The sequence below is a fragment of the Durio zibethinus genome, chromosome 11 (genome assembly GCF_047325235.1).
Source record: "Durio zibethinus cultivar Kanyao isolate XHJ-2024 chromosome 11, ASM4732523v1, whole genome shotgun sequence".
In the NCBI taxonomy this organism is placed as follows: domain Eukaryota; kingdom Viridiplantae; phylum Streptophyta; class Magnoliopsida; order Malvales; family Malvaceae; genus Durio; species Durio zibethinus.
Window position 1 is genome coordinate 22,340,117 of NC_143172.1, and position 72,089 is coordinate 22,412,205.

The 72,089-nt window shown below is 30.4% G+C and overlaps 4 protein-coding genes across 16 annotated transcripts; 1 reads left to right on the forward strand and 3 right to left on the reverse strand.

Moving 5' to 3' along the window:
* Positions 1-37,713: 37,713 nt before the first annotated feature.
* LOC111291434 (uncharacterized) lies at positions 37,714-42,457 on the reverse strand. Of its 3 annotated transcripts, none has more exons than XM_022883194.2 (10): positions 42,318-42,457; positions 42,086-42,160; positions 41,892-41,978; positions 41,656-41,712; positions 39,853-39,945; positions 39,099-39,171; positions 38,751-38,826; positions 38,505-38,595; positions 38,123-38,284; positions 37,714-38,031 (listed from the first exon to the last, which is right to left on the reverse strand). In XM_022883194.2, the coding sequence occupies exons 1-9, from the start codon at positions 42,366-42,368 to the stop codon at positions 38,165-38,167; spliced, it is 723 nt and encodes a 240-aa protein (XP_022738929.2). In that variant the 5' UTR covers positions 42,369-42,457; the 3' UTR covers positions 37,714-38,031; positions 38,123-38,164. The 3 variants fall into 3 exon arrangements, with proteins under 3 accessions (XP_022738929.2, XP_022738928.2, XP_022738930.2); XM_022883193.2 differs by having other exon boundaries at positions 37,714-38,035; XM_022883195.2 differs by lacking the exon at positions 41,656-41,712 and having other exon boundaries at positions 37,714-38,035.
* On the reverse strand, positions 42,409-50,362 carry LOC111291433 (protein KINESIN LIGHT CHAIN-RELATED 3-like). 9 transcript variants are annotated; one of them, XM_089768317.1, is made up of 4 exons: positions 50,027-50,139; positions 47,527-49,563; positions 47,021-47,211; positions 42,409-42,539 (listed from the first exon to the last, which is right to left on the reverse strand). In XM_089768317.1, exons 2-4 carry the CDS (start codon positions 49,524-49,526, stop codon positions 42,451-42,453), a joined length of 2,280 nt encoding a protein of 759 aa, XP_089624443.1. In that variant the 5' UTR covers positions 49,527-49,563; positions 50,027-50,139; the 3' UTR covers positions 42,409-42,450. The 9 variants fall into 9 exon arrangements, with proteins under 9 accessions (XP_089624443.1, XP_089624444.1, XP_089624446.1 ...); XM_089768318.1 differs by lacking the exon at positions 42,409-42,539 and adding an exon at positions 46,084-46,212; XM_089768320.1 differs by lacking the exons at positions 42,409-42,539; positions 50,027-50,139 and adding exons at positions 46,273-46,512; positions 50,155-50,362.
* On the forward strand, positions 42,558-46,390 carry LOC111291432 (pentatricopeptide repeat-containing protein At4g21300-like). 2 transcript variants are annotated; one of them, XR_016346497.1, is made up of 3 exons: positions 42,558-44,805; positions 45,580-45,679; positions 45,778-45,914. XR_016346497.1 is itself a non-coding variant. In XM_089768316.1 (2 exons), the coding sequence occupies exons 1-2, from the start codon at positions 42,648-42,650 to the stop codon at positions 45,606-45,608; spliced, it is 2,187 nt and encodes a 728-aa protein (XP_089624442.1). In that variant the 5' UTR covers positions 42,558-42,647; the 3' UTR covers positions 45,609-46,390. The 2 variants fall into 2 exon arrangements, 1 of the variants encoding a protein (XP_089624442.1); XM_089768316.1 differs by having other exon boundaries at positions 45,580-46,390.
* Positions 50,363-52,474: 2,112 nt separating the features above from the next.
* Positions 52,475-59,014, reverse strand: LOC111289793 (serine/threonine/tyrosine-protein kinase HT1-like). 2 transcript variants are annotated; one of them, XM_022881113.2, is made up of 3 exons: positions 57,666-59,014; positions 55,493-55,948; positions 52,475-52,857 (listed from the first exon to the last, which is right to left on the reverse strand). In XM_022881113.2, exons 1-3 carry the CDS (start codon positions 58,023-58,025, stop codon positions 52,627-52,629), a joined length of 1,047 nt encoding a protein of 348 aa, XP_022736848.1. In that variant the 5' UTR covers positions 58,026-59,014; the 3' UTR covers positions 52,475-52,626. The 2 variants fall into 2 exon arrangements, with proteins under 2 accessions (XP_022736848.1, XP_089624447.1); XM_089768321.1 differs by lacking the exon at positions 52,475-52,857 and adding an exon at positions 54,287-55,329 and having other exon boundaries at positions 57,666-58,954.
* Positions 59,015-72,089: the final 13,075 nt, after the last annotated feature.

Consider the following 72,089-nt stretch of genomic DNA (forward strand, 5'->3'; position numbering starts at 1 on the left):
AAAATTTTAATTAAATCAACGTGCATTAATATTTAGATTTTAAAATTATAAAATGTTATAGATGAAATCAAATGAAATCCAAGTGCATTAATATTTTATCAAATGAAATCAAACGTACATTAATATTTTATCAAATGAAATCATATTTAATGAAATATAAATCTATCAATCAAATATAGATTAATAAAATAATTTTATTCCATTAATTTAATTATGGAGAATTAATTTGATATATTTGCTTTCTATATTAACACATGAAATACATCAATTACTCAAATTGATACTATATTTAATCAAATATAAATGTATCAAATAATTGATTAGAGAATCAATTTTTTTATAATTGTAATTGTAGTATTTATTAAATTATTAATTATATATTGATTGATTTAATTTGTCAAATTAAAAAATTTTTATTTTAATACTTTTAATATGAATTGAATTGAGGGTGATTTAAAGTCAATAATAAAAACATAAATATTGTCAATTAGTAAGATGATTTTAAATTATAAGAGTTAATATTGAAATAATAAAAATTGTGAGTGAATAATGGTCTAATAATGGCAAGTTGATTGATATTGAAATATTTTATTCTATCTTTAACATTTAGAAGTCTCTTAATTTAGAACAAAAAAATAAATTAAATTTATTATATTTAATAATGGCAATAAAAAATTAAATTTTAATTAAATAAATGTACATTAATATCTAAAATTTAAAATTATAAAATGTTACAAATGAAAACAAATAAAACCCACGTGCATTAATATTTTATTAAATGAAATCAAACGTACATTAATATTTTATCAAATAAAATCACATAAAATCATATTTAATGAAATATATATCTATCAATCAAATATAAATTAACAAAATATTTTTGTTTCATTAATTTAATTATGAAGAATTAATTTAATATATTTGCTTTCTATATTTATACATGAAGTACATCAATTACTCAAAATGATACTATATTTAATCAAATATAAATGTATCAAATAATTTATTAGAGAATTAACTATTTTATAATTATAATTGTAGTATTTATTAAATTATTAATTATATATTGATTGATTTAATTTGTCAAATTAAAAAATTTTAAAAATTTTAATACTTTTAATATGAATTGAATTGAGAGTGATTTAAAGTCAATAATAAAAACATAAATATAGACAATTAATAAGATAATTTTAAATTATGAAAGTTAATATTGAAATAATAAAATTTATTAGTGAATAATTGTCTAACAATAGCAAGTTGATTGATATTAAAATATTTTATTTTACCATTAATATTTAGAGATCCCTTAATTTATAACAATAAAACAAATTAATTTACTATATTTAATAATGTCAATAAAAAATTAAATTTTGATTAAATCAATGTACATTAATATCAAATAATAAAATTATAAAATGTTACAAATTAAAACAAATGAAATCAACTTGTATTAATATTTTATCAAATAAAATCAAATGAAATCATATTTAATGAAATATAAATATATTAATCAAATATAAATTAATAAAATATTTTATTCCATAAATTTAATTATAGACAATTAATTTGATATATTTGCCTTATATATTTACACATGAAATACATCAATTACTCAATTGGATACAATATTTAATCAAATATAAATGTATCAAATAATTGATTAGATAATCAACTATTTTATAGTTTTAATTGTAGTATTTATTAATTTATTAATTAAATATTGATTGATTTAATTTGTCAATGTCATAACGTCTAGATCCGGGGATTTATCGCTAGACATTGACTTAAGGGAGTCGCCACCAATCTTTTTTATCTAGGTGCGATTGGTCACTTAAGGAATCTGTGCTTTCAGAGAACACTTTAAGTTTAAGGGTCCCTAAAAGAATAGGTTCAGGTCTACTAACCAGAACAGGGTTCGAGAGTTCGGTTACGTGTGAGGAAGGTTATAACACCCTCACAATGCCCATCAAAAGATAGTACCAGCTTAAATTTGTGTTATCCAATTAGCCTTAAAATTTTACTAAGTAATTAATTATTGAAAATTATTCTTAATTGACTCTAATACTTTTAGCAAAAAATTGAGAAAATCCCCTCACCTCAAGAGTATGCAAGAAAAATTACTCTTTCACTTGCAAAGGCTCCATCGTCGGATTATTTAAAGAAAAATCAAAATGAAAATAAAAAAGAAAGAAAGCATGATTATTTTTGTGAAGAAAAAATTGATACTTTTAACTTTTCCCAAAAAATATTCTTTTGAAACTTTAATTTTGAGAAAAATTGATAAATTCAATTTTTTCTCAAAAATTTATTTTTTTGAAAATTTATTTTTAAGGAAAATTGATACTTTCAACTTTTCCTCAAAAGTTGATTTTTTTGAAAATTTATTTTTAAGGAAAATTAATACTTTCAACTTTTCCTCAAAAATATTTTTTTTAAAATTTTATTTTTAAGAAAAATTGATACTTTCAACTTTTTCCCAAAAATATTTTTTGGAAACTTTGATTTTCAAGAAAAATTGATACTTTCAACTTTTCCTCAAAAACTTTTTTTTTGAAAATTTATTTTTAAGAAAAATTGATACTTTCAACTTTTCCCCAAAAATATTTTTTTTTATTTTTATTTAAAGAAAATAAATAATAAAAGTGAAAATAAAAAAATAAAATAAAGAAAAGTAAAACAAAAATAAAAATAAAATAAAGATAAAAAGAATATTAAATAAACCTAATCTAATAAATAAAAATAAATAAATAAATAACTTGGAGCGGCTTAGAGTACGGCTCGGCTCGGCTCGGCTCGGTTCAAGGAAGAGAAAACGGCTCGTAGAAGTGGCTTGGGACCTCGGCTAGGCTATCGGCTCGGAGGGGGGAGACACGCGCGGGTCAAGAAGCGGGTCGACGATCGGGTCGGATCGAATCTCGATAAAATACGCAGATTCTATGGGTCACTTAAGACAAAAACGGCATTGTTTTAGGAGGGTATATAAGGCTCTTCCCTCTATTTTTTGGCAGAAACCCTCTCCCTTCTCTCTCTCTTCTTTCCTTTTTCTCTCGCTTTTCTCTAAACGACCGAAAAACTCCGGTTGAATGTTCACCGGATTCTGAAATTTTTCATCGAAAGTTCATCAGAAAGTTGGTCGATTTCTGAGATCCTTCGTCGAAAATTGGGCAACTCGTCGAAAACTTCAAAGTTGGCCGGAATCGTCGTCGAAAAATTCAACCACCGTCGAAAAAATCACCAGAATCTAGAAATTTTTCAGAAATTTCCAAAAAAATTTTCGTCAAAAATCTCTAAAAAATTATTTTCGATTCCCACAGCTATTCTAACACTTCTCAACCTTCTTTTAGCCTTCAAAAACTCTTCTATACGCCTCTTTTCTCTCAAATCAGTAGCTTTTTGCTTACTGTTTTTCTGTTGTCTTTGCTTCTGTATTCTGCATCTATTTATAGGGATTGATTAGAAGAGTTTCTAATCAATCCCTATTCCTTTTTGGATGGAGATTCAATCTTTGAATCCAATCTGGACTCTAATTGAATCCCCAATCTCAGTAAGATTCTTCAATAGAATTCAATCCCAACCTTCCAAAATAAAAATCAGATAAAAAAATTAATAGATAATTAGAAAAATAATAATAAGATAAATCAACAATAATATTATAAGATAAATAAAAAATAAAAATAACAGATAAATATGTATATAATTAGATAAATAAAAAAAGAAAAAGAAAAAAAAGGAAAAATAAAATAAATATATATTAATAAATAGTAATAATAAATAAATACATAGGATATAAAGGAAAATATATACATAAAATAAAAATAAAAATAAAATAAAAAGAACAAAAATATAAAACAAAATTATGCTTACCTATTTGGACCAGGCCCAATTGATTCGGGCCTGGACCAAATTGGGTGTCTACAGCTGCCCCTCTTTGCACATTTTCTGTGAAACAGAAATTGCACAAAAACGTAGACACCCAATCAAGACTCAACTCAACATTTTCATTTTTTGTTTTCTTTGCTTTCTTATTTTTTTGTTTTTTGTTTTTTTGTTTTTTGACCAAAGCTCCTCTAAGCAGAGGCTCAACGACTTTAAAAAAAAATAAATTACTCCTCTAAACAAAGGCACCACGACTTTGAAAAGTAAATTTCTCCTCTAAACAGAGGCACCACGACTTTGAAATGTAAATTGCTCCTCTAAACAGAGGTACCACGACTTTGAGAAAGTAAATTGCTCCTCTAAACAGAGGCACCACGACTTTGAAAAATAAATTACTCTATGACAATCATGTCCAAAGGAGTTGAAAGTTGTGTTTGAAGGAATTTCAAGAGATTATGCCCAAAGGTCTTATAAATCAACCCTGATACCAAAAGACATCCTATTTCAAGGATTAAGAACTTATCTGACAAGTTTCTTCTCAAATTTGTAAAATATCTTCATATATGTCTTCTCTATGTGGGATGTTGGAACACCCCTACTTCTTGAATTTATACACTATACTTTCCTGAGAGTAGTGTATGCTATGCAATGCATGCTATGCAAATGTTGGCCAATTAATTCCTATTCAATGTATCGTACTCAAGTTTCTCAAGCTTTTTTCTTGGCCATCAAGCCTTTTGATTCTTCAAAGATCCAATTACATTGTTCTTCTAAGATCGAACCAATGTAGCTCTCAATTGTCTTTTTCACTCACATTCTTCCTTGTTCAATTTCTCAATACTTTGGAATAAGCTTCATCTATCGATCATCACTTGATCATCATTCAATGAATTTCTCAGCACTAACAAATTTCAAAACAAATTTCATCCACCATCACTGGGTCATTACTCATAGGTGTCTCAGTATTAACCATTCCAAAACAAACTTTGTCCACTGATTGTTCTCATCATTCAATCATAACTTGCTAGTCATATCGATCAATTCATCCTTGTACTCATCACTTGGTTATACCACTTTTCAAGATTTGTCCCTTTATATTCTTCATTTGATCAGATCATATATCTTTTCAAATCATCTCTTTTAGGTTTCTACCATTTTTTTATTTTGTTACCACCATCATCTTAGATTTCTTTTCAAATGAATGTAAAATTCTTTTAAACACATATTCATTCATTCATTATCATTTCAAATCTTGACAAATACAATGCAATCAAGCATTTTCTCAATTCATTTTAGGGGTGTAACAATAAGAGAACACAAGGTGAATTATGGTAAAGATAATCAATGAAGATCTATTTTGGTACAAAACAAATGAGAAAGAAAATAAATTAGATACATGTCATTGGGATGAATGGTATGTCCAAATGATGAATATTCAGACAATTCTTAACATTAATCTAGGATTCTTTTTTTAAAAACTCATTCCATTTACTGTTGAAGTTATCTTGAGCTTGGCGAACTTTGCCCCAGTCTTTGAGGGATCTTCAAATGTCTTTGATCTTCCATTCATGTGAACCATTTGACCTGGATCTTTCTTTACCAAAATCACCCTTTCAGGTTTTTTCCTTTTTTTTTTCATTTTCTCATTTTTTCATTCTTTCTTTCTTTTGTTTTTTTTTCTTTTTTTTTTCATCAGCTTTTTTTCATTTCTCATTTTTCATCCATTGTTGATATCTTTCATACATCAAACTTTAGAGCAATGTAGCATGATTCTATTACTTCATCATGAGTATACCTTCGCTCAACATATGATCATTCAAGTTGAGTATTCACACTTGATCTAAATGGACTTTTAAAGGTTGTAATGTAGCCAAGGTGAAGGGTCATAAAAAAAATGGATATAATAGGCTCAAAACATGTATTAAAAAGGTTCAAAACCAAAGGATCATTTGATACAACTTGGCATTTTGCCCCCACATCGTTTCACTATTTTTTTCTTTTTTCACACAAAAGATTCTCATTACTTTGCCCCAAATCATATGTGACATTTATTTTTCTTTTGCTTTTCTTTATCTTTCCATCTTTGAGTCCTTTTGTGGTTTTTTGTTTTTTTTTTTTTTTCAAAAATTGCCCTCTAATGTAGATCTTTGGTTGGGGTTCCTCAGAAAAGGAAATCATAATAGGCTCAAAGGGATAGCAATAAATGATTTTTCGAATGGTAAAAAAAAGATGGCCATTTTTCATCTCAATTGTGAATACTTTTCTTGAACATCATTTATTGAACAAAGCTCATGATCTTGTATAAAAGATTACATATCTTCAAGACATATCTCTTTCATCTCTAGTAATGGCTTACCCTTTTTTTTTTGCTCAAATCATCTCCTCATATTAACGTGGATGAGTTCTCAAAATTAAATCTCAGAATTATTGTTATCATTGTCTAAATATTCATCATCTGAAATTTGAGAATGAGAGTATAAAGTTATGAAAGGTAACAGAGCATGGATTAATGGTCAAGTGAAAGAGAAAAATGTAATGAAATGCATTAACTTGCCTTTATTAAGATGATAACAAGTGAAATCATATTGCAAAAAGAAATCTAATCTGAATCCAATCTGGACTCTAATTGAATCCCCATTCTCAGTAAGATTCTTCAACAGAATTCAATCCCAGCCTTCCAAAATAAAAATCAGATAAAAAAAATTAATAGATAATTAGAAAAATAATAATAAGATAAATCAACAATAATATTATAAGATAAATAAAAAAATAAAAATAACAGATAAATATGTATATAATTAGATAAATAAAAAAAGAAAAATAAAATAAAAATATATATTAATAAATAGTAATAATAAATAAATAAATATATAGGATATAAAGGAAAATATATACATAAAATATAAAATAAAAAGAACAAAAATATAAAACAAAATTGGGCTTACCCATTTGGACCAGGCCCAATTGATCCGGGCCTAGACCAAATTGGGTGTCTACAACTACCCCTCTTTGCACATTTTTTATGAAACAGAAATTGCGCAAAGACGTAGACACCCAATCAAGACTCAACTCAACATTTTCATTTTTTGTTTTTTGTTTTTTTTTTGTTTTTTGTTTTTTTGTTTTTTGACCAAAGCTCCTCTAAGCAGAGGCTCAACGACTTTGAGAAACATAAATGACTCCTCTAATCAAAGGCTCAACGACTTTAAAAAAAATAAATTGCTCCTCTAAACAGAGGCACCACAACTTTGGGAAAGTAATTGCACCTCTAAACAGAGGCCTCTAAACAGAGGCACCACGACTTTGGAAAGTAAATTGCTCCTCTAAACAGAGGCACCACGACTTTGAAAAGTAAATTGCTCCTCTAAACAGAAGCACCACAACTTTGAAAAGTAAATTGCTCCTCTAAACAAAGGCACCATGACTTTCCTCTAAACAGAGGCACCACGACTTTGAAAAGTAAATTGCTCCTCTAAATAGAGGCACCACGACTTTGAAAAAGTAAATTGCTCCTCTAAATAGAGGCACCATGACTTTGAAAAATAAATTACTCCTTAAGAATCATGTCCAAAGGAGTTGAAAGTTGTGTTTAAAGGAATTTCAGGAGATTATGTCCAAAGGTCTTATAAATCAACCCTGATACCGAAAGACATCCTATTTCAAGGATTAGGAACTTACCTGACAAGCTTCTTCTCAAATTTGTAAAATATCTTCATATTTATCTTCTCTATGTGGGATGTTGGAACACCTCTACTTCTTGAATTTATACACTATACTTTCCTGAGAGTAGTGTATGCTATGCAATGCATGCTATGCAAATGTTGGCCAATTAATTCCTATTTAATGTATCGTACTCAAGTTTCTCAAGCTTTTTTCTTGGGCATCAAGCCTTTTGATTCTTCAAATATCCAATTACACTATTCTTCTAAGATCAAACCAGTGTAGCTCTCAATTATCTTTTCCACTCACATTCTTCCTTGTTCAATTTCTCAATACTTTAGAATAAGCTTCATCTATCGATCATCACTTGACCATCATTCAATGAATTTTTCAACACTAACAAATTTCAAAACAAATTTTTTCCGCCATCACTGGGTCATTACTCATAGGTGTCCAGCATTAACCATTCCAAAACAAACTTTGTCCACTGATTGTTCTCATCATTCAATCATAACTTGCAAGTCATATCGACCCAATTCATCCTTGTACTCATCACTTAGTTATACCATTTTTCAAGATTTATCCCATTATATTCTTCATTTGATCACATCATATATCTTTTCAAATCATCTTTTTTAGGTTTTTACCATTTTTTCATTTTGTTACCACCATCATCTTAGATTTCTTTTCAAATGAATGTAAAATTCTTTTAAACACATATTCATTCATTCATTATCATTTCAAATCTTGACAAATATAATGCAATCAAGCATTTTCTCAATTCATTCTAGGGGTGTAACAATAAGAGAACACAAGGTGAATTATAGTAAAGATAATCAATGAAGATCTATTTTGGTACAAAACAAATGAGAAAGAAAATAAATTAGATACATGTCATTAGGATGAATGGTATGTCCAAATGATGAATATTCAGACAATTCTCAACATTAATCTAGGATTCCTTTTTTTAAAAACTCATTCCATTTACTATTAAAGTTATCTTGAGCTTGGCAAACTTTACCCCAGTCTTTGAGGGATCTTCAAATGTCTTTAATCTTCCATTCATGTGAACCATTTGACCTGGATCTTTCTTTACCAAAATCACCCTTTTAGGTTTTCTCTTTTTTTTTTTTCATTTTTTCATTCTTTCATTCTTTTGTTTTTTTTTTCTTTTTTTTTTCATCATCTTTTTTTCATTTCTCATTTTTCATCCATTGTTGATATCTTTCATACATCAAACTTTAGAGCAATGTAGCATGATTCCATTGCTTCATCATGAATATACCTTCGCTCAACATATGATCATTTAAGTTGAGTATTCACACTTGATCCAAATGGATTTTTCAAGATTGTAATGTAGCCAAGGTGAAGGGTCATAAAAAAATAGATATAATAGGCTCAAAACATGTATTAAAAAAGTTCAAAACCAAAGGATCATTTGATACAACTTGGCATTTTACCCCCACATCGTTTCACTATTTTTTTCTTTTTTCACACAAAAGATTTTCATTACTTTACCCCAAATCATGTGTGGCATTTATTTTTCTTTTGCTTTTCTTTCTCTTTCCATCTTTGAGTCCTTTTGTGGTTTTTGTTTTTTGGTTTTTTTTTCAAAAATTACCCTCTAGTGTAGAGGGTGATCTTTGGTTGGGGTTCCTCAGAAAAGAAAATCATAATAGGCTCAAAGGAATAGTAATAAATGATTTTTCGAATGGTAAAAGAAAGATGGCCATTTTTCATCTCAATTATGAATACTTTTCTTGAACATCATCTATTGAACAAAGCTCATGATCCTGTATAAAAGATTACATATCTTCAAGACATATCTTTTTCACCTCTGGTAATGGCTTACCCTTTTTTTTTTGCTCAAATCATCTCTTTATATTAATGTGGATGAGTTCTCAAAATTAAATCTCAGAATTATTGTTATCATTTTTTAAATATTCATCATTTGAAATTTGAGAATGGGAGTATAAAGTTATGAAAGGTAATAGAGCATGGAGTAATGGTCAAGTGAAAGAGAAAAATGTAATGAAATGCATTAACTTACCTTTATTAAGATGATAACAAGTGAAATCATATTGCAAAAAGAAATCTAACAATCACTTGAAAAAAAATCCTAAAATGACAAAAGAAACCTTCAACCAGCCTTATCTCCATTCTTTAAAATTGTCCCCTTATGCGATCAGGTGAAGAATCTCTATTGACATCTTGCCCCTCAATTCATTGTGACTCTCTGGACCCTTTTTGTTCTTGACTTTCACTCAGAACGCTAACATTAAGTGTTGTTGCTTTCCCTTGATCAAAACTTACCATTCCATCATTGATCAACCGTTGCACCTTATGCTTTAAAGCAGTGCAATTTTTAGTAGAATGGTCAGTAATTCCATAGTGGTAGTCGCAGTGGGCTGTAGGATCATACCACTTTGGATAGGGTGATTTAAGCGGCTCCACATAGCTGGAGGCAATCAAATGGCTATTATAGAGTTCTCGATATAACTCTGTATAAGTCATAGGGATTGGATCAAATACAAGTTTTTCTCGAGTAGTTCGTTGTTCTCGTGAACCACTTGCTGGGTTAATAAGGCGAATTTGGGTTTTTGCAGGAGCTTGAATGTTAAGGCTATATGTAAGATCTTGAGGGCTAAAAATTGATCGGTATATGGATGAATAAGGTGATTGTAAAGTTAGCTGGTATGGGTAGGATGAGGTATTATTCATAGCAGGATAGTATGGAGAGTAACCTTGGGATGGATAGGGTTGATAACCCCTGAATTGTTGTCTATCAAAGCTCATAGCTTGAGCTTCAGCTTCTTTCTTTTCTGATGCCTTCTTAGTTTCTCCTCCTTTCAACTTACCATTTTTTATGGCACTTTCAATAATTTCTCCAGAGATTACCATGTCAACGAAATTCTTTGTTGCATTCCCTATTATCTTTTCATAATAGGGAGACTTCAAAGTGCTGACAAATAACATTGTAGTTTCTTTCTCAGTCAAAAGAGGTTGTACTTGAGAAGCAACATCCCTCTACCTCTGGGCATACTCTTTAAAAGAGTCGTTTGGTTTTTTTTCAGATTCTGTAAAGACAAACGATTAGGGGTCAAATCGATAATATATCGATATTGATCGATGAAGTCATGTGCCATATCGCTCCAAGATCGAATGCGGGTTCTGTCCAGCTGAACATACCACCTGGTCGCTGAGCCTGTAAGGCTATCCTGAAAGACATGTATCAAGAGTTTTTCATCATGAGCATGAGCTGTCATCTTCCGGCAATACATTGTGATGTGAGTTTTGGGGTACTTTGTACCATCATATTTTTTAAATTTTAGTACTTTGAACTTATGAGAAATAATCACATCAGGGACTAGGCAGAGCCCAGCAGCATCAACTGACCCATAAAAGCTAAATCCTTCCACAGCCCGTAACATTTGCTCTAACATACTAATCTTGGAGCTTTTCTAAACTTCCACTCTTATCTTTTCTTTCTCCTTCTCCTTTAAATCATCTAGATCAGGAATTGGTTCTGCTGCCTTTTTAGTGAAGACAGAATTTACATAGCTAATATACTGTCCTGGGTTGGAAGCTAATGGCATTCCAGGATATGTTGGATATGTGAAGTGTTATGGCAGGACCTCTTGAGTAGACTGAGCTTAAGGTGGGCCAAAACCTGGAGGATATAAAGGGCCAGCCACTTCCTGCAATGGGAGAACTTGTTGGCTTGCATTTTCTTTAACTCTTTTTCTTTTATTCATGTTATTAAGAGCGTCCAGAATCTTACTCAGCTCACTTTCAATATTTTCTTGTGCTTTTTCTATCTTTTTGAATCTGTGAGAATTTTTTTACTCCATTTGTCTCGCTCTGGATCTTATGTTGTATCGATGGGTAGGGTTCTTATCCTTAAACCTTTAGCACCACAATTATGATTAAAAAATGTTATGCTATGCTTCATGTATGATGCTTTGATGTACGAATGAAATGTACATTTTCTTGAATGAAATCTAATATGAAAATGGATGCAAATGATTGTGTTAAAACATGATCATGAAAGTAATGTAGATGCATACAATCAGACAAACAACATAGTTAGTTCCATGGATGAAATGAAAGTGATGCCGATGCATAATATGATAATGATGCACAAAGTTAAACAATCAAAATGATTAGATAAACACCCTTTTTGTGTCTTAATTTTATGGTATATCTATCATTGGGTAGAAAGAGCTCTATCTTAGGGTTAGGCACTTCTAAGATTTACTATATGTGGTTCAAAGTCAAAGTCTAAAGATCCTCAAATTACTCCTTACATCATTGTCCATCACAAACTAGTAAGGTACCCTAATCCTCACCCATTATAGGTTACAAGCGAAAAAGGTTCAATTTGAGTGGGAGTATTTCGCTAGCCACTGTGGAGGCATTAGACCTCACGAAAGCAATAGGTACTTTACTCCCTCCTAGAGGGACAGAGCTCGGGTGTAGAGCTCATGTTATGCTCATGCACATGAATGACATAATTAACAAGGTAAATAAACATGAATGAATAATAACACATATATACAAAAAGGTTCAATTTTATTAGGCTTTTGGATAAAACAAATTAGTTGCTGGCCTGACTCTCAAACTTCCCAGTGGAGTCGTCAAGCTGTCATAATGTCTAGATCCGAGGATCTATCGCTAGACATTGACTTAAGGGAGTCGCCACTAATCTTTTTTATCGAGGTGCGATTGGCCACCTAAGGAATCTGTCCTTTCAGGGAACACATAAAGTTTAAGGGTCCCTAAAAGAATAGGTTCAGGTTTATTAACCAGAACAGGGTTCGAGAGTTCGGTTACATGTAAAGAAGGTTATAGCACCCTCACAACGCCTATCAAAAGATGGTACCAGCTTAAATTTATGTTATCCAATGAGCCTTAAAATTTTATCAAGTAATTAATTATTAGAAATTATTCTCAATTAACTCTAATACTTTTAGCAAAAAATTGAGAAAATTCCCTCACCTCAAGAGTATGCAAGAAAAACTATTGTTTCACTTGCAGAGGCTCCATCGTTAGATTATTTAAAAAAAAATCAAAATTAAAATCAAAATAAAAAAGAAGGAAAGAATGATTGTTTTTGTGCAAGAAAAATTGATACTTTCAACTTTTTCTCAAAAATTTATTTTTTTGAAAATTTATTTTTAAGGAAAATTGATACTTTCAACTTTTCCCCAAAAATATTTTTTTGAAAATTTATTTTTAAGGAAAATTGATACTTTCAATTTTTTCCCAAAAATATTTTTTGAAAACTTTTACTTTCAAGGAAAATTGATACTTTCAACTTTTCTTCAAAAGTTGATTTTTTTGAAAATTTATTTTTAAGGAAAATTGATACTTTCAACTTTTCCTCAAAAATATTTTTTTTGAAATTTTATTTTTAAGAAAAATTGATACTTTCAACTTTTTCTCAAAAATATTTTTTGAAAACTTTGATTTTCAAGAAAAATTGATACTTTCAACTTTTCCTCAAAATCTTTTTTTTGAAAATTTATTTTTAAGGAAAATTGATACTTTCAACTTTTTTCCAAAAATATTTTTTTTTATTTTTATTTAAAGAAAATAGAATAATAAAACAACATAAAAGTGAAAATAAAAAAATAAAATAAAATAAAGTAAAACAAAAATAAAAATAAAATAAAGATAAAAAGAATATTAAATAAACCTAATCTAATAAATAAAAATAAATAAATAAATAAACAAATAAATAAAAAAAATCCTGGAGCGGCTCGGCTCGACTCAGCTCAAGGAAAAGAAAACGGCTCGAAGAAGCGGCTTGGGACCTCGGCTCGGCTTGACTATCGGCTCGGAGGGGGGAGACATGCGTGGGTCAGGAAGCGGGTCGACGCTCGGGTCAGGTCGGATCTCGACAAAATACGCGAATCCTCTGGGTCATTCAAGGCAAAAACGGCTTCATTTTGGAAGGGTATATAAGGCTCTTCCCTCTATTTTTCGACAAAAACCCTCTCCCTTCTCTCTCTCTTTTTTCTTTTTTCTCTTGCTTCTGTCTAAACGACCGAAGAACTCCGGTTGAATGTTCACCGGATTCTGAAATTTTTCATCGGAAGTTCATCGAAAAGTTGGTCGATTTCTGGGATCCTTCATCGAAAATTGAGCAGCCCGTCGAAAACTTCAAAGTTGGCCAGAATCGTCGTCAAAAAATTCAACATTCGCCGAAAAAATCACCGTAATCTAGAAATTTTTCAAAAATTTCCAAAAAAATTTTCGTCAAAAATCTCTAAAAAATTATTTTCGATTCCCACAGCTATTCTAACACTTCTCAACCTTCTTTTAGCCTTCAAAAACTCTTTTATACGCTTTTTTTCTCTCAAATCAATAGCTTTTTGCTCACTTTTTTTCTGTTGTCTTTGCTTCTGTATTCTGTATCTATTTATAGGGATTGATCAGAAGAGTTTCTAATCAATCCCTATTCCTTTTTGGACGAAAATTCAATCTTTGAATCCAATCTGGACTCTAATTGAATCCCTATTTTCAGTAAGATTCTTCAACAGAATTCAATCCCTGCCTTCCAAAATAAAAATCAGATAAAAAAATTTAATAGATAATTAGAAAAATAATAATAAGATAAATCAACAATAATATTATATGATAAATAAAAAAAATAAAAATAACAGATAAATATGTATATAATTAGATAAATAAAAAAATGACAAAAAAGGAAAAATAAAATAAAAATATATATATTAATAAATAGTAATAATAAATAAATAAATACATAGGATATAAAAGAAAATATATACATAAAATATAAAATAAAAATAAAATAAAAAGAATAAAAATATAAAACAAATTTGGGCTTACCTATTTGGACCAGGCCCAATTGATCTGGGCTTGGACCAAATTGGGTGTCTACAGTCAAACTAAAAAATTTTTAAAATTTTTAAAATTTTAATATGAATTGAATTAAGAGTGATTTAAAATCAATAATAAAAATATAAATATAATCAATTTAGTTTTTTGAATTATATTTGCTTTATATATTTACACATGAAATACATCAATTACTCAAATGGATACTATATTTAATCAAATATAAATGTACCAAATAATTAATTAGAGAATCAACTATTTTATAATTATTATTGTAATATTTATTAATTTATTAATTATATATTGATTGATTTAATTTATCAAATTAAGAAATTTTTAAAATTTTAATACTTTAATATGAATTGAATTAAGAGTGATTTAAGGTTAATAATAAAAATATAAATATAATCAATTTAGTTTTTTGAATTATTTTTAAATTAAAAATGTATTAAATAAAATAAAATGTATTTATTACATGTCATATGGTGATTTTTAAGATTGTTCATATGTCAATATTTTAAGTCATCCAAATAAAATATTTTTCATTTTTTCCAAAAGTTTTGACTTTTATATATTTATATAGGATTAACAACGTTTAAGACTTGTGTCTTTAATTATAAACAATTACAAATTAAGCCAGCCTACTTAATAAATATACTTTTCAAAATGAACAAAAGTACAAAACAAACTAAGGACTCAACTTTCTCTAAAGGTGTATTTAGATGGGGTATTTAGGTGAAGGATTTCATTCCAATAAAGATTTTCAAAAGTATAAAAGTAAATTTACTTGTTCAGATAAAAATGTGAGAAAATTTCAAATGTTAGGTATATTTCAAGAGAGAATTTGAGCACCTTAAATTCTTTCTTAAAATTCCATCTAAAAACGTTTTCAAAATTTATCCAAATCTTCTATTTCTTTATTGCACATGGTTCACTATAAGTTACAAATTCAAAAAATATATATATCATTTTATTTAATTTTAATATATATTTTTATTTTTTACATTATTAATAATATCTATATATTTTTACAAATCTAATAATACTCATATTGTATATTTTATTTATACATATATATTTTTTATCTTTAATATCATTATTCTTCTTTTATAATTATTTTTGTATCTCATCAAATTTTAATAGATCAAATTTCTTTCTAAGAAATATTTATCCAAATAAAATAATTATAAATACTGATATTTTAAAATAATGCATTTTAAAATATTTTTATTTAAAATTTATTTAAAATTTCAAAATTCAACATCTAAAAGGCACCGGCAAAGATCGTTTAAAGTCATTTTTCAACAAGCAAAGGTATCTCAGCTGCCGGCCATCAATTAGTCATCATCCATATCTTATGAGTTGTGAACATCACAATGAAATATGCCTGAATGGGAGCAGTGAGTGAGAAATTGATAGTGGCTAGTGCTACCAACGAGATGTTAGCTTAGTGATAAGCAATCTGTTCCCAAGCAAATTTTACTTACCAAAGGTAAGGGTTCAAAACTTGGAGAAAGTTTTCATTGGGAGAAGAAATAACTTAAGTAATCACTATTCCTATATCATTAATGCTCCACTCTTCGAAATGGTAACACTATTTCTGTTGTCATTTAAAAAAAAAATGGTTAAAGCTACTTTTCTGTACTTTAAAAACAAAATGGGATCACATCCCGACTTATCGTTTTCAATTTACCCTGACTCCGTTGACCATGAGCTCGGCTCAGTGCACGATAGAACAATAATGTCTTTGGTTTTTGGCTTCTTATTTCCTCCATAAATAACCGTTAGGTTCGCAAAATAAAGTAGATGAAGTATACAATTGATATTTTGTGGGAATAAAAGAAAATGAAATAGAATAGAATAATTATTATAATGTTTGGTACAATGTAATAGAATAAAATATGAATTAATATGAATATGTTTAGATAGTTCAAAAATATTGTTGGAATAAGTTTAAAAGATTATTTTATTTTTTTATTAAATTAATTATAATTTGTTATAAAAATAATATTAATCATAATTAATTAATAAAAATAATTATTAATAAACTCATTTCTTTCTCATAATTAATTATTAATTAATAAAAATTAATTTAAAAAATTCATATTTTCCTATTTTTCCTTTTTTCTTTCTGCTTCCCCCCTTCTTTCTCTCTCTCTCTCTCTCTCTCTCTCTCTTTTCTTCCTTTTTCATCTCATCTTCTTAATTTCTCTTCTTTTGTCTAAGATTCAAAGTCTTTTGCTTTACCATCTCATCGACCTCTACCGCCACCATTGGCCAGCACCTACAGCCGCAATCCGCAATCGTTGATTAGTGCCGATTTCCATTAAATTTCACCTACATGCTCATCCTGACCTTTTTTGCACTTTTATCCACTTGAATTTATTTTAAAAAATTGCCTAAGAAAGCCTACATCTAGCCTTTAAGTCTATGAATTCCACCCTAAAAAAATGTCATCCGCATCTCCAAATTAATCTTTCTCACCGAGCTCTTCCACCATTGGCCCCCTCTCTTCTCCTCTCTCCATTCAAGGATGATCTATTGTTATTTGATGTTATTGTTATTTGATAGTGCTGTTGTTATTTGATGATGTTGTTGGATGCTATTGTTATTTGGTGGCTAGAATATTGGTTGTTGGTTGAGTGTTGTTCAGAATGTCCATTTTGTGATAGCGGTAAAATGCAGTTTAAGGTTTATATTGGTTTTCCTGGTCCCACAAAATATCAAATCTTAGAGGGGAGGTATTTACAATTTCAGTCAAACTCAAAAATGATCAAGTCTTAAAAAATGCACTCTTTTTATTTTTTGAACCAAATGAATGAATGAAAGAAGAAATTCGAAAAGAGCCAAGATAGATGTCGTAATAGTTGTAAAGATCGTTATATAAAAATTTTAAAAGTTTCAAAATTAAAAAGTTATTATCAATCTTTTTTATTAAGTGTGATTAGCTACTTTAAAAGTTTATCTTTTTAATAAAATCTTAAAATTAATTAAAACTTATTAAAAAAAAATTTTGTCTATAAAAAAATCCAAGATCAAGAGTACAGTATGCATAGAAAAATATTAAAACCCTCAGAGTTTATTTTAAAAACAGTACCAACTAATCACATGTTATCTTTTTTATTTGATAAAAGTGGTTTTAGTTTTAATATTTAAATTAATCCTTTTATTTTTTATTTTTTAAAAAATCCTTTTAAAATCTTTATTTAGGAATAAGATGAAAATTTTTAGTTTTGGAATATTTTCTAAATTTCCTAACGTCTAGGTGAAATTTTAAAAAATATTTCTTCACCTGAAATTCTCATATTAATCCTTAAAATCTGACGTAATATTCATTTATAAAGAATAATTATTGAAAAATCTTCCAATATCTAAGTAAGGTCCTGAGAATTAATTTTTTTAGGAACATTCATTTTTATTTCTAAAAAAATTTTCAAATTTACCATTTATTACTTTATTTTTAACAAGCACAAAATGCAAGCAATGTAACATAATGCAGATAGAAATTAGAAGATGTAAATGGCCCATTTAATTCCATCTTATGCATCTTTAATCTTATCTCTATTTTTATTTTTTTCTCATTATTATTCTTTGAAAAACATTTAGTGATAAGAGAAATTTTGTTTATTTATTTGTTATTATTTTTTTTATGTTGGAAAAAGTTTTTTGATTCCCCAATATCTATGTGTAATTTAAGAAAAGTAATCCCCCATATAAGAAATTCCTATAATGATTTTTTAGTAAAAATGAGAATAATATTCCTTAGTAAAAATAATGATTTAAATTCCCTCTAATATCTAAATAGGGTCTCAATAATCATTTTTTTAGAAATATTATTATATTTTTTCTAAAAGAATCTTTTGATTGCTACAATATTATTTCACATTTATTATCAATGCACGAAACGCATATGTGACAATAAAAACATAAATTAAATAAGGCATGTAATTATATATTTTTCTAAATAGATTTTATTCATGAAATGACATTTTGGTATTAGAAATATTTTTATTTTTTTAATTTCTCAATATCTAAGTGGAATTAAAACATTGATTTTTCACTTGAAATTCATATGATAATTTTTTAACAAGGATAATATTCTTTTACAAAAAAGTAATTATTTGAATTTCCTCCAATATCTAAGTAGGGATTCAAAGATCATATTTTCATAAGAAAATATTATTGTGTTTTATTTCTAAAACTTTCTTTTAAAAGTCATTTTAAAGCAATAAAATGCCTATACTTCATTCTTTAATGAAGTCTCATTTCATTTTATCAATAACTTCAATCATCCTTAAGCAAATTAATTGTTAAGAATATACGTATACATGTTTTTTATTTGTCGTTATAATTATTAATTTTTTACAAGTCTTAAAGCAAAATTAGCAAGCATAAAATATATTAAGGACATACATAAATAGATGAACAAAGTGGACAAGAAATACCCCCCAAATGTAGCCTTTTGACTAAAACCCAAAACTTTTTAAATAGAGATGGCCCAAGCCTGTTGGCTTTAGACCAAAAGTTAGTGTGGGCCAGATTACTTCGCGGGTCAGATGTGGCTGATAGGTCTAACCAAGTCAAAGATCTTTTTCCTATTTTTTTTTAGATTTAAAAAAAAATCTTATAATATCGCTTTTAGCCCCCATTTTTTTCCTTTTTCTAAAGCCCTTATGATTTGACTTTTCAAACCTTTTTTCTTCTTTTTTTCTTCTTCTTCCTCTTTTTTCCCTCATTCTTCTTTCCTCCTTCTAAAGATCGAAATCATCCACACTTTTTTTCTTTTCTTCTCTTTGCACTCATTCCTTCTTCCTTTTTCCTATGTCACAAATGCCAACCGAATATTTTTCTTTTTTTTTTTTCTTTCCCTTCCCTTCCTTTCACTTCTCCTTCTTCTTTTTTTTTTTCCCTTTCTTCTTCTCTATCTCATTTCCTTCCCAACCAAAAAATCTTTTTTTTTTTTACAATTAAACACTACCTTTTTTTTTTTAATTTTTTTACTAGGTTCCTCACCAATTGATTAGGATTATGGTGTATTTTTTGTCTTAGATTGTTTGCATTTGTTGTGGCTTGATTATTCTTTTTATTTTTCATGGTGGCTTGTTAATTGAGGTAAAAGCTTTGGTAGTAGAAAGTATTGGTGCTTTTAGGTAGAGTAGGAATGTGTAAGAGGATAGAGGGTTTTGGCCGATTGATGGGATAAACAAGGTTGTGTTTAGGGTTGTTTTCTGTGGTAAATGTTTAGTGAGGTAGGGGTTCGATGGCTGCGGGCAAAGGCAATGATGCACACGATTGTGAAGGTTGTTTTAGCCAAGTTGGTTTGGGGTAGTTCAAAGAAAACTTTTGATTAGAAAAAAGCTTATCCAAATTTTTATCTATAAATTTTTTAGCATTTCTTCCTTTTTGACATAGTAGTATACATGGATTTTATTAAGAGTTAAAGTCAAAATCCTCTATATGTCTCTCTCTAGAAATCAAACCTGCTATAGAAAATATAATTGAAGCTTTTGTATTGTTGTTGGCATAGGGCAAAGGAGCTTGCTGCTCCTAGTTGGTGGACATGTTGAATGTAAGGTATAGGAACTTTGATCAATTAGTGTTAAAAACCAATGAGGTAAAATGAAATGTGAAAATTTGAGAGCTTAAAATAAGGGCAATAGTTTAGGGGAAATCTAGGATTTGGGAAGGAAAGGTTACCATGGCAGTCAACTTTCTTTTTTTTTTTTTTGTAATTTTCTAATTTTTTAATTAATTTAATTTAATTAATTCTAACAAAAATGAAATTGGGCTTTAAAATGGATTATAGGCCTTCACTATAAATTATGGGTTTTTAAGCCCAAATTATCCAAAAATAAATTAAACCTAACAAAATTAAATTGGTCTTAAAACTAATAAAGCCCAAATGACCTTATAAGATAAATCTAATTAAAATTCTCAAATAACCCAAATCAAGACATGCAAATTAAGCATAAAAATTGAACAAACTTGAATCTTGAAAAAAATTAAGCATCTACAGCTACCCTCTTACACATTATTGAAAGTTAGGAATAGGGTAAAGACATAGACAATAATTTTGTCCAAAACCAACTATTTAAAGATTTTTTTTTCAAAAGTTTTTTAAACTTTTCAATTTTTTTGGAATTTTGGTTTTTTCTTTTTTTGGATGTTCTTATTTTTTTATTTTTTAGATTTTTGGATTTTTTTTTTGAATTTTTTTTAAAAATCCTTCTCATTAAAGGCTCAATAACCTTTGAAAATATATCTAACCTTTTATTAGAAGTTCTACAACTTTTGAAAATAAATCTAAAAACTCTTCTCATTAGAGGCTCCACAACTTTTGAAATAAATCTAAATGAAAACCTAGATACCACCGCTAAAAAATGAGATAACTTCAGATATTACCACCAAAGAGAACTCAGATATCACTGCTGAATGAATGTAGATGATTTCAAATATCTCCACCAAAGAGAACTCGAGATGTCACCATCAAGAGAATTTTATAAAAGCTCTCATAAAAAAAATTTAACCAAATTTAGACATGAATACTCAAATATCACCACCTACTAATTTTGATGCTATTTAGATATAAATACTTAGATATCATCATTGAGTGATTTTGAAAAAACTCAAATATTACCATTGAGTAAGTTTAATGACAACTCACATTGAGAAAATAAAATTTAGACTTTAATACTCAAATATCACCACTGAGTACTTTGAAAACAAGTTGAATATCACTACTAATAATTGTTTAATGGAAACTCCCACTGAAAATATTTTAATGATATTCAAACATGAATACTTGGAATTCACCACTTAGTGATTTTGAAAAAAACTCGGATATCACTACTAAAAAATGAGTTGTCTTTGGATATACTACTGAAGAGAACTTGAATATCACCACCAAGAAAATTTTATAAAAGCTCTTACTGAAAAATTTAATGAAATTCATACATGTATACTTGGATATCATCATCCAATGATTTTGAAAAAACTCTAATATCACCACTAAATGATTTTGAAAAAACTCGAATATCACCACCGAGTGAGTTGTAAAGATAACTTCCAACTAGAAAATAAAATCCAGATTGTAATACTCGAATATCACCACCAAATAGTTTTGAAAAGAGTTTGGATATCACCATCGAAAATTGTTTAACAAAAACTAACACCGAAAAAGTTTTAATGATATTCAAACATGAATATTTGAATATCACCACCAAGTGATTTTGAAAAAAGCTCTGATATCACCATCGAAAAATGAGATATATTCGAATATACCACTGAAGAAAACTTGGACATCACCACTGAGAAAATTTTACAAAAGCTCCCATGATAAAAATTTAATGAAATGCAGATATGAATACTTAAATATCACCATTGAGTGATTTTGAAAAAGCTCAAATTTCACCATTAAGTGAAAAAAGCTCAAATATCACCACCAAGTGAGTTTTAATGACAACTTCCATTGAGAAAATGAAATTCAGACTTTAATACTTAGATATAACCATCGAGTGATTTTAAAAAGGACTCGGATATCACTATTGAAAATTGTTTAATGAAAACTCCCACCAAAAAATTTTTAATAATATTCAAATATGAATACTCGAATATCATCATCGACTAAGTTTAAATGAACATTCCCCCAGAAACATTTTAATGATATTCAAATACAAATACTCGAATATTACCACCGAGTGATTTTGAAAAAGCTTGAATATCAACATCGCATAAGTTTTAATGAAAACTCCATCGAAAAAATTTTAATAATATTCAAACATGAACACTTGAATATCACCACCTAGTGATTTTGGAAAAAGCTCGAATATCACCATTGAGAATGTTTAATGAAATTCTAATATCATCACCAAAAACCTCATGTCCTTCTACCTATCCTTATCTGCGCACTCCATTTCTTATTTTTTCTTTTTCACAACTTAGAAAGACTTGAATTTTCTCTTTCTTTTTTCTCAAGGTTTTCAAAATTGAAGAATGTAGTTATGCCTAAAGGTGAAAATGCCAATGTTCCTATGCAAATACAAGTGCCACAAACATACATCCATTATTTTTATGATGCAAATGCCTTTCATAAATATGCAAACACAAATATCCTTACTAATGATGAATTTTTTTTTTCATAATGCAAATGCTCTTTGCAAATGTAAAAGCAAAATTCATCTGTATGGATGCAAATGCTTAAAAAAAATCTTTTTTTTTGTTTGCAAAATTCTTTTCTTTTTCATTTCGAATCATTTGATTATTCTTTTTTCCTCATCAAATCATTTTTCATCTTTATTCCAAAAGACTTTCCTTTTCATTCATTCCCATTTTTCTTCCAATTTCCCCATTTATTCTCTTTTTTGTTTTCTTCATGATTCTTTTCTTCTCAACCAAGATTTCTTGACTTTCTTTTCACTTTCATGTTCTATTCACATTTTGAAACTGAGTCATGCAACATACATGAATGAATTCAAGAAATCAAAACCACTATATTTTAGTTACTTAATTAATCAAAAACATTTTTCATACATGAAACAAATGTGTCTCATTTCATGTTTTCTTTCCCTAATATTATATGCATTTATTTATCTTTTCATTGGAAAATGATCTCATTTATTCTTACTCAGATTGATTTTTCCTTTTATTTAAAAAAAATCTATTTTTTTAAAAGACTAGTTTTCAGCAATAAAATATTTTATTTTATAAATCAAAACTCACTTTGCATTGACGGAATTCTCATTAAGAATAACTTTTTTCTTACACCAAAATTGATTTCTTTGTTATTTAAAGAAACGTCTAACAAATAACATAGAATTAACCAATAAAATTGCACCACATAACTAAATTTCATGATCAAAGAAAATGAAGTATTCCGAAAACATGACTTTTAAGTCTCTCGAGAATTGGTGTTCACAATTATGAATGAAAAAGGTGACCCTTTCGAACAGATTGAATAATCTATCATGTCAACGTTTTGATTCATCAAGGAATGCCTCACAACTTAATAAGAAAAATGAACAATCTTTCATCTGGGCTTACGAATGAAACATGAGTGTTTTATAAAAAAAAAAAAAATATGAATTCTTTAAAAACAAAATATGTTTGACACTCTCTTTAGTCTTCAAATGAGGTGTTTTGATTGATATCAAGACTAGCTATGAGGGGCTTAAGATTTTGAAAAGTCATTTAGGAATGGAAGAAGAAGGCTTGAATTTTCAAAATTAATCTCTTTAATGGACTTTAAACTTTCAGGGCAGTGACATTCTTAGATCTTTCAAAAGTCTAAGTTGCTTCATACTAACTTGTTTTACTTTTTATGCTCAAGATTAGCCTCATAATTTTCAAATGTGCTATAGATTGCCCTTTTTGCAGTTTTCACCTTAGAGCCACATTCTTTCTTCATTTTTTTTTTCTTTGCTTATTCTTGATTACTTTATCATGCACTTAATAACCCAAGTTTCATCCAAAATGGGTTAATGGGTCAAACAAATAGTTGGGCAGTGAAATAAGATAAAAGAATCATATGTTATATAGTGATTCCATAAAAGAAAGCTCTTCAGTTTAAGCATTCATGCTTAATCAAAATGGACTTTTTAGAGCATATAACGTAAGCCAAGTTTCAGGGTTCTAAAGAAAATAATAAATAGGCCCAAAATGTGTTTAAGGGTGATCAAACTAAAGATCAACTCATATCAAACGATTGATTCCCTTTGAGACATTTGACTTTTCATTTTTTCACACTTGCTACTTTATCATTTTATTCTTTTTTTATTATTATTTTTTGCTTTGCTTTGCTTTTTCTTGCTTTTTCTTTTTCTTTTCCTTTCTTCACTTTTCTTTGCACATATCCACTTTTGATTAAGTGAATTCAAAACTTTCAAAAATTTATTTTACTAGACATTTGCCCTCCCGACATATACAATTTCATTTTTTATACTTGGAGTAAGGCTTTACTATAATTCTTAAATATGTCCTTCTGTTAGCCCCTAATGTAGAGAGTAATCTTTGATCAAGTTCATTGAAAAAAATGGGGTAGCAAATAGATAATTTTTATGTTTGTGAAAGAACCATGAAATATGATCATTTGTCATTTCAAACACAATCACTTAAATTGAAGAGAAAATCTTTTTAGGAAAATGGGTTTAAAAAAAAGGCTTCTCAAATTTTTTTTTTTTGAAAATTTTAAGTTTTTCCTAACATCTTATTTCATTTTCTCATATTTGTGCTTTTGGTTTTTTTTTTTTTTAACTTTTGGATCTCTTTTCAAAATTTTCAAGTTTTTGTTTTGATTTATTCAAACTTCTTAAGTGTATAATGTTACAATCATTTTTATTTTTTTATTTTTTTATTTTTTTTATGTTTTTATTCTTCTTTTTATTTTGCAAGCCCCCATAGCTTACACATTAGTCCACCTTACCAGTAATATAATTCATGGAAAATGCCCACACTTTAACATGCCATCCCTAATGAACTCGTTTAAAGTATCAAATTATTCATATCATTCCTCAAAATAAAAAGGTTGTGACACAAATCAAGTTATCTTAAAGGCATTGAGTGATTTTACTCTTTTGTTTGATTTGCCCTAAGATATGGAATAAGGTAAAGTGAGAATTAGGCTTTTATGTGTTTGAGATCATTTGATGAAATTTAGGTGATTTTGGTTTTATCACATTTAAACTACATATCAAGTTAGCCACATTCAGATTCTAAAAAAATGACTGGTTTGATTGATCTTCTAGAAATAAAAAAAAATTCTCTTTTTTTTTCTTAATTGACTATTTCATTATTCATTATTTAAGAAAAGACCTAAAGTGAAAATAAGGCTCATTGAATTTGAATGTGTGCTACTTGAAAAGTTAAGGCTCTCATCTCATTTAATGGTCTTGAAAATTAAAATGTGAGGCTATTTATTAGGATTGGTTTATTTCTTATAGTGAACACAAATTCTTTTAAGACTCATTCTCACCTTTCACTAATTGTTTTAACAAAATTAATTTCATTTTTTGAGATCTTGAAATCGAGTTAAGTGGGGTTTTACTCTTAATTGAACCTTTCATTTTTCTTGAAAAATTCTAAAAATTTAAAAATAAAAAAACTCAATTCTCAAATCCGAAAGGTAATTTAGCATGCAAAAGTTCATTCACTTAAATATCCAAATAAAACCCTAATTCATATTGCTTCTGAACTATACGTTGCCCCATTACCCTAAAAGTCAAATATTTTTTTGAATTTCTCAAACAGCCTTTAATGTTAGATCTTTTGGGATTTCACCATTCACATTGTACTTTTGGCTCATTCTCATTGACAATTTAAGTTGATTCTTCATCTAACTCTTTTTTCATCCTAAAGTTTAATGATTCAGCTTTGACAAGATTTCTAACCTTGATTTCAACTCATGACAGTCTTCTATTGAAAGTCCTTAATTATCGTTATGGTAATCACAACATACATAATCATCATACCATCTTAGGTAAGGAGGTTTAAGAGGTTTCATATGCATAGGCGTCAAAAGGATTTTCTAGATTAGTTAGGTTAGCAATTCAGAGTAGAATTGATTGGATCTGGCTTCTAGCTTGCTTGCTTTATGATCTCTTTAGACCATTTGTCTTTTTGTCACTCATTTCAATTGGTTTAATAGAAGATGCAATATTAAGACTAGGCATATAAGTAGGTTTTTGGAAAATAGACATTGACTAAAAAATTGATGTCAATGCTGGCTATCAGTGCCACATGACCTTGGTACATTGGGTTATGATAATATGAGGTGAAACTTTTGAATTACTGTTCTTCATAACTCACAACTTAAGCTATGCTTTCCTTATTCTTGGGTACACTGTTCTCTTTTACCTTAATGGTCTCTCTTCAATCCAGTTTACCATTCTTGATAGCATTTTCAATCATCTCACCAAAAATAACCATATCAGCAAAATTTTTTGTAACATTCTCAATCATTTTTTCATAATAGTAAGTTTTTTAGTGTTAACAAATATAATAGTATTTTTTTTCATAAGGGGTGGCTATATTTAAGCAATCATGTCTCTCCACATTATGGTGTACTTTTTAAAACCTTCATTGGCTCTTTTTCTTATTTTTTAGAAGGATAATTTGTCAAAAGCTAAGTCAACCACATGTTTGTACTAATAATAAAGGTATGCGTAACATCCTTCCACGAATGCATTTAGCTTTTATCCAATTTGGCATACCACTTGGCTATCGACCTTGTTAAGTTATCCTAAAAGTAGTGAATCAAGAGCTTCTCGTCATGGGTATGACCCATTATTTTTAATAAAATAATGTGAAATGAATGGACAGGCACTTACTTTCTTCATATTTTTAAAATCTGAGGCCCTGAATTTTACAAGTAGGATCAAGTTGAGAACCAGACTGAGTTCATTCTTGTTGGCGCTCCCAAACACGTCATTTTCTTATACTGCCTGAAACATCTCATCTATCATGTCATATTTATTTTGCATTCAATGTTCCCACCTGATTATGACATACCCTTCAGTTTTTCTTGTTCCTCGAAGTCATCTGGGTTTAAGACTAGAATGGGATTAACAGGACTAGATCTTATGTCAACATGTATTAGGAAAAGTCACTGGCTTGTAGATAGGCCCATGTTGACAGAGGCATAGAGTTGTTCATTTGTCAATGGTATTGGAGACCTTAGTGGATGTAGTAGTTCATCGCTAGCAGTGTTTACCTTACCTCTTAGCTTAGATGTGTTAGTAATTCCTTTACTCTTCAATAAACCTATCAACGTTTGTCTTAATTCTACCATCTATCGATCAATGTTTTTTTAATTTTAGTCACCCTCTACCTAATCTCTTATTCAGTTTTTTAATCATTTCTATTTTAGCTTTACGATCTTCCATGTCATGAACAAAACTACTCTAAAAAGATTTAGTACGGAATTAGCACTATTGAACCCTTATTCATCGAAAGAAGTGACATCAAATCTACTTTGCATAATGATGAATATACATGACATGATCATAAATGTATGAGTGGTGAAAATTGATGTTAAAATGAACAGATGCTTGAAAAATGAATGTTTACACATGTACGATACCTAAATGACAAGAACCATATCATTTGTAAATGTTTATGCATGGAATGCAATGTCATATTACAGTAGTGGTGAGATATGTTCACATGAAATGTAATATATACAATACAAGTTTTATCAAAATCATTTATTCATGAATCTATATGCATGAAACACAATGACATACTATATGAGTAATGAAATATATGTATAAGATTACTGAAACATACTTATATGAAATACACTAACATATTGTACTCATGACGAGATATGTTTACATGAAGTTGAATGCATATACTAAGTAAATTTAATAAAATTAACACTACCATTCAAATGTGCATGAAATAAAGTGTATGTACAACCTTATTATTTTCAAATATGAAAATGATGAAAATAAACATAAAAATCATCAAATAGTCTACAAGTAGTAAAGCGACATTAAAAGTTGAAATTTTATTTTATTTTTTGGGTAAAAAGAAATAAAAATTCAAGAAAACATTTCTTATGAAAAAACAAGCGCATAAAATGACCAACATTCAAATATTTTTCCTTTTTTTTTTCATATTTTTGCTTTTTATCTGATCAATAAACATAGAAATTAAGAAAAACCTTTTAAAAAAAAACTATTTATGTTTTTTGTTTGTTGAAAAATACAAAAACAAAAAAATCCCTTTTTTAAAAAAAAAGTTTTTGAATATGTAAATTTTGGACAAATTCCAGACGAATCAAACTGCATGTCAAAAAAAAATTTGAAAGAATTTTTTTCTTGTTCTTTTTTTTACTTTTTTTCAAAATTTTAGTTTTATTTGCACTATTATTATATCTAAATACAAATTGTATCAAAATGTTCCTTGTGTGTCCTAATTTAGGCAATTTTTACAAAAAGATTTGACATGGCTCTACCCTAGGCTGGCCCCCTAAAGTTCATCATATGCTTTGTTAGGATTTATACATTTAAAGGTTCATAAATTATTATTCATATCATCATCCATTATAGACTAATAAGGTACTCTGATTCTCACCCATTGTAGTCTACAAACAAAAATGGTTCAATTTGAGTAAGAGTATTTCAATAGCCATTGCAAAGGTATTCACCTCATAAAAATATAAGTACTTCACTCCCTCTTAAAAAGATAATAACACAAGTATAAAAGCTTATGCATGTAATACAAATGTGATCATGTGCCAAGGAACATAACATTACAACCTTTTTATCCTAAATGCCTTAACATTCATTAAGAATAGTATATAAAAACATAATAAAAAAAACATAAAATAAATGACATAATCAAAATAAGAATACAATGCAAAATTTTTTTTTAAGAAAATCAGAATTAAAGAAATTAAAGTTACATATTAATTAAGACTATTAAATCAAAACTTAGGATAACATATGATCAGTTTTGGCTTAACTCTAAAAAATTCTTTCCAGCAAAGTCGTCAAGTTATCATAACAGTTTTGGGGACCATTAGACAAAAATTTTAGAAGTTTCAAAAACCGAGGAATCAATACCAATCCTTTTTGTTAGGTGTGATTGGTATCCTAAAAAGTTTATCATTTTAATAAAATCTTAAAGTTAATTAAAATTGTTAAAAAAAATTTTTTTTGGTCTACCAAAAAACAAAACTAGATTTAAGTATAACATTACGCATGGAGAAGAATTAACAATCCTATAGCTCCTATTTAAAAATGGTACTAGCTAATGACATGTTATCCTTTTGATTTGATAAATGTGGTTTTAGTTTTAATATTTAAAATAATTCCCTTAATTTTTTATTTAAAAAAATACTTTTAAAAACCTTTGTTTAACCATAAGATGAAAATCTTTAGTTTTGGAATAATTTCTAAATTTCTCAATATCTGGTGGAATTTCTAAAAATATTTCTGCACCTGGGATTCTCATAATAATCTTTAAATTTTGGCGTTATATTCCTTTAAAAAGATTGCCCTCCATATCTAGGTAGAGTCCTAATAATTATTTTTACTTACAAATATTCATTTTTATTTCTAAAAAAAAATTCAAAATCACCATTTATTGCTTTATTTTTTGACAAAGACAAAATGCAAGCAATGTAACATGATGCAAATAGAAATTAGATGATGTAAATGACCAATTTAATTCCATTTTATGAATCTTTAATCTTATCTCTATTTTTATTTTTTCTCATTATTATTCTTTGAAAAACATTTAATGATAAATGAAATTTTATTTATTTATTTGTTATTATTATTTTTTATGTTGAAATTTTTACTTTAATTCTCCAATATCTATATGGAATTTAAAAAAATTAATTCCCCACTTAAGTAATTCTCATAATTATTTTTTGGTAAAAATGGGAATGATATTCCTTAGTAAAAATAATGATTTGATTTTCCTCTAATATCTAAGTAAGGTCTCCGAAATCATTTTTTTTAGAAATATTATTCTATTTTTCTAAATTTTTTTTTTAAATTGCTACTTTGTCATTTCATATTTATTATTAATGCACAAAATGCACATATGACAATAGAAACATTAATTAAATAATGCATGTAATTATATATTTTTCTAAATTGATTTTATTCATGAAATAACATTTTGATATTGATTTCGATAGGGCAAATGATAGAGGAAAAACAAAGAAAGCTAAAAATTTGGTGCTAGGAATAGAGTTTCAAGCAAGATGTCCAGTAACAAATGGTAATAGCAAGTATTTGATTGTTCACTTGAGATTCATAGGATTTTTTTTTAATAAAGACAATATTCCTTTGCTAACAAATAATCATTTGAATTCCCTCTAATATCTAGGTAAAGATTCAAAGATGATATTTTCACAAGGAAACATTATTGCATTTTTTCCCAAAATTTTCTTTTAAAAATAATTTTAAAGCCACAAAATGCCTACACACTTCATTCTTCAATCAAGTCTTATTTCATTTTTTTCAACAAGTTTAATTATCCTTAAGCAAATTAATTTTCAAGAATGTATGTATACATGCCTTTTATTTGTTATTATAATTATTATTTTTTACAAGTAGTAAAGCAACATTAACAACTATAAAAATATATTAAGGACATACATAAATAGATTAACAAGGTAAAAAGGAAATATACTCCCAAATTTAGCCTTTCGGCTAAAACCCAAAACTTCTCAAGTGGAGATGGCCCGAGCCTATTGGCCTTGCACTAAGAGTTGATATGAATCGAATTGCTTTATAAGACGGGTGAGCTAATAGGTCTAACCATGTTAAGGATCCTTTTTCCTCTCTTTTTTTTATAATTTTTTTTTCAAAATCCTTTACTACCCATTTCAACCTTTATTTATTTTTTCTTTTTTTTAAAACCCCTATCGTTTTATTTTTAAAACTTTTTTTCTTTATTCTTCCTTTTTTTTTTTTTTCTCCTTCTTCTATCCTTCTTCTTCTTTTTTTCTTATTCCAAATGTCAAAATTAGCCTCTCTTTTTTTCTCCTTCATTTCTTTTTTTTTTTTCTTTTCTCCTTGCCCTCATTCTTTCTTCCCCCTTCCCAAGTCACAAACATCGACTAAATGTTTTTTTCCCCTATTTTTTCTTTCTTTTTTTCTTTTTATCCTCTTTCTTATTCTCCTCTCTTTTTTTTTTCTCTTTCTCTTTTTCTTCTCAGCCTACATATCCATTTTTTTTAAAGATATGTTTTTTTTTTTTTAAGATTTTTTTTCTGTTGGGTTCTTTATTGATTAGTAAAAATCGTGGTGTATTTTTAGTCTTAAACTGTCTATGTTTATTGTAGCTTGATTGATTTTTTTTTTGTTGTGGCTTTTTGGTGAAATGAATGGCTATAGCAATAAGAGGTGTTTTTAGGTAGAGTGAGAGTTTGTGGGAGGGTGGAGGATTTCAATCAATTGATAGGATGAACAAAGCTATGTTTAGGGTTGATTTATGTGGTGCATGTTTAATAAGGTAATGGTTCGATGATTGTAGGCAAAGGGGTGGTGCGTACAATGGTGGGGGTTGTTTTGGCCAAATAGGTGTTGGAGTAGTTCAGAGGAAACTTTCGACTAAAGAAAAACTCCTCCAATTTTTTTGTTTATGAATTTTTTACTATTCCCTCCTTTTTCTCATAGCAATGTGCATGGATTTTATTAAAGGTTAAAGTCAAAATGCTTCCTATGTCTCTCTCTAGGAAACAAACTTACTCTAAAAAAAGATAATTAAAGCTTTTATATTGTTGCTGGCATGGGACAGAGGAATTTGCTACTCCTAGGGTGGTGGGCATGTTAAATTTGGGGTATATAGACTTTAATCAATTGTTGTTTGAAACCAATGAGGTAAAATGAAAGGTAAAATTTTGAGAGTTTAAAATGGGGGTAACATTTTATGGGAGATCTAGGATTTGGAAAAGGAAGGTTTCCATGGCAGCCAACCCTTTCCTTTTTTTGTTTTTCTATTTTATTTTGTAAATTTTTAATTAATTTAATTTAATTAATTTTAATAAAAATAAAATCGGGCTTTATAATGGATTATGGGCCTTCACCATTAGATTTGGGTTTTTCAACCCAAATTTAAATTGCAACCAATAAAATTAAATTGATCCTAAACAAATAAAGCTTAAACAACTTTATAACATAAATCCAATTAAAATTCTCAAATGATCCCAATTGAGACGTATAAATTAAATATAAAAATCAAACAAATTCAAATCAATTTGAATAAAATTAGATATCTACAATAGAATCCCGATTTTATTGAACTAAACGAGCTATAAAGGAAAAAGTAGAGGAATAAAAGCAAGGAGAAACCTAATATTTGAAAAATAGGCACTATATATAATTTTTTTTGCAGACGCTAAAATAGAAACAGATGCAAATTTCAGACTCCATCCCTTTATATTTGAAATTGTTCGTGTAGAAAATCACTTTATATAGTTGATGAACAATTATATCATTTCATAGGAAACCTTTTAAGTTCTTTATGTCTTTACAAGACAACGATTATTTATAACATTTTAAGAATTAAGTAAATTTGAATATCCTAATTATTTAATTTCAAAAATGAAAATTAAACAATTATTTTATTGCTCATCAAATTTAAGTCCAAATATCCATATATGACTTTAAATATTCATTAAATTGTATTTGGATGAAGAATTTGAAGGAAAATTATCATTTCAATCGATGTTTTCAAAATTCTAATAACAAATTGACTTATTTGGCAATTTAAAATGAAGAATTTGAAAATTTAAAGAAAATTTTTAGTGGATTTGAAAAGCAATGTATTCAGATGAATTTGAAAGGGTTAAGAAACCAAACATTATTATTTTCTTTAACTCTAACGTAAAAACTTACTTTAAAATTTATTTTTTATTTTTTATATTAATAATATCAATACATTTTACTAATCTAATAATACTTATATTACAATATTACGTATTTTTTATATTTTTCTTTTTTCTATCATAATATCATTATTTTTTATAATTATTTTCATCACATCAATTTCAATAAAATTTCTTTTTAAAAATTTTTATCTAAATAATACAACTATAAAAATAATTATTTTAAATTGACAAATTTTAAAATGCTTCATTTCAAATTTTTTCATCTAAATGCATTCTTAAAAAACCATAGCAGGTCCACAAGCATGCCCATGTCACTTGTCCTAGTCCACCAGTTGATTAAATGTAGTATAAATACACCCGGTAAAAGAAACTTGTTTAATAATTCGAATTTTAGTTTCTCACCGACATCTATAAACAATCAACACTGACATTATACAATAAAGAAAATTTATTTCTAATCGTATTATTATTCTCATCCTCTCATCTCACGTTCTATCTTAAGATTATATCTTAGAGTCTAAGACTGGAGTCGTTCTTTGGAAATATTTGTCAATTACACATATCTTATCACGACCATTCATAAATTGAATAATTATGAAATTTTGTGTAATAATGTAAAATTAAGGAGCTTGGCAAAAAAAAAAAAAGCAATATTCGTGGGAAAACATAATGACAATTTTGGAGGGGCTTGGTTCATTAATTGTTTCAGAAAGAATATTTTGTTTTGGTCGAAAAAATAGAAAGGTGCTTTAGAGTCGTAGATTTCTTTACCTTTTTGTTTTCTTCTGATGATTTTGCCAAAGCATATCTCAACTCTCGATATTGCCAAAATCTACTTCCAGTTTTTTCTTTTTTTTTTGGAAAAAGAGCGAAGGATCGTTTACACTGCACAGATTCTAGACCAAACAACACCTAACAAGTTTTCTTGCAGCAATCTACTTAAAGGCAATGGAGGGGAGAATTAATTCTGGTTTTTTTTTTTTTTTTACAATATGGCACTTTGCTAAATGTGGAGCTTTATGAAAGCACTACGGTATTCTCAGAAAAAATTAAATATTTAAAGTTGTTGAACAATTAAAGAATGGTGAACTAATAAGTGGAAGATGTTTAAATAAAAAAATTTATTTCAAATGCACTAATGATACTCGATAAGATTTATATTATGATGTGCTTGAAAATATGAGTAAAAAATTATTTAATTTTGAATAAAAAATTGAAGCTCAAGTGTCAAGTGTTAATGCAATAGATTCAATTTTTTAGTTTTGATTTTAATCTATACTTGATGAGAATTGTACTAAAAATTAATTACACACGAATTGTTAAAAGCATTGAAGAAATCAAAATATTATTAATGAATTAGTTGAAATATCCAAACAACATCTATAAAAGATAAAAGATTATAGAAGGGATTCTTTACTAATCGAAGTTTGTTTATTTTGTGAAAAACATTATATTGCTGACTTATTTTGTGTTGTCATATATAGATAATTTCAAAAGCTCATCAATTGTTTCATTAAAATTAAACATTGAGTTACCTCTTCTATGATATGCCCCAATCTAAGTCGCTCATTTTTACCTTTTAACAAATAAAATAGTTTTTTTTTTTTAACTAAATTTGCTTTGATCTTGTCGGTTGTGACGACAAGTGTTAAAAGATTTTTTTCAACAATGAGAATAGAGAAAAACAAGCAATGAAATCGAATGAGAGATAATTTGATAAATTATTAATTGATTACATATATTGAAAATATGTATTTGGTTAACAGTCCCATGGATGATTGGTAGAGTGATAAATTAGGGTTCAAATCCTAAGATCTTTAAATAAATAAATAAATATATACATATATATGAGCCAAAAAATTACACAATTGTTTCAAAATACAAAAACTCATCATGGATAATTTTAAAAACAATATCTTTACATTTTTTTTTATTTGAAATTTTTAATAACATTACTATTTTTTAAAGCTTACGTAAGAAAAACTTTACATTTAGGTATTGTTTAGTATCATATTCAAAATTATCGTAGTAATTTAATCATCATGGTAATCAGATCACTAAAATAATTAAATCACCAATAATCTTAGATTAATATATTTTATTTATTGAATCACAATTTATAAAATAGTTACATATTATTTTATAGAAAACTATAAAATATAAATTAATTTTGATTAAAATAATTTCTAAAAAATTTACCAAATAAATCATTATATTTTTAATCGATAAATATTTATTCAATTATAATAAAAAAAATTTTTTTTTACAAAAAGAAGTGATTAGAAATTTTGGTTTTTGAAAATTTTTACTGGCTAGTTTTTGGAATAATGTTATTAATTTTTTGACAGAGTAAATTAATTAAAAAAATATTAAAAATTATTTTCTTACAGTTATAAAACTTTTTTATCCTTTAAAATTGAAATTATATTACTTCTCAAGATAAATATTTCATTACTCCAAAAATTTAAAATTACTATCACATAAAAATTTAAAATTACTACCGCACAAAATAAAATAATTACATAATGTAGATCATTATAACTTTTATACTAATCAGTTCATACCAAGCACCCTCTCAATATAACGAGGTAAACCAAAATTTATGAATTGATTGATGTGAACTGTCTACGTTTGGTGTGAAATCATAGCCGATATTTCTAAAGACAATAAGAATTGACGGTCGGGTGACAGTCAATCAATGCATATAAGAAAGAGTTAAAAGGGCGCAGGGATCAGAAAGGCAGAGAAAGGCCGACGCCATTAATAATACGTTAATAGAACAAAATTTGCGGTGGAAAACTGTAACAAAGTCCAGTCCAACTGTTGTTGAAAAGAAAATGGCTTATCCTACGTACGTACGGAATGAAAGCAGAGGAATGGGTACTTCGCTTCACAACAAAGCATGCAGATAAGTTTCTGCTCCAACTTATAACCCGTGAGTCATCATCCCCTTTCAGAAGTAATCAGCTGATCACGACTCTAAAAGCAACAGCCAACTTCTTTACTTGGGATTTGGAACTTTCAACCTCCTAAAACTAAACTATTTCGTGCCATTCAACTGTGTCTTTTTCCTGCTCTTCCAAGAAAACCACAATATAAAATTTTAAAGATGCAAAAGTACAATGCATTTAGTGGAATGAAAACAAAGTCCCTTTAATTGTTTCAAACAACAGTGACATGACGAGAAATACGACATTAATTGCATGTGGCATGCATTTCTCAGTTGTTGAACATCGGCCAAGAATGGGACATATGGCTTAGATTTCCTATTCCATTTTGACTTGTGGTAACCAAAGTGCAGTGCAAGACATCGACCCTTGGTGAGAACGACAACATGACAAGACAAGACCAGAGCCAAATAAATTCCTATGAGTTATGTCTAAAATATGAATGGAATTTCATTTAAGCAAGCAAAGCACATCCAAGGAGTAAGGATTAGTATTAATATTGAACTGTAAATGTTGATGTCCGATTCCAAATCGGCTTTGTTTGTTGATAGAAAGACCTACTTGATGAAGACAGCCAGGAGGCATCGGAATCGCTACTACAGGACGTCCTCCGCATATAAGTCATTATCCACGAGAATTTATCGGTGATAACGCTAATTTTATAAAGTTATTACGGTAATTAATTGCAGAATTTTGTTTAATTCTTAGCTAATTAATTCAATTATCCTCTTTAATTTATTTAATTTTTTCATGTTGTAGGTGAATTAGAGGGAAAAAAAGAAGAAATAAAATGAATTTGAAAGCAATTTTAGAGGCAAAAAACTAAATTTAAGCTTCAAAAATTTCACACAAGATCTAGCTACATAATTAGAGGGCTGAACTTTAAAACACAGCAATTAGAGGGGCTGTAGCCTCATAATTATGGTATAATTAGAAGAACAGCTGCTGCTCCTTTTTTTTATTTTTTATTTTCTATAAAAACACAGTAGCAGTTTGTTTTGAAACATTTTGTGAACAAAATATCAAATCTTAGCAGTTTTATACTATATATTTAGTCAAAATTTCCAAGATCATATTTTTATTTTTCTATAGAAACGAAGTAGCATTTTATTACTCGGATTCATAAAATAAGGAGAGATAATATCTCATATATAGAAAAAAAAAAAAAAAAAGACAATAAAGAGGCATCAGATATCTCATATATAAAAAGAGAGATCAAAGTAAATGAAAAAATAAAAGAAGGTGAAGAGAATGAATACATTCATTAAGATAACTTCTTAACTTGCTTGTCAAATATTAGCAACTTTAACCAATTCTTCTCGTTTTTGAAAAATGCAAAATGCTAAAACAACACAATAAATTTGACTAAGATATCAATATATATATAATCAATGAAGTTGATAATACATTATTTTTGTCACCCATTTTATGAAATAATTGTTTTCATACATTTTAACATTTATTTGAAGTTTTGAGCTCAAACTGAATTTCAAACTTTAAATTTAAAATCAAATTCGAATTTAAATTTAATACTCAGAATCTTCTATCAATTACACCTGTAATCAAAATCACAGACCAGCACATAAATCTTATTGATTTTAATGGGCTAATTTATAGAGCTTCAAAAGTAACTTGAAAGAAACTTCTTCGCTTATCAAATGTTGCATTACCAACCATCAAACCTCTTATAGCGTGATTCCTCATTTTTTCTTTTTAATAAAAAAAAAAATCACAAAAGAAAAGCTAAACTGAGATAGTCAGATCACTAGTGGTCCTTGCTGTTTATCCTAAGAATTGTCAGTTTACGTTTATCAAGAGGATATCGAGCTACAAGTGAAGGTTTCTGGGTTTGTAATTCACAAGACAAAATCATTGAGGCTACCATATCAACTCGGGTTTTGTTGTAGACAAAATGAACAATATCAAGACTGGACTCCTACACTAATGCAATTCTTTTTGTTATGGCTACCGAATTGTGTTAAAGCTATAGGTTTCATAATTGTTAGAATTTAGAAGCAATTCAAATAATTCACCATCAGAATTACGTTTGCTTTCAAAGGAACATCTATCTTTTGATCAGTCTCAAGCCTCATCTACCACCGTAAAAATTACACGTTCAGTAGCTGAATAATGATAGAAGTAAAACAAATGCCAACGATCAAGATTTCCATAATAACTCACTCCGTGACTGTAACTGGACAAGGTCAAAATGATCTTTGACTGCTCATCTTATGCAGATAACGCCAACGGATTCAACTGTCACTGTTAATTTTTTGGTCTCTCATGAACAACTTTATCAGCATGACGACTAGTGAGTATGCATGTCCATCAAATCATCTAGCTACATGAAAACATTGACATTTATGCCAGTGACATAAAAATAAACAAAAACCAGACCAAAAGCATTCAGAAAGGAAAGACTATTCACCATAGATTAGGAGTTATCCATAATGTATTTCAACGAACTTGATCATTGGATGCTCTTAAGCAAATGCTCCACCATAATTATCTGCTGCGCTCCACTTAGAGATTCTGAGTTCATGATTGCATTAGCAACAACTACAATGGTATCTGGAGAGGCAGCATTCACCTACAATACAGTAAGGATTTTTAAGGAGTAGTGATAGTGTTACAAAAATTTTAGAATAAAAGTTTAACTTGTATTTAGAAAACAAAAATCAGTTAATGAAAAGATGTCTAAATTGAGTTTTTCAGGTGGCACAATAATAGAAAGAAACTGTTAACATTTTAAAACTCGAAAGATACAGCTTAACCAACTGCAACAAAAATTACTGCCTCCAAAATCATACCCAAACCCGGCCATTTAAGCCAACAGCTATTTCAAAGGATAGTTTCTTGCCAAGAGCCTCAAGAACCGGACATGTTGGTGAACTTAACAGCCTGTAAAGCAAAAGGGGAAACGATGACCAAGAAAATTATTTCATCCAAATGAAAAGTTTAAAAGCTACCTAGATGCCTTTAAGAGAAAGAGAGTCAAGATGGCAACTGATAAAAGTAGAAAGTTAAGTATCTCAAATGAATAAAGGGCGACTCACTTTCTTGATAGGCCAGTTGAAGTTTCAAACATGTATCCATCTTTGAGGGGGCCAAATTCAGCTGCTTTTCCGCCGGCTATACATAACAAAGACATTAAAGGCAATGTACAACAAAACTAAGACATTTACAAGGAAAAGATGCATTGGTTATGACAAATATAAGGCATGTTAAAAGACATTAAAGATACATGCATACAAAACTAAGACATTTACAAGGAAAAGATGCATTTGCTATGACAAATATAAGGCATGTTAAAAGACATTAAAGATACGCGCATACAAAACTAAGACATTTACAAGGGAAAGATGCATTTGTTATGACAAATATAAGGCATGTTATTAACTAACCATCAGTGCAGGACAATTCAGGGTTCATGCCAAAGTTTGCCTTAACAACCCGAAGATAAAGAAGAGTACCAACCTGTAACAATACAAAAAGAAGCAGAGCTGAAACAAGATATCACATTAATAATTGAAAACACACGCACAAAAAATTCATAAAACAATCCATTTCTAATTTGTAACATCAAATTTTGCAAGAATTTATCCTTTGCGTTTCCAACAAAAGCTTCCTTCATTAATCTCAAAACATTGTCTGTGAGTGTGCATAACACTTTTGGAAACGATGGAATGTTAATGTCTAAGAAGATAACAAAAAGTCTGCATTGGAGCATTGCCGTACAGAGAAAGGAAATTCAGTTGAAATATGATACTTGCATAAATACACTCTGCAATACTCCGAATTTTGCCATCTAAAACTTTAATAAGGTTACACAGACATCAATAAATTAGTGATGCTATGCATGATTCTGGAAGGTCCAAGGTTCAAACAAGATAAATGGGCTTGCAGCCTCCTAGCAAGCCATGAGTTACTATGGCAAGGCAAACTTTAATAAGGTGTAAATACTTTCCATCTAGCAAGGAAAGTTTCCTCAGCAAATAATGTACCTCTCCCAAGGTACAATCCAATCAATCGCATTGAAAAATGCGATTGAATTATGAAAAGTGATTCAGAACATGAGTTACTATGGCATAGGCACATCTAGATGAAATACAATAGCTTTGTAATAATTAATGAAACATGACCTGAAAGTATTCAGACCTCAAACTTTGGTATATTCCTTCTGGTCCCGCCTTCAAATGCAAGCACAGGCAGAAAGCCCACTGCAGGTCCTTTGACGTCAATAAGAAAATTCTGGAGGGAGAAAAGGCAAAATAAAATAAGGAACAAGAAAACGTAGTTTACAGTTCAGAAAAATAGGTTTACCTTCTGAAATTATGAAATACAAGGAAATGGATCTGTATATAAGCAACTCACATCAACATATGGATCATTACAACTAGAGAGGACATGGTAGACGACCGGATTCAAACAAGGTACAATATATAATTAGTTTTAAAGCAATAAATGTTTTCCTGTGTTAGTTACTTCAAGTTGAAGAATATAACAGAGGATGCGTCAAATAATTTCATCCACCTAATTTCATTCTTTCTCCTTTCATCATGAAACCCAAACAAGTTTCACTATACAAGGTGACTCTGACAGCGGCAAAGCTGCAGCAGTTGCCTTGATAGCATGGCACCATGCTGCGGGAGTTGCACCAGTGGTCAAATTCTCTCTTCATCATAAAATAGGAAATAGATTCCTGTTTAATTAAATATGTCCATTAAGGTGAGAAATGCAAGCCTGGTTACATGAAAGAAAATCAGATTACTGCTACCAAAATCAGAAAATAAAAGCCAACCTTGCACTTAGTCACAGAAAATTATGAGATACACAGGAAAGCATTTTGTGCAAAGTCACAGTTATTAGATGAAAATCTTCATAAGAACTTGCCAATGAATAACTCGTGCTTCTCCTTAAGTATAGTCTCTAAACTTTCTGGTTTCAATAGGCATCAGAAATTTGGGCAATTTTCCTCCTCTCTAGTTCACTTATCAAGTGAGCATGGATAATTCAGATAGCCACTTGAGAGAAGCATAGCCAGATTGTTAGGCAGTAATACATCTTCAAACCAATAGCATGAGGAATTCAAATTTGAATCAATTTTTATCACATTAAATCAAATTTTATATGTCCTCCCTATTTCATTGTTTACCATACCAAATACTCCATTTTCAGCTAAGAACCTCAACTAACCTCATTAAGCCTTTTCTGATTGAATCAACAGTTTGCTCATGGTGCAAGACAAGCACACATATAATGGGCTTTTGCCATCTTTGTCACTCCATGCACATCCTTCTATTGAAGTTGAGATGCAGAAGGATAAGAAGGCAATTATACAATAGAAACCAAATTTGACAAAGTACAAAAGCAGTATCTAATGTGGAGATTTACTGCTTTTCTAAAAACTGATGAAACACTACTAAATTCTACTGAAAAACATTTATTCCTTCTTCATTCTCATAAAATCTCATCTGTCAAAATTTTCATATTAAATCTGTGGAATTCCAATATGATCATTGTGAATAAGCTTGTATCAATTGTACATCAACACTTCTCTATGATCATATCATACTATCTTCTTTTGCTTTTCACTATTCCATTGAAGAGAATAGACAGACAATTATAATAAGGCACTATTAACATAGCTGGACTTTCATTTTTCCCTTGTCCTGCATGCAAAGACAGTTGCTTCCTCTCTTTTTGTGAGCCTTATCACAGAACAGTGTCATCTTTCACTCTTCATCGAGAGAAGGAAAAAAAAACACTCTTAACTCTCAATTTCCTTGCATAATCTATTTCACCCTCTCAAATACTCCATAAGTAAAGAACCAAATTGATTTCACTCTCTTGAGACACCCATCAGAATAGAATGCAAACACAAATATTTCATATAATACAAAAGACAAAAGTGAATGCTGAACTATTTCAAGTGTAGCTCACAACCAAATAAGGACTTACATCTGCTTTAGAGTCCACCACAATACCAAGAACAGTATCTTCCACGCAAGGCACATACTGTTTAAAGAAATAGCCATATTACAACTCTATGATGTTGAAAAGAAAGGGCGCACAGTAATCAAAAGCTTTGTACTAACATCAATCAATAATGCAGCATTCACTCATTTTTCTAATAATTAAGGAATTAATAAGTATGAAACTGACCCTTTTCTGAGAATAATAAGTATGAAACTGACCCTTTTCTGAGAACTTTCAACCCAGTATTTATTTGGTTTCGAGAACCTAAGTGTTCCGGCCTTCATCGCAGAAATAGCATCACAATCCTAGGAAAAATGAAAATCCACCACTTCTCATTAACATTCACTAAAGAAACGTTTTAAAGCCCAAATAAAAAAGATACAGATAGAAAGAGATAGAGAAACAGACAGACCTGACGGAGACCACCTCCTAGCTTGATGGTCTGGTTGGTCATGGAGGAGAGGTCGAGCACCACATCCCCTGGAACCTAAACGCGCCTCAAAAACAAAACAGCGGTTTGTGTTCATACATACACACATACATATCTATATATATAAGAATAAAATCAACGAGAATTAAAAAAATAATTCAAAATCGAAAGAGAGGCAAATTAAAAAAAAAATTTACAGAAAAAGATTACTTACCACTGTCGAATCAATGAAGCTTGCCGGCGAATTGGATTGCTTCTGTTCCATTGAAAATCCAAATTATTCTTTCTCTTTTTCTAGTTCGAAGCTGCCGCTACTGCCAAACGAGCGGAATTGGAAGGAGTTCTTCTTATGACCTCCGGATTTCGGCTTGGAGAGTGAAGCTCAGCGTGAAAGAAACCCCCTTTATGAGATACTTTAAAACGCAGCGTTTTGTACCTGCCAGCCAAAAAGGTGAACTCGAAATACGGGGTTTTACTTTAGTTTGGGACTGAACTAGTTTCGATTTTGACGTCTCTTCTACGACTACGAGTAAAGTAGGCTGAAATGGAAGGTATGAAAGTATTCAATCACCATTCATTTCACCTACAGAGTCACTCTACTGATCAACAAAAGCTTCAATTGTTTTCTACGGTACCTCTTTATTCCAGAAACGTTTCTTTTATCAAAAAACCATCTTCAATTTCTAGCAATTCTCAAACTCTATTCACTTCTCTCAATTTCCTTGAAACCCCATCTCAGAAACCACAAAACAAAAGTGGGTTTTTAAGGAATAAGCTTATTACGGAGTTTACAGTACATGGATTGTTCGAAGATGCTATAAGGGTTTATGTTAGAATGCTTCAAAATGGTTTTCAAGTTCAAGATTTTAAGTTCTTTCCTTGTTTGATTAAAGCATTCGGGGGACTTTCTGATGTTAAAAGAGGCAGGCAAATCCATGGGCATGTATTAAAGTCAGGATTTTTAGCTGATATTTATGTTGTGAATGCGCTTTTGGGAATGTACTTTAAATGTGGGGAAATTAAGGATGCAGTTCAAATGTTTGATAAAATGAGTGAAAGAGATTTGGTTTCATGGAATTCCATGATTTCGGGGTTCTATCAATCAGAGGATTACTTGGATTCGTTGATGATCTTTAGTTTGATGGTTAAGGAACATGGGGTGTTCCCAAATCGGGTAGGTTGTCTCTCTGCTCTCTCATCATGTGCTTCAACTGAGTCATGGATTCTTGGTAGAGAAATTCATGGATTTGTTGTGAAAAATGGATTGGAAAGTGATGAGTTTTTGGTTAGTGGATTGATTGAAATGTACATGAAATGTGGAGATCTAAGAAATGCTGAACATGTTTTCAGGAGTATAGTTAATAAAGAATTAGTGAGAATAAATACTGTGATTTGGAATGTGATGATAACGGGGTATGTTTCTAACGAGTGTTTGTATAAGGCTCAGGAATTATTTGTTGAGATGTTGGAGTTAGGAATTAAACCTGATTCTTCAACAATGGTGGCTGCTTTAGTTTTGTGCTCACGGTTACCTGATTTAAGTGTAGGAAAACAAATCCACGGATTGATACTTGCATTTGGATTAGAAAATGACACCAGAATTCAAACTGCTCTTATAGAGATGTACTTCAAATGTTGTCGTCCTGAATCTGGTTTGAAAATCTTCAGAAGATCTCATAATGATAACTTGGTAATGTGGGGAGCAGTTATATCAAATTCTACTCAGAATGATTGCCCCTTTGGGGCAGTGGAATTGTTCTGTATCTTTATGTTAAAGCATGGCTTCCCTGATTCTCTGATGCTTTTGGCTGTGTTGCGGGCATGCTCATCCTTGGCTCTCAAGTCTAAAGGCATGGAAATCCATTGTTTAGCTGTTAAAACAGGATACATTTCTGATTTTTATGTTGGTAGTGCTCTAGTTGATATGTATGGAAAATGTGGAGATATTGAGTCTGCTCAAAATGTTTTTTCCAGGTTACATTGCAAGGATTTGGTCTCATGGAATGCCCTAATATGTGGATATTCTCAGAATGAGTGGGCTGATGAAGCTTTAGCATCATTTCGTGATATGCAGTGTGAAGGTCTTAGACCCAATACCGTAACAATTGCATGTATTCTCTCTATTTGTGCTCACTTGTCAGTTAGGGTTCTGTGTAAGCAGGTTCATTGTTTCTTAATACGGCAAGGCTGGAAGTACAATGTTCTTGTGAGCAATTCTCTAATTGCTGCTTATGCCAAATGTGGAGACGTCAATAGCTCATGGATTATATTTGAGAATATGCATGAAAGAAATCCAGTATCCTGGAATACAGTAATATCTGCGTTAGGAATGCATGGCCACATGGACAAAATGTTTGTTTCCTTTGAAAGCATGAAACAAGCAGGCATGAAGCCTGACTATGTAACTTTTACAGCCCTTCTTTCTGCTTGCAGCCATGCTGGGAGGGTTGATATGGGATATAAATTTTTTCAAAGCATGGTTGAAGAATACAAACTTCAGCCTCAAGTTGAGCATTACACTTGTATGGTTGATCTCCTAGGACGAGCTGGCCACCTCAACCAGGCATATGATCTGATCATGGCCATGCCTTGTGACCCTGATGATCGTATCTGGGGTTCACTTCTTGGATCTTGCAGAAGTCACGGTGATGAAAAGCTGGCTAAGGTTGTGGCCAATCACATATTCAAACTTGATGCCACAGGTACTGGTTATCGTGTCCTCCTTGCAAATCTTTTTGATGATTTGGGGAAACCAAGTGAAGTTGTTAAGATTAGATCAGAAATTAAAGACATGGGGCTTAAAAAACAGCCTGGATGTAGTTGGATTGAAGTTGATAATAACATTCATATCTTTGTTGCGGGTGATTGTTCACACCATCAATCTGAAGAGATATATGCTGTGATAGAGAGTTTAACACTAGAAATAAAAAGGGCAGGATATATTCCCCATTTTCCCTTAAGAAGTCTAGCGCTTGATAACACCGATTTTTAATGTCTCTTTGTTAAGAATGACATGGTGTGGCATAATTGGGTGTGAACATGTTCATAGCAAATTTTACCGGAACATTCAAATATACTTGTAAATCTAATGGTAGGTTTCTTGTGCTGTCATTGGTGGCTATTTGCTTTCTGCCTTTAGAGGGATTCAGATATGAGACTAGGGACTGTAAAAAGAATTGTTGCCTATTTGGAGGCATTATTGAGCTCTGGCATCCCCTTCTCTATGTATCTTTGCTAGCGATTCTTTTTATCTTAGTGGATTTAAAGGTAAATTTTTGCTTGTTTGTTAACCCTTATTTTCTACATTTAGGTGTTCTGTTATTTTTCATCAGGATTATATTTTTACTTTTTCATACTATTCTATATCTGTTAAATTTTCTTTCTTAATGTATGCTGCTAGTGTAAAATTACTAATGCTGTGCTTATAGGGGCTACAAGATTAATTGTTTCTCAAAGCATTGTTTTGCAACTTGTAGGTTTCCCATGTAATGCACCAACAAACTGAATTTAAATCTTTGCCATTAATCACCAGTGTTTCCATCCTGAGAACCTCAAGGGGCAAGCTTTCAGAAAAATGTGAGTCACCCCAAAATTTTCTGCTTGCTCCTTTGCTTCTTTGGTTAATAAATCGATCCTTTTAACTTTTGTTCATCGAGCTGATCATAAATCAACAGCGCAGAAGTTGATAGCTGCTCTGAGAGCATCCTTAAGAGTGTTTGACTGATATCAATCCCAGCACTATTGTATATCCTTTTACATTATCAAGCGTCTGAAACCACTTAGATCAACCAGAAGAAGCAGCAGTGACCCTTTGGTTGTTGCATATCCTTTACATTATCTAGTGTCTAACTGCAGTGGGTACTGGAATGTTTGTTGGGAGTATTCGCCTATCCCCTCTCCCCCATGTTTCTTTTGGTTGAGGGTCGGCTGGTTGGGTTGAGTTTGTGACCAGTGACCTTTCAGAAATGACACACATACCAACCCTGGATCAGTTCCTCGCTAATTCGGCTACACAAAAGCAAGAAAACGCTGGACCTCCAGATGAACCTACTTTTGAAGGACTGGGAGAAAATGGAGCCTGTGTTCTTTTTGAGCATTAGGGTCAATACCTGATGATTGAGTGTTTTTTCAGTATTGAATAAACGAAAAAGCAAAAAGCAATTGTCCGGTCTGGAATCTTCTCCTCAGTTTCCCTATTATGATTAAATAAACCATGGAAGTTTACATCCTTGAATTTGTAAGAATCCAGATCAAATATACTTCAAATGAATTCTTCTATGTTTAAATTATCTTGAGATGACTGTTTGCGCACTCTCCTCTCGGTGAAATTTGTAGAGCTTATCATGACTTTATGTGGACCAGTAACCGAACACTTCAGTGGCTCCAGTCCTGTTCAGGTTACAACCAAACTGGGGAAAGTCATGAATTCAAGATAGCCTCAGCCTAGGTAGAAAGTAGAAACCTACGTTAACATCAAACACTAGCCTCCTCTAAAGGCCCTAAATCTTTACGAACTTTCGAATAAAAATGCGTCATTATTACGGCAGCTCATTACAGAGATCTGATCAAAGAATCTTTATTTACACCACTCTAAGCAGATCCATACATGCTTCCTTCAGCAGCTTATAAATAAATATAAATAATATCACAAGACGATTAGAAAATAATTTTAAAACAACCTTTAATCAAATATAGAATCACAATAAATAATACAACCAAAACTCTACCAGATACTTATTTCACCCCACTGACCACCCATTATACCCATCCCCAAGCCAAGAATCTAGCAAAAAACCAGTAATTTTCATTTCTTCTCTTCTTTTTCATTCATTCTTAATCACTTTAATGGGCCCTATAAAACATCATCTTCATTCATAGATACATAAATTCATCCTTATCACAACTTAATTCCCTTACCTTTCAAATTATGAGGGTTGGCATCAAGAAGGGTTTCTAATGATCTGGCTTTTCCGCTCCGAACTCTTCCTGCTTCCTTTAATAGTTCAGCCAACCTTTTCTTCTCATCATAAACCTCAGGATTTGCCGTCCCAAGTTTTTCCTCTCTCATCTGAACAACATACTCCAGTATTTCAATTGCATCATCCAACCTGTGTTAACAGCATATATCACAACAATGATCACAGAAAAGAAAGAGCATTAGAATTCTGATTAGAATTCATCAGCTGCCAGAAATAAGTATAATGGTATTTGTTCAGTTGAATATTTTCTACATTCATCATACCTAACCCAAGTAAAGTCAGATCATTAATAACTTAAAATCAAAGAAGTATTATCCATATCTTTCCCTCTTATTTCTTTTAAAATGAAAATGGGGGAAGAGTGTGAGTGTCGTGGATTTTGACAATCATGTATGGACATAAGATTGAGAGGAAAGGACCAGAAGAATAGCAAAAGTTGCAAACCTGCCAATTGCATCATAAGTGCCTGCAAGATTACTGTATACACCAAGCGTATCAGGGTGGTGAGGTCCACACTCTTGCTCCAGAATACTCTTGGCTTCTTCAAACAACTCAACAGCCTCATTAATAGCATAGCGTTGCACACAAGCCAGCCCCATTTGATTGAGAGCAATGCCAAAGAAGGCAGATTTCCTCTCTCCACATGCACGTAGCATTGAAATGGCACTTTTGAAGGAGTTGTAAGATTCTGAATAATTCCCCAACATGTAATACATTACTCCCATCTGGGCTTCAATTCCAGCTATTGTGCATTGCTGACCAGGGGCATCATTGTATATTTTTAAGGCCTTTTGTAGCAACTTGATTGCCTGGTCAAGGTCATTCATTGATTCATAAATAGCAGAAATATCTGTGAGGCCACTTGCAATCTCCTCTGGAGGGATCCCAGGCATAGGCTTTTCATAGATTCGGAGGGCATTCTCACAGTACGATTTTGATTCCCTTAATTTCCCTGTCCTGTTATACAAATCAGCCAACCGGACAAAGACAGACCCAATAGCTGGATGATTCTCTCCTTTGGCTGTCTTAAAAGCTGTGAGTGCTTTCTGATAGGCAAAAACAGCCTCATCATATCGAGCCAAAGATAAGTATGTGTCTCCAATGCTGCAATCAACAGAAGCCACCTCTGCCTCCTGGCCATTTGCCACCATGGCCATACTGGCTAAAACAAGATGCTCCAAAGCAGCTTCATGGTCTCCCTTTGTTTCACATATGAGACCCATGAGCCTCCTATCTGCTGCCTCTTCAAGAGAAGCCGGTGAACCATTCTCTCTGTGAATGTCAAGTGCCATTTGGCATAGCCTCTGTGCTTCATCAAATTGCAATGCCTGCACATGAGCTTCAGCCAGATACCTGCAGGTTTCACCAACTCTGGGGTCTGATTCTCCAAGAACTTGTTTCTGGACTTCAAAACCAGTGCTGTAACAAGATATTGAGTTTTCAAGCTGTCCTAGCATTGCATAAGTGTCACCCAACTGCATATGACCAGCAAACTTAGCCAGAGCATGCTCTTGGCCTTCCTCAATCACTGGAATCTCAATTGATTGCTCAAGAGGAGGAATTGCCTCATTGTACTGGCCTAGGCTGCAATATATTGCCGCAGCGACATGCAAACACATGACCAGTTCTAAACTGGGTTTTCCATTGGCGCAAAATTCATATGATTTTGCTGCTCGAAGTGATAATTCAAGAGCTTTCTGGGGATTGTCTCCTGAAGAAACCAAATCCCTTGCTTGTTTGAGTAAAAATGGTCCGAGATCAGGATTACCTAACCCTGACTCGGAAGCATCCTCAGTTCCATTTTGTAGCTTTGACCCTTTCCCTTTCTTCATGGATAAGACTCCTGCAGTTGATTTCTTTGGAGTCTTATTGTTCCGCTTACCAATGGGAGGTTTCTCAGGTGGACTTTTTCCCTTAAGACTGGGTTTTGTTGATGCTTCAGAGTCCAATTCTGACTGAGACGCTTTCTTCACATCACCTGAAGAAATGGATTTTACACCTGCAGCTTGGGTCTTGTCCAACTGCCCTGACTTCTTACCGCTAGATGAGCTTCCCTTCTTAACAGAGGAATTACTACGAGTATCATCTTCTGGTTTATCCACCTCCTCCTCTTGCATTATTTCAACTTCCCTCATCTCTCCTCCAACAAGATGGTGCAATTCTGAATCAATCCTCGACTCTTCACCATATGATCCAAAGCTCTGCCTGGAGGGTGACTGGTCAGAACTCTGCATATCACACACATTCTCATAAAGCTGCTCAATGGAGGTGTCAAACTGTGTCATCCCATTAATGGGGTGATCTGCACCATGAGGGCTTCGCAGACTTGACGTACTCTTAGTGGACTTGTTCAGACCTGAATTTTCCTTAAGATGTGCAGAACTCCCATTCACTTCATTCATCACTGCCTCTTCTTTAATTTCATCCATAATAAGACCGGGCATCGTTATGTACCAAAACCCAAAAAATTCCTAAACTTATCTGCACAAAAAAGTTTCAAACACAAACCAACCCTATCAAACAATTGAGACGCCAGATCCTAGCAGGAGAAAGCATAAAACTTTTACAACATATCCAATTTTACAGCAACCTACCAAAAAACAATACTAACTAAAAACAATATCAAACAACATCATAATAACATCAAAAGTTCGACCTTAAGTTTTAACTCATCATAACAACTTCTGATTGAAACTTGCTTCAATACCCAAAAAGCACATATAATAACAAGAGTCAATGCTCCTCAGTCAGATCTTCCAGAATCAAATCCGCCCAAATATTCAATAACTCATCAGCAAATAAAGAAAACTAATCATGCAAACCGATATAAATAAACAAGAAATAAAAAAATCCACAAATAATATCACAAAATATCAAGAAAATAATCGCAGTTGACCTGTTAGAAAAAAGGGAATAAAATGAAAAAATAAAGCCATGATAATACCTCAATAACACAGTCAAGAAAGAAGAAAAAACCAACAAACAAGGTGACATCTTTTCTGGGTTTTACATAATAAAGACAATTGTCAGGGGAGGGAAAAAGGGCTGTGTATACGCAGAGAAAAAATCTACCTTTTGGAGGCTTGGTATAAATAAAGCCGGAGCCTTGGAAAAGAGACAGAAGAGGGAAATATAGGGAAAGATAAAGGGCAAAAATGAAAAAATGAAGTTGCCAAGACAATATAAAAATGAGAGTGGGATTTGCAGGGTAAGAATGTCAGAAAGACAAGGGAGAAGGTGACGTCTTCCCAAACCCAGATCCCGCGCGGCCTGCAACCCACGACCTGTTTACCGTCTGTTTTTTCAGTTTTCATGTGTACTTTCCACGTGGCAAATTGTGATGGTCCATGGACTTTTCAGTTGCCCGATAATGCCCTTCAGTCAAGTTGGTATATGAAAGCGGCTTTGACTTTTTCATTGGGTGGAATGTTAGCTTTTATACGGACAAAGTGTCACAGTCCTGAAGTTTACTTCCCTTCTCTTACACTTGAAATATACTCCCAGCAAACTTGCTTCTCTTTCTTTCTTTCTTTTTTTTTCTTTTTTTTTAGGTTTAATTTTTTAAATTTTTTTTTTTTCACAGCTAAAATCTAATGCATTACCTTTTTTTTTTTAGTTTAATTTTACTGGTATTTTACTTTTTTTTTTCTTTTTTTTCTTTAATTATTACAGAAAGCAAGACATGAAGCACTGAGCCACCAACTTTAAAAAGCAGATTTGGTACTTTTCAGGATCTGCATGTAGTTCACCTCACTCAATTGTTATAGAAAATTGTTTCGAAACATGACCTTTTTTTTTTTTTCAACTTTGGGTCCTAGAGAACATGTAATAAATATATGCATTTGTCGGTGGAGCAAATTCAATGAACTTTCCTAGTGAAATATATAGTAATAATAATAATACTTAAAATTGTTTTATATTTTGATTAACTTTGATTCTTGATAGAATCATGATTAATTTCTTTTCAAATTCTTAGGATAGTATAGATATTAATAAAAAAAAATTTATTGATTTGATTAGTCAAGCATTTGAAAGGGCATGCAAGAGTAGGTATAATAAAAATGTGATCTCATCTCATCATACCGCAGAGGATGGCAGGATGACGAGAAACAAGATCTTAAATTCAAACAATCTCGAGTAGATAACCTGTTTAGTATGTCTATTTCAAAATGTTAATTTTTTTCACCCACTTTCTTTGGCTCCAATTTCTCCCCCATCCATTCAGGGGGAATGGTAGGGGCAGTCATCCAACACCCGCCTTCAAGCACCGGAAAATCTAAGAAGCCACGTCACTACACTTTTGCAACTCAAAATCGATTACCTGCCTCAGCTTTTGGGCGGTCATTTTTTATTTTTATTTTCTCGTCTAGCTTATGATCACAGGACACCTGAAAATTTTGGCTTCACACAGCAGACTTTTAGATCATCATTACAAGTACTACAACATTCCTTTCGAGAATTTTAGATGCTAAAGCCTAAAACCAAATTGTGAAGTAAAGGTCAATTATAGGGGGGAAAAGGTGCAAAACCTTTTGAACAAGTAGTTGGGGTGAGAGAGTTAAAGATCGGAATGATCTGTGGTATCCAATGATCATGGGAGTGTGGGAGTACCTAAGAAAAATTTTTTATATGATTAAAAAATTTTAGATATGTTATATGTTATTTTTAAAAATAATTATATTAATCAATTAAATTTAAATAAATAAATTTAAAATCATTTAAATTTAATTATTGGATCACATAGGGTTTGAACCCTCTTTTAGTCATCTCCATATGATCTTATGACATGATTTTGGCCACCCAAAATCTTACTTGTGACGATAAGACAGGGAATGTGAAGTAGCTGTCTCTTGATGCAGGCCAAGAATGATAGAGCACCAAATTCGGATTAGCTCAAATCATAATAAAAACAGAGACCTAACAACTCTCTTACAATTTATAAAATCACAACTGACAGCTGGCAATACTATAGATTTAAACACTTAATTATTATTTTTTTTATTTGTAGAAAGGAAAATGCGAATTCTGTTGTTTGAGCAGAAAATCACGCAAGGATCAACTTTTATGTACCATCCATAATGTAAGTTACAAACTTTTTATGTCGTGCATCTACATTATTAGATTAAAAATATGATCATATGAATGATCAACGCTGAAGCTTGAGGTCGGCAGAAAAACAAAAACGAAAAATCTCTATAATTTGACAGCTGTGAGATTTGAAGTTTGAACCCACGTCCTTTCGAACCAAATCTAAAACACACCTTTTCTTTACTGCTGTGAAAGCGGAAATTACGCATTCACAATAATTGATTCGGTGGTAGGGAAATTGCATTTCTGGTTGAACGAATTCATATTGTCGCATAAAATTTGAAGAAGGGAAATGCCGCAAATAAGCATAAAAATACCGATCAACGGAACTACTTCAGTTCCAATATGTATATAAAGTTCAATTTATCGTCTGAACCTACCTGAACAAGTAAAGAATACGGTACACTTAGCATCACACATCATTTAAGAAGACATCTTAGGTTTAAAAGCAGCAGATCAATAATGTCCAGCAATACATTTTGGTAGGCATCTCAAAATAGTATGATCTGGAGAAGGCTTATAATTTGAAAAAAATTCCGGATCCTCTTCAAGGGACTCTGCATAACTTTCCAAAATCGAAACTATCTCATCAAACTGTGGTCGTTTGTCTGGATTGCTTGACCAGCATCGGTTGACGAGATGACTAAATGCAAGAGGACATGAGGAGGGTAGCAGCGGTCTAGCATTCTGCATAAAACCGAGCAGATATAAGATGAAGAAAATCATTTTACATATTATTATTTAAAACCTCATGAGAACAGAACACCAGTCGTCCAACAGTCCTGCCCATGCCCCTCTGAGAAAATTCAGGAATGAGTGATGTTTGTAGTCACTATACATGTTAGGTTAAACATGAAGTAATAGCAGCTCCAGATAAATAACAATAGAAGTTTATGCAGCTACTCTTATGCTGATGCTTAAGGGTTCTGTATTTTATTCTATGAAAGGCAGGATAGGAGCTCAAGATAAGATTTTATGCACAATTCTAAAAGCACTCTAAGTCGACAGCCTAACATAAATGGCAAGAAAGTATCACTCAAACACTAGAAAAACGTGTTTAATGTTGTCACCTGTAACCTGTAACAAACTGCATTGCATCATAGAGTCACAGGTTACAGCACAACCTGCCACCTATATTTTACTCCCTATAATTTATGGTGCTTAATTCCACAATTCTTATCAGCTTCCATATTTAGTGAATTATTTTCATTTAGATTTGAAAGTTTTTCACAATCTAAGACACTACATTACAAATTAATCAAAGTTAAAAAGAAAACCACTATGCTTAAATTATAAAAGCACTTGATTCAGACCAATGACACTCTAAATATTTAATCACTTGAAGGAGTAAATCAAGTGTCATCAAAATTATCTATGCTTTTTATTATGCCTAACACTTCTCTCTGTTATTAGCAACACCAATGCCGTGAAAATCAGGATTCAGGAAACACGGTTTGGAGAAAAGAGTGGAGGGAAAAGAGAACAATAAACAATGAGAAAATATGATAGGGTGCTATGATTGAGCAAATTATCTGCATTTATATATGCATATGTCATGCACTCACAATGAATCAGAAAAGATATACAAAGACCTTTATATCACAAATAGCTAATAGAGACTTGCAAAATTAGCATATAATATCCATGCATAGAATGCAGTCAACGCACCACTTACTGCAGACAAAATGGCACATTAAACCAAGCACAATACAGCCACCCATTAAGAGATTTGTTAAACCAAAGCATATTTACTCTATCGTATATTCAGCAACACAGAAAGTTTGCATCATTCCCATAGTTTGGGAGAATTACTATTACTATACTGCCTTTGTCATGGTGAATCCATCTCTATCTCACATGTTAACACCAGAAAATAAACTATTAACATTCAGCCCATCTTTACCAACAAAAAAGCAAAAGTACCCCTTTTGACATTGTTTAACTTGATTCTACTGAAATACTCATTTACAGCAAGCCTGCTGTCTAAGAAGTTTAAAAGGCCACAAGAAATTGCTGGTTATTAGGGGTTAAGAAGCTACGTTTAATAGGAAAAGAGACTGATGTAAATAAATCTGTGGTTGCAACAAAACCTTTTTTTTTTCTTTTCTTTAATTTTGATGAATAAGTGAGAAGGTGTTCCATTTACAGGTTAACACTCAAGAGGAGTATGCCAGCAATCAGGATAAAGATAGATTTGCCTCTTGCACTCACTTCATTACCAACTGAAAATTATTTTAGATGCTGCATCAATGCCTTCCATATTCTTTCACAATGATTAGTGCTACCATCTCCTAATTATAGGTTTAAAGGTCAATAATTAATTCATGCATAATATGGGCTAAAATCTTCACATGTATGGCTAATATCAGCCCAAAGCAATAAGAAAAAGGGTACACTGTCCTACAAACTATTTCCAAGTTCTCTATAGTCAAGTCATATCCTCTATCAAGTTGTGTGATTTCTTTGTAAACTTAAAAAGGTTTACAGACCTACTTATATTCATGGCACTTCATCCAACTTCAATCATATTTAAGCATCTAATATTTCTCAACTTCTCTTGCCTTGGCATCATGCCATGTCCTAATCATCATACTGGGTTTTATTATTTCATATCCTCATTTCATAATTAAGGGATATAAGGCTTAGTTTGTTGTTGCTGTTGTTGTATCCTCATTTCATAATTATTTTATTCCTAATTCCCAATAATCAGTTCCCCAAAGTTAAGTTTTTAATATGGCTTTATTAATAAGATTTTTCACATACTTCAAGAAGTTTGACACTACATCTGCATCATATATTATTCTACTCTATGTTAGCTTAAAAGAAAGAAACTATCTTCAAGTCTTTTTCCCCCAACCACATCATAAGAAGACAATTTTCAGACATTTAATTTTGTTAAGGTATCACCTAGCTAGAAAAGGTAAAATTTTTTAAGTAGAGAACAACATCAAATCAAATTCTCCTAAAGCATTACTTCAACATAATATTAGCATATTAGCACTTCCATTATGAGAAAAGGGAAAGGAAGATGGGCGGAATCTCATATGTGTAATACTAATAAGTTTCCGAGAATGCTCCCCAACTGTCTTCTTCATATGTGAGTTAGATAACTCCTAAATATAAATTAGATGAAGTCATCACCATCCAGCTTCCTATTTCCTATATAATTGATGAATCGGTATTAATCCATGACTTTAATAAAGAAAAAAAGAAAAGAGAGAGAGAGATATAAAGGAAAAAATAAAACAGCTAGCCATGGGCCAAAGGTAGAGAATCTTAATAACATGGAAGCTTCGTAACAAGAATGAGCAAGGTACTTTACCTTTTGGCAGACTGCAAATGCAGCTTGTTCTGGAGTCATGTTGTCAAATGGTGTCAGAGCTGTTAAAAGCTCCCAGAGGACTATACCAAAACTGTAAACATCAACTTTCTTTGTATGGTGTTTCTCTTTAATCATTTCAGGTGCCATCCAACGATATGTACCTGTAAATCCCTTTGCACTACCGCACTGAGATTCCAAGCACGAGATACCAAAATCTGCCACCTTCACACACATATCTTCTCCGAGGAGTAAATTTTCTGATTTGAGATCCCTGTGAAGTATTCCTTGTGAATGAAGGTACTGCATCCCACGTGCAATGTCAAGAGCTAGTTTTAGAACTAAGTTAAGTGGGACTGAATATGGCTCCTGCTGATGCAGGTACTTTTTTAATGAGCCACCAGCAAGATACTCAGTTATTATGCAGAACACAGGTGGCTTCTTACAGGCTGCAACGAACTGATTGGAGGATAAAGTAACAGCAATTAGTTAATTATTAAGAGAATGGAAGCACCAAGCTTTAAAATATTAAGACCAGCAGTTGCTTGTCATGCAGAAAAAGTTTAGGTTATTATACTGCAATTTATATATATGATTGCTGGCATGCTAATAGACAGTAAGAGGCATGAGCTTTGTAGGTTTAAGCTATTCAGACTTTCTCTTCATTCTTTTTCGGTTTTGAATATTTCATGATCCCCAAGGGAAAAAAGGAGAGGATGGGGGAATCCGTTCCTTGTCATACAAAAATGTTCAAGAATTTAACTTATTTTAACGCCATAATTCGGATGTTAACACCAAGAACATCAAAGATATAACATTTTGCATCTGAAAATTCCCTGAGGTGAGCGTTAGTAAGCCAGACTATGAAAAATAACTCTTTAGTGATAACAACTAATTGCTAGGACAGGAATCCGCAGCTGAATTTACCAAAATCTAAAGCCTATATGCAAGGGGGACAGAATTAATAACTACATCATAATTCATGACTGCGCCTCAAGTGATAAGCCTAAATATGTGGCAAGCACATTAGTTGTTCATTTCACTGCCTTTCGCCATTCCACCCAAAAAAAAAAAAAAAAGCAAATAAAAATAAAATGAAAAAAATTTCTAACCTCCATAATCACAGTGGCTGACCTTTAGAGAATTCAAAGTTAGGCTAATATCTTGGGAACTGGTTTGCCTACATTAAAACAATCAATTTAAGATAATAAAAAACACCTCTGGGCCTTTCCCATCAGGCATCATCTCACTACTGGGACTTAATTATTCTATCTTATGGGCAAATCTGGTTCCCAAGCCAGACTTTGGCAAAAAATGACAAGGTTTTATCAAGGCTAGCAGCGGGCAAGTTGAAGGAATCCACATTGCATGGCCAAATCTGGTTCTGAAGCCAGACTTTGGCAAAAAAAGACAAGGTTATATCAAGGCTAGCAGTGGGCAAGTTGAAGGAATCCACATAGCAAGAGTAAGCGAATTCAATGCCACAGTAAGTTGCAACCCCCCCCCTCCCCCCCCAATCAAGAGGAGTGAAAGAGTAAGAGTAATAAATATTGCACATGGGTAATATGTCACGGATAAGTAAGATAAACAAGGCTCAATTAATGACAACAGAAGTAGTTCAACAGCGCACCTCCCCCCTCACCTCCGCCCCCCCCCCAAAAAAAAAAAAAAGGTTGCCAAATGGTAGGGAGAAGTGAAAAGGGTCACAAACTTGAACGAGAATAAGGCTACTTGAGCTGTATAGCCAAGTATTGGTATTGACCCATTTCAAAAGGCTAAATACATTTTAAGTTGGAATCTTATAAAGGGAAAATAAGCACATTCTTCCCTTGCAAAGAAAAGTAGTTTGATTCCCCCCAATTATTTTATAAGCTCAGTCTCATTCCTGCAAAGTTGCTTTCCTACCGGATGTCATGATCCATTAATTTTCAGCAGTCTTTTTCACTAAACTTTAACATGATATAAAGTTATGAACATGATCACAATAAAAACGCAAAATCAAAAAGCATATCACTACGTTTCTTGATGTCACCAACATCGCATTCTCCTCCCACCCCATCCCCCAATCCCACACTCCAAAATAAAACATACATTATTCCAACATAAATGGAAAACCATGATCCCTTTCAGCAGAAACATAATGGCAAAACAATACCTAGGAAACATGTAAACTTACAGTAATAATATTGGGATGCCTCAAATGAAAAAGCAAAGCCACCTCAGAAATGAACTGCTTCTCAAGATAGTTAGCCAAATTCTCATCCTCCTCAGGCTGGCTTATAAGTTTAATCGCCACATCCCTCTGTTTATATATCCCTCTGTAAATCCTACTATGTCTACCTGAAGCAAACTTGTTGCCAATAAACAACTGTGACATGTCAGCACTCCATTCTTCTTCTCCTTCTCCTTTTATCTCAGCACCAGAGGAAACCAAATACTTGGACCAAGAAACTGCTCTTCTGTATTCTCCAAGTGAAAGCCTCCTCTCTGACCTAACATTGTTTGAGATTTGCTTAAACCAGTAAAAATTCTTCATGGGTTAGCACTAAAACTGAAAGAAAATTGTCAAATCAACCCAATGAAGAACTGAAAAGAAGAAAAAAAAGAAAGAAAGCACTGCCCAGATTTTGTGGCAAAAAATGTTTGTTTTAAACGTGAGCCCAATGCTTGAAGTTTTGAACTTGGAAATTGAATGAAGGTTTCACATCTAGCTACATTTCGAAAATGCTAAAATTTATGGGTTATGATTATGAAAACATATCTGCTAGTATCTCTATAATTCAAACTACAAGCGTCATAATTGGAATTAAACCCTTGTATTTTGAAACAGAAAAACTCGACGAAAGTAAAACAAAAACAGAAGTATTGTAGCTCAAAAATGAAGCTTTTTCCTGTCTTCGTTTTCCTAAGATGATAAAGCAACCCCTTTTTCGTTCTTACAAAATCTCAAAGCCTCAACTCAAAAATCAAACGAAAAGGACAAGGGTGGACGGCAGGAACCCATTCAATGAAATTTCCCTTTTTATTTAAAAAAAAAAAAAAAGGCAGAAAGCTAAATCAATAGAAGTTGGTTTGTTGATAAACCAAAGGTTAAAGCAAATGTAAAAATGGAAGCCATGCAGAAAACTGAAGACCCTGAAAACTATTTTGGGTGGAAATCTTTTTCCAGGGCTTCAAAGCTTCAAACAGATAAGAGAGAAAAAAAATAAGAAAAGGATCAGAGAGGAGAAAGAAAGAGTCGGTTGGGGGTTGTTGTTGATTATGGCGTGCAGTAAAACTCAAAAAATAAACATAAAAAAGAAATTATACAACAGCTAGTAAAATAAAATATGAAAAAGAATTCTCTCCCTCTTTTTTTTTTTTTTTTTTTTTAATTTGGTGAAGAGAGCTTGCTTAGCTATGGCTATGCTTTATCTGCTACTTGGTGCTTACTTCGGTTGAAGAGCCGTTGAACATTGACAACGTGAGAAGATCCACTTTTCAGGAGACAATCTGGGTCTTCTTGATTATGACTTCTGTCATTCTTTTTTCTCCGTTGCCCCTCTTTCTCTCTTTATTTTCTTACGCTGCCATTCCTTCTTTTTCCATTCTTGCCTCTCTCTCTCTCTCTCTGCTTAACTTTTTCCAAATTGCCGATACCGTCCCTTTCCTCCATCAAACTCCAAAAAATTCTTCACTTGCAATATATATCTTTGTCCATGTAAATTTTAAACAAATTAATAGAAAACTTGAGAAAAATGCAAACTTGTTCGTGGGGCTTTTAAAACTCATATGAAAAGTATAAATTGATATAGAAAGAAAATACAAGTGAATTTGCCTAAAATGTTTTAAGAATAATTAATATATTAAATGGCAATAAAATAAATACACTTAAAATGTACAAAGAAATTGGACTAAATTCATTTTGTATACTTTTATATATGAATTTGGACTAAAAATGATTTAATTACAAAATAACTTTTTTATCCTAACGAGTTTCAAAATCTAGCAAGGTATGAAGAATGGGTGATTATTCTATAAACAAATACATATTTAAATAAGAATTTATCTTTGAAACACTTATAATATAATTTTTTTAATTCTAAAAACAAAATTAATAAAGAAATATAAGAAAATTTTCACTTATTTTTTGCATTTAATTACATTACAATCGGTACATCTGCTTGAACTCTTATTTATTAGTAAAATAATATAAAAATATCATAATAAAATTATACCAATCGATTGATTGAGAACTCATAATCAATTCAATTTTTAAATTTGATAAAAGTGAATTTACACAGATCAAAATTTCATAAAAATTTTGTTAAATCAAGTTAGATTGAACCAAATTAATTGGATATGATGGTTTTATTATTTTATAAGTGGTATAATTTGAATCTTATCATTTTAAAGTACTAACTATAAAAACAAATATATATTTATTTATTAAATATTATCTTATTTAATATATATTTAACAACAAAACAATGCAATTAAATGTAATTAAAGCTCCAATCGAACTGTTCAATTAAATCGAAAATGAAACATTCACCCTTCCATTGTTATTATTAAATTTTTTTTATTATATTAAAAGATAAAATCTTAATATAAATAAAGACAAAGCCCTTTCACCCCACGTTCTTATTATTAAAACATTGAGTGAAAGTATCTTAGAATTTTTTTATAAAAATAGCATGCTACTGCTTGTTCAAAGTACAAAAAACCACAACAGGGCAGTATGGTAAAGTGGGCCCTAAACATAAGAATGGACAATAACGTCATTTCGGACAGCAAAAGGGGCAAAGCAAAAGCCTTAGTGGGAGGGGATGACGTTGCAACAGAAAAAAGGACACGAAGATAGGACAATGAACAATCAAAGGCAAAGTAAAAATTTTTATTAAAAAAGGGGAAATTTTCATTGCATTTTGCTGCTGCGTTCTTTAGAGCTTTCCTTTTTTTTTTTTTTTTTCTTGTTTTCGTGATATCGGGAAGAGCGCAATGGAGAGTGGGGCCCAGTGGTGACGGTGGTATCCGTGAGCGTGTCGGACATTTGCCGTATTGGTAAGGTCCTCTTCCGTATACGGTCCTCGCATTCTTTTACAATATTATTTTTCTTGATTTTTGTGCCTCTCATAAATATTTGTTTTAAGGCCCACCCGCTGTTGCAAAACGCGTGGCACACCTTCCTCCAGGACTTCTGGGGAGGGCTGGGCTTGCCATTAAACGAGCTGGGTTAAGGTTGGCGTATCCGCTCCACAACCGGCAAATATTGGGACAATCTTACCATTGCTGCTTGCTTGCCTTGCTGGATCTAACCTGTTAATCTCCATTTTGTTTTATTTTTTTAGATTAGATTTCGAAACCCCATTTTTGCCTTTGGTCGGGTTGAATGGTTGTTGGAAATTGAAATTATTAAAAAACTTCAAACCTTCGCTTCCATACAAAATTTCATTTCCAATTTTCTTATTAGTGCTAAATTTAGTTTAACGAACCAACCAAATTGTGTCATTAGTTTTGGCAAACAAGCAATTAATCAAGCAAGTATATTTTTAAAGGTATTATAAAAAAATATAAAAACATTTACTATTTAATTTCTTTGTATTTTACATGATTTTTTTAAAGGATCAAGTCATTTTTAGTATTTCTTTTACAAAAAAAAAAAAAAAAAAACTATAATCTAGAAATAAAAAAATTTTAAATACTAAATTTTAAATTTTCAAATATATCAATTATTACCTGTTAAAAATAATTGGGTGAATCAATTATTATTCTTTAAAATCCATTCCTCTCTTTAAATGCACCCTAAACATGGGATGGGATAAGATGTCTTATCATTAAAGACTATATTTGTTATTGTATTACGTGTTGATATTAAATTTTATCATTATATTTTTAATTTCAATAAATTTGGGTATTATATTTTTTAATTTTGTTGAATTTTTTTATAAAAGAAAATAATTTTGACAATAATTTGCCATTCTTATCAACAAAATAGTGTTATTTGTATAAAAAATAAAAAAATTAAATGTATAATAATAAGGTTTATAATGCCGAAATTCAAAACTAAATCAAAATATAATTGATAAATTGATCTTAATTCCAAGATTCAAGATCCAAGAAAAAGTTTGTTTTGACGTAGAAGATCAAAATTGAATTATTAGTTTACAAAAGTTTGGATGATTAATTAGGATGAATGGTTTATAGATACAAAGTGTACGGTGTACCACAGAGCTGACAATTTTAAAAATAATACAATAATATGATATAAAAATAATATAAAATATTATTATTAAAATTATTAATATTTAAAAATAATTATATTTTAATAATAACATTTAATATTAAAATATTTTGTTAATATAAAAAATACTTAAAATAAAACTATTTATTATAATATTATTTATATATTATATTAATAGTATATTATTTATTAATAATATTATTTAGTATATATATTATAATATTATTTATTTATTAATATAATATTATTTATAAGTAAAATTATACTAAAAAATATTAATAAATAGTTTTACTCTTAAATAATTTTTTTTTAAAAATATGTCTTTTCTTTTTCAAATATGTAAGATAAATTTTAAAAAAATAGTTTTACTTTTCATTAACCAACCAATTTTCTATTAAATAAATATCTGAAAATACGAAAATTATTTTCAAAAATCATTTTTTACGAAACAAATGAAATTTTATCTTGTAAATTTTTTTTCTCAAAATTATATTTTTTAACATTTAAAATTTTTTATTTTTATATTAAAAATCATAAATTTTAATTTTATTTTAAATTTTAAATTTTAATATTAAATATATTAAAATCAAAATTTTTTATTTAATTAATAACATTCAAATAATTTGGAATGAAAAAAAAAAGCAAGTAACACTAAAAAAGCTGAACTTTTTCTGACACACTTCATGAAACTTGAATCGGACATTGCAGTCAAAACTCAAGACTCAAGTGTACCCCTTCCCGCTCTATGCGTTACTTGCCTTTTGTTGAAATTAAAGCTTATTTCGAATGTTTTTCAAACTTTTCTTTATCATAAAGCCTAATGCACCTCTGTTTAAATACCCCAGAAAAGTATTCTATAAAGAATAAATCACTAATCTATTAGCTGTATAAAGCCGAAGATTATCTTAACCAAAATAAATAAGGCCAAACATATTCACACACCGCACATGCATGCTGCTTCTACACATGCTACCTCCATATTGCATCTACCCTTACCAAAAACGGTCAACCATTTTTATATTCATTAATGAATTTTAGGAGATTGCAAGATTTAATGTTAGGGTTTAATTTTTTAACATTTTTATCCAAAAATAGATTCAAATATGGTTCATTAAGATTTCTTAAAAAAAAAAAATCATTAAGTAGACCAGTTTACTTGTTTTTAGATTAGATCAAACCAAATTCGATTGAAATTTAAAAAATTTTATCCAAAACTTGAGACAACCTAATATATGGAGTTCAGATACATAAATACAAAATGTCACTAATCTAATAAATGACGTCTTAATTTGAATATAAGGAAAGTGATTAGATACTCACAGCGTTCCTTTAGTATGGGTATAGGTTAAAATATGAAGCCAAGTCCTCCAATTAAAACAATGATAGTTTTTATTTGGTGTCATATGTAAGTGACAAGTCAATATCAGAAACAAATCATCAGTTAATCTGTCACGTAATGTTTGAAGATAATATATATATTTAGTGTTGAAAGAAGAGCTTTATGATTCAAGCAGACCAACCTTTATGCAATCTTATTGATTCTAATCTTCCATAATTTTAGAAACATGCACATGCAAAAGCAAATGGTGAATCGCTATGTTTTTGAATTGGACAAAACGATACGTCTCCACGATTCTATGATTAGATGGAGAGCTAAATAATTTAATTTAATTTACTATTATAGTACAGATTATCCCCTAATCCGTACTTAATCACGGTAGTTGGTAGATACTTGAAGCATAATTTTAAAATAATAATTGTGACAGTGGCTTTTAGGTGTAAGGTTGACACCCATATAATTATTAATTTTATAGTAAGATAATGGACATTCTAAACCTAATTTTAAGGTACGTATAATTAAAGTAAAAGTTCTTATTTTATACGCTGATCTTTTCTATTTTCAATTTTACATTGAGTATAGATTTTACATTTGAATGTACCTAATTATTTATAATTAATTTGGTTATGAGACATGATAGCAAAGCAAGATGAGAAGAGACGGTGGTGTTATATATATATATATACTAGTTATGGCAACAATGCAAAATGGAGAAGAAAGAACTTATCTTTAAGTAAGGTACTTTTAGAAAATTTTTTTGAGGATAACAGTCTCTCTAATACGATGTAAATAAACTTTTAAAAACGTTATTTGCAAGATATAATAACTAAATTGAAGAAGAATTTAATTGCATTTCAATTCTTCTTGTACTTACCTGAACCAAAACCAGACTATATAGTGCAAGAAGGAAATCTAACTTTTGATCTTGAAAGAATGTAAAGTTTTATGAAAATGAATGTTTTTGGATGTATTTATTAGCCCCAATTAGTGTTAGAAACACTTTTTCATGTATGGGCATCTTTTGGATAAAGAATTATTTCTGAAAAAATAGTCCAACATATATAATTTTTGAATTTCTAGAAAAGACATTCAAATGTCTGACAATAGTACTCGAATTTTCTAGGCCATTTTTCAAATAGAAAGCACAACTCTATAAGTATTCAAATACTTTATGAAAGCATGTGAATACTCTAGTTAATTTCTTAAACAGAACTGAAAATCTTTATGGGTATTCGGATGCTCCCTGAGAGTATTCTAATGCTCTAGTTAGTTTCCAAAGCAGAAAGAAATTCTTGTTTGGGCATTCGATTGCCTTCTCAAGATTTTTTTCATACTCTCAAAACATCCTTTCTCCACATATATGCATGCTACATGATTATAAAACAATGTTTTCATATCAATATACTTAAAAAAAAATTTCTTTGATAATATATGTAGATACCAAATTTGTCCGATTTTTAGTCAAGTCTCGTTTTAAAGTTCATCACGTATATCGAATTTTTAGACTCAGGTCTGATTCTAATTCGATTGGACTCCAGGCTCAATTTTGATTCAATTAGACTGTAGGCTCGATTTTGAATTAATTGGGCTTCAGGCCTAATTTGATCCAACTAAAGCCAAAGCCCAATTTGATCCTGTAAGTCCAAAATAAATTTTTTATTTATATTTTATTTAACAAAAAATACAACAAAAATTAAAATAATTAAAAATTAAAATAATAATTAAGAAAAAGACAGAAAACAGAGGGCTGGTGTACGGTGCCGCGACCGCCCCTATCCAGCCTTCTGCCTGATCCTATCTAATCCAGCCACCCCTACCCAATCCCATCAGACTAGCGACCCTTGTGAGCAACCACCAGACCAGTCACTAGACCAACCACCCCTTTACCAGAACCCTACAATCACCTCTACAGTCGTTCCTACAGCCACCCCTTACAGCCCTTAGACTACCCATTATCCCAGACACAAATCAAGCCCTACAAAGAACCCAACTTCATCCCCTTCTAGTCTCTCTCAAACACATCTTCAACTATTCCGAAACACCAAACTCCCACACCCAGAAGCCTGAAACCATTCCTAGAAACCCAAACACTCCATCCATCAGAAAATAAAAAAAAAAAAAAAACCAAAAGCACCAAAAACAGATCCACAAAAACAAAAAAACCAATAACACAATCCTCTTTGTAGGGAGGAGCCTCAATGCCAAAGCCACCTACACCAAAGAAAAAAAATATCATCAGTTATTCTTCAAAAAAAAAAAAGATAACACAGAAACCTTAAAGCCCTGATCTACGTCAATCGAGGCTATTTTTCATGAAAAGGACAACGGATCTGAGCTTAAAAGGTCGAAAGGATATTTTCGATGAATTTTAAAGTTTTTCGATCACCGATGACGACCCATACAATGGCTGGCACGGCAGTATGACATGAGTTTCGATAGTTGGGGAATTTTTTTTTTTCTGAAAAAGGGATAAAATGAACTAAAAAAAAAAGTTGACTTTTATAGAAAAACCATAATCATTAGATAAAGGTTTAGTTAATGGATTCGTTAACATTTGATTAGTAGAAAGATACTTTATATTAACTTTTCATTTCTTTACAACACTTCTAATGTGATTGTATCTCATAGCAATATGCATGCTATTGTTAGACAACCTTTCATTTTTTTATGTTGTAAATGAAAATTTTATTATCACAATACAAAGTGATTGGCCTTTGGTTCTTTTAATAAAAATATACATCTTAAAAACTTTTCAAACCAAAGTAGATCCTTGGTGGCATGAGACATACCTATTCAAATTTCATGGAAGATAATATCACACAAATTTGTTTTTTGGATGACCAACATACTATAGCGCTACCTATAGTAAATAACCAACCATATGTGGATCTAGAATCTTTTTTTTATCCAAAGCCCAATTAGCATTACTATAGCATTCCAAAACTTAAGATTCACAATTATAATGCAAGCCATACTTTAATGTTTACTTTAGATATCTTGACAATCTACTTAACTCATGCTAATGTTCATTATTAGGATTAACTAGTAAATCTACTCAAAATGCCAACAGCGCATGTAAATGTTAATCGATTATCTATCCCTCTAGATAATAGCAAAATGATTTACAATAATCTCAAATCTAACACCGATTAGGTTAAAATGAACAATTTTAGCAATTGAAATAATATACTATCACTTTGGGTTGGTTGGGGAGATATATATGATGATAGAATATTTTATGATTGAGCTAAGATTTGTGAATCATATGAGCATCAAACATGCCATGGTGATGGAGGACACCACGTTTGAGTTTCTTTTCGTATAATTCCATAAGAAGAGAAAATGGTAGGGTCTTATAAAATGAAAAAGACTTCCAATATATCTTGATTGGTGTCCTTTATATGCGGCACCTCAGGGTGTTTCTCTTTCACTCTCACTACAACAATCATTTTTTCTTATTATGATGATGATTCATGAATTATGATCTTACAGTCTCTTAAGTCTTATTATAAATTAAGGGCTTTGATATCCCTTATCATTCATGAAGCTACAGCAAGTAACATAGTATTTGATACAAAAGATGGGAGGGTAAGGAAGGAAAATAAGTGAGAAAAGAAAGCTGCTTTTCTTTTTGTTTAGCATAAAAATGGTAAATAAAGATAAAAATGAAATTAAGAATAAAATTGCAAATAAAATATTGAATTTAAATAAAAGAATTTTTTTTTAATTTAAAGAGAAAATAATCTATTTATTTTCATTTTTTCCTATTTTTCTTCTAGCAATATAATTATTAAATAAAATTAAAGAGAAGATATTTTATATCAATGTAAATTTTTAGTTTTACACTTTCTAATTATTAATTTCAATAAATTTAAAGGATAAAGTTAAACTATTTTTTTCTCTTTTTGATTTGTCACCCTTATATTTTGAATTTAATAAAATCAATAATTAAAAAAATATGTAAATCTAACATGTTTTACTCCAGCATAAGTTGATTCATTTTCTAAAATTAAATTAGCTAGATCTCATCTCACAATTTTTTTAAAAAAAATACAAGTTTTAAAATCAAAAAATTATGATACATTGTCATAAAATTTGCATAAAATCCATTAATTATATGATTCTAAAATTGAAAGTGAAATTCATAAAATAATAAATGATAATTAACAATATATATATATAAATATATTATATAAGAAATGACTTCATTATTTTTATATGCATGATATTATACTTTAAAATCATAAAATTGTTTTGTTGGTTCAAGTAACTATCTTTAAAGATCTATTTGGATGAAAAGTGAAATTAGCTCTGATAAGATTGAAAATAATGATAGAAGTGAGATTGGTTACTATACTGGTGAAATTGAGTACTGTAGCGATGAGATTAAAATCAATGATGAAATAGATATATGTTTTGATGCAAATATAACCATAACAATGAAATGAAATGTAGTGAAAAGAGAAATTGACTATTAAAGACATTAGATTAAAACTTGTATATAATAAAGTTTATAATAAATATTGGATTTAAATTAATAAATAATTTAAAAGTATTAAAATTATTTTATATAAAATAATATTTTTGTTAATAAGTTGAAAATTAGTAAAATTATATTTATATCAAATAATATTTTTATTATTAAATTGAGAATTAATGTGTATATATTAATGTTATTTCACATTTAAAATCTTATATTTTTTATTTAATAAATAGTGAAATATTTTTTAGATTAAAAATATAATAAGGCTAAAAAATATTGAAATTGTTATGGTTTTAAAATTAAAGGTATTTTAAGAAATATTTTAAATCAAAGAGGATAAAATTGTCAAATGTAAAACCCAGTAGTCCACTAGCTCTTCTTCCGGTAGAATTCAGCCCCTTTGTGTGGGCCAAATGACCTAATCGCACCATGTCTATGGTATCCAAACACTTGGATTGGGATAGACTAAGTCCCTGGTGCCCTACCTTTCTTAGTAAGCTAGGCCTCTAATCCAACCTTGTATTTTAAAGAAGTCTTAGGGGGTAGAATAGTAATAAGCAAGCTCACGCTCATGCCCTACCTTGTCTCCATAAGCTAACTTGCAAACCTTTCTTTTTACCCAACTTAGGATAAAACTCACCCGTAACCTGCATTGTGTCCTTAATCAAGTGAGAACCCTACACGTGCTAGCGAACCCGCTATCAAGTCGGCCTATGAGCCAACCAATGAGGCAACGAGCAAACCCTTTTTTCTTGGGTGATAGAAAGCTAGCCCCTACCAGCAAGTAAGCGTGCTAGATCTATTTAAGTTTAAGTTTAAATGAAAGAACCTAAAAAAGGAATTTTTTTCATTTCAGTCAGTCACCTGGTGCTATTTTAAAAGGATGGAGTAAGAAAGTAGAATAAGCACAATTAATAAGATCCCCTGCTATTTCAGCTACCATTGAAGGAAGAACCGATATTCTTGCTCGAGTTGAAGAAATGGATGCTGAGAGTGAGATTAAAGTAAAAAGTAGCATAAACGCACTAAACTGATGGTTTAGTGAAATCCAAACAGGCTCTAAGAGATGATATATCATAGATTTAGGAATCAAATTTGAACACCTAAAATCATTTTTTTTTTATTTTCAAGTTGCAGGCTCTTTATAAAAAAATATAGTTCATTCATAACTTAATCTCACCCTAACCATTTTTAAGTGTTTTAAAGGTCTATTTGGAATGGAAGTAAAATTGAAAATAGTGATGAAGGTAAAATTAGTTATAGTAGTAGTAAGATTATAAAATTAGTGATAAGATATATATATATATATATTTGAATTCAAAAATAACGATGACGATAAAAGGAATTGTAATGAGAAAAGAAAATACCTACTAAAAGCATTAAATTAAAAATTTTATATAATAAAAAATTAAATTATTCAACATTTATAGAATTAATCAAAAAATTTATAAATTTATTTTTATAACAAATAATAATTTTGTTAATAAATAATTAAAAATAATAATTTATCAAATAATATTTTTATTATATTAAGTTAAAATTTTATTTCAAAATTTTAAATAAATATTAGAAAGAAAAAAGAAAAATAAATTATAGTGGCATTTTTGTATTAGTAATAAAAGCTAGAAGGTAAAAATGTAAAAAGAAAAGGAATGGTCGATATGCCACTGGATAAAAAATGGTTAATGGTCCACTAGCATCAATTGCACTAGTCGATTGAATCCAAACAATTTTTTTTACTGTACAGCGAGATGAGCATTTTTTTTTATTACAATTGGAAGGTCTGTGAAATTTAAAAGCAGCCTAAGGCTGCCTTTGGATTTAATCGGAGGTACGGTTATAACGAGAGATTGTGCCAATTGCATTATACAATGCAAAATTTTGCGCTTGGTTTTAATCTGGACAGTGTGATGGATGCTAATTTACTTAATTTAGTTCTTTTTTATTTTTTATTTAAATTTTTATTTAATTTTTTTTACTTAATATAATAAAAAAAATTATTTGCATAAAAATAGTTTAATAATCTTTAATTATTTATGAACTTTATAAATATTAAATAATTTATAATTTTTATTATATATAATTTTTAATCTAATACCTTTAATAGTTATTTTTTTAATTACAATTTATCTAATCGTCTTCATTATTTTTGCATCTAAACACATTTCTCGCAACTAATTTTAATCTCATTAACAAATCTTACCTTCATTGTTATTTTCAATATCACTAGCACTAATTTTACCAATCATCCAAATAGATCATAAAATGAGTGAGGTTCTATAGACGGTTAATTTTATTCGGATCAATTCAAATTTGTTCAATTATTGGTGTTCGATATGAACGTTATTATTTGGGATAGCTTAAGCATTAAATCGGATTAACTTTGTTTACATTTATTTCGGATTAGTCATCTTTTATTTTATTTTTTATTTTGCATAGATCAAAGCCCAATTCAATTCAATTTGGGTCAATTAAAATTATGTAATATTGACTTAAAAGCTCAAAGTTTGAGATCAAAATTTTAATCCCAAATATGATAGTAATGGCCCAAAGTTCAATCTTAAACCCCAATTAAGCTTTCAAGCCCAATTTTTTTTTTTTTCATTTTTCAAAACTAATTAAATTAATTTTAAAATAAAAAAAATTAAAAAGAAAAGAAAAAAGACAAATGGTAGTGGCCGATAATGCCAGGGAGCAACAAGCTCCACAACCTAGTTTGCTGGCCATAACAGGCCAAAACTATCTATAAATTCTTTAAAAAAACCAAAGGATTGGTTGTTAATAAAGAAAATGAGACACTCGCCCAAAGGAGAATACAGACAAAAATGAGCAACAAAAAGAATTTTCCAAGTCCTTGTATTCCCATTGAAATCAAATCACCCCCAACATTAAATCTTCATTCTCCTACCATCCACCCAACATTCTAGCACCCCACTAAACAACCATTACCATCAGCCTTACTGACCTCTTTCAACTGAAATCATTACCTAAACTAGCCCACTACTTTTACCCAAGCCACCACCATCATCGATTACCAACATTACATCCCTTTACAAGCTATAAAACTTCACTAGAATCACTAGCTCCATCCATAGTGTAAGCACCAGGACACCCAAGTTCAGCTTTAATCACTAACCCAACAACACCAGAACCAGCCCCTGTATGTCCCAACCTTCACCATTACAGCCTCTTCAAGCTTAAGAAAACCCTATTTTGTCTTTGTTACCCATTATAGCAACTTTAAATCCTAACTCTCCTCCATTTTTCACCCTTATTTGACACCATCGTAATCTTTGTCACCCACCCGAACTACCACCAAGTAGCCTTTTATTTAAACCCTATCAACCAACCGCCCAATCCATGACACCCACAATGCCCTAATCGACAACAACCCAACTTTCTTTTGAACCACTATTATCGTCCACTAAAAATCCTTGTCGTTCCTCAACCAAGAACCAAAAAAAAAAAAAAAAACCTATGCAAAAAAAACCACCAAAAAAAAAAAAAAAGGAAACACTTTCTAAACCAAAAAAATCCAAACACCCAAAAACTAACAACACATCCATTTGAATAAGGAACTATAGCACCATAAACAAAAAGAGAGAGAGAGAGATAGAGAGAGAGAGAAAAAGCTAAAAAAAAAAAAAATTTGGCTGAAACTTTCAAGATATAGGAATTTAGGGTTAGTTTTAGGCAAAACAGGGTTTATAAATAAAAAAATGGGGTTGAATGAATGAGTGAAAGAAATTTGAAGCCAAACTAACATTGGTAACCTAAACGAAAAAAAAGGTTGTTTGTTTGAGAGAGATTCTGAGTTTTTTTTTCAATAAAAGAAAAGAAATGAATTAAAAAAAAAACTTGCTTTTTATAGGAAAAAAATGAAAGGATTGACTTGCGAATGGACATGGATTCGACTCGAGGTTTGCATCCTAACTCGAATTGGTGCACAATTAACAACCTTAAATCGATCCAGATGAACCACCATTGAATCAGTCCAAACCGCCATCAAACCGGATTAAACTATAGAAAACTGCTCCAAATCACATAAAATCATCTTGAATCATGTTGAACTTGTCAAACCACCCCTAGATCATTAATTAGAGTTGACCGACTGGTTTTGGGTAATTTTCTTCATTTTTCTTATTTTTTTTTCATTTTAAATTATTATTTAATGCATATTTATGTTTTAAATCCCTATAGTAATTTTTTTATAAATAGGAAAATTGATGTTGAAATAAAACTAATAAATTAAAAAATATATAAAATAAATAAATAAAATAATAAGATAATAATATAAAAAATATAATGAAAATAAAAAAATAAAAATCTCCAAGAATGAGACATTAAGGAAGTTCAAATAGTGATTCTTTAAAATATTTAGGTAATGATATTTTTTTAAAAAATATTACCAAAGTAATGGAGTACTTAGAAAAATATCTAATACAAAAGAATTTTATAAAATAAAAATAAATAAATAATGATAAAAAAAAATTTTTAGCAATAAAATTATCTATAATAATGCATGAATATTATTATTTGCAAAAATTGATTTAAA

Bases quoted from the DNA above. Each gene is read 5' to 3' on its own strand.
- LOC111291432 (XM_089768316.1), top strand. From the start codon at position 42,648: ATGGAAGGTATGAAAGTATTCAATCACCATTCATTTCACCTACAGAGT. The intron at 44,806-45,579 runs GTACTGGTTATC...TGCAACTTGTAG, and splicing joins ATTCAAACTTGATGCCACAG to GTTTCCCATGTAATGCACCA.
- LOC111291434 (XM_022883194.2), bottom strand. From the start codon at position 42,368: ATGGAACAGAAGCAATCCAATTCGCCGGCAAGCTTCATTGATTCGACA. The intron at 39,946-41,655 runs GTAAGTCCTTAT...TTCTCCCTCCAG, and splicing joins TGGTGGACTCTAAAGCAGAT to AATTTTCTTATTGACGTCAA. The intron at 38,827-39,098 runs GTTAGTTAATAA...TGTTATGTATAG, and splicing joins TGAATTGTCCTGCACTGATG to CCGGCGGAAAAGCAGCTGAA.
- LOC111289793 (XM_022881113.2), bottom strand. From the start codon at position 58,025: ATGAAGAATTTTTACTGGTTTAAGCAAATCTCAAACAATGTTAGGTCA. The intron at 55,949-57,665 runs GTAAGTTTACAT...TCCTCCAATCAG, and splicing joins GGCATCCCAATATTATTACT to TTCGTTGCAGCCTGTAAGAA. The intron at 52,858-55,492 runs GTAAAGTACCTT...GGTTTTATGCAG, and splicing joins CATTTGCAGTCTGCCAAAAG to AATGCTAGACCGCTGCTACC.
- LOC111291433 (XM_022883186.2), bottom strand. From the start codon at position 49,526: ATGCCCGGTCTTATTATGGATGAAATTAAAGAAGAGGCAGTGATGAAT. The intron at 47,212-47,526 runs GTTTGCAACTTT...CTGTTAACACAG, and splicing joins ACTTATGATGCAATTGGCAG to GTTGGATGATGCAATTGAAA. The intron at 46,493-47,020 runs GTAAGGGAATTA...TAACCTGAACAG, and splicing joins CAACCCTCATAATTTGAAAG to GACTGGAGCCACTGAAGTGT.